We start from the raw sequence: 52,922 nt of genomic DNA, 5'->3' as shown, positions 1-52,922 counted from the left end.
TGGGTTAAAACAAATTAAAATCATGCATTAACAGAAAAACAGGCGCTGGAGGAGTGGTTTGGGTATTTGAGGGGTGGTCATGAGGTCTCGGGTTCGAGCCCGTCTTGGACAAACATTTTTAGAACGATTTCTTTTAAGGGTATATGTTCTTTTTCTTAATTATCATTATTATCATTATTAATAATATTATTATTATCATTATTATTATTATTGTTATTATTAATATAAATATTACTAATAATATTACTAAATTTATCATTTCATGTATTATTATCACTAATATGATTATAATTATTATTATTATCGTTTTATAAGTATTAGAACATTTATTATTAACATAGGTATATTATTAGTATTAGTATCATTTTATAATTATTAGTATTATTAAAATTGACAGAAGTATCATTATGAAAATTATCACCTTTATTAAAATGATTATCGTTAATGAGTAGCGTTATTAATAAAAGTTAATATAATCAATACTAAAAAGGGAATCATTACTCTAAATATGTATATATTTTTTTTCTTATAAAGACTATTATTAATACTACCATTATTATTATTAAGAAGATTTTTATTTCTACCATTATACTTATCCTAGTATTAATGTAACTATGTTATGTAAACAAAATAATGCTATATAAAAAAAAATATATAACATAACACTTATCTATATTAAAATTATTATGTATTTAAAAAGATAAAATAACAAATAATTTATTAATATAAAAAAAAATTATATCATTAAAAATATATATCTATTTGTTCGATTACAATTTGAGTATTAATATATACATGAATAATATAGGTTCGTGAATCCGAGGCCAACCTTATACGTGTTCAGTGATGTTATATGTATTTTTACTACAAAATACAGTATGGTGAGTATATAGATCCCTTTTAAACTCTAATTATTTTTGGGCTGAGAATACATGCGCTGTTTTTATAAATGATTTACGTTATGGACGCAAGTGATCAAAATAAATTCTACGTTGAGTTGTACCACTGGCATACTTCCCTGTAGCTTGGTAACTATTATTTACAGCGGTATTGTAAACGCGAATCCTGTTGATAGATCTATCGGGCCTGACAACCCCAACCGGACTGGACGACCAGTATTCAACGGTTGCACAGTACTTCGTTTCATGACTACACTTGGTACGGTGTAGTAAGATTTCATAATAAAGGGAATATGCGACGTGATTAAATGTTAAGTATGGTTACCAAGTGCTCAACCACTTAGAATGCTTTACATACACTTGCGAGTGTATTATGTTTATGATTATGAAATCTTGTGGTCTATTAAAATATTAAAATGATTGTTATGATAAACCTATGAACTCACCAACCTTTTGGTTGACACTTTAAAGCATGTTTATTCTCAGGTACGAATTAAGTCTTCCGCTGTGCATTTGCTCAATTTAAGGACATTACTTGGAGTCGATCATTGCAATGGGACCAAATGTTGATGACTTCGTCCAGGTGGATAAGGACGGGTTATTACAGGTGGTATCAGAGCGTTGGTCTTAGTGAACCAGGTCTGCATTAGTGTGTCAAACTGAGAAGTTGTTAAGATGCATTAGTGAGTCTGGACTTTGACCATGTCTATATGTCAAAAGTTTTGCTTATCACATCTAGTCGGAAACCATCTGCTTATCATCCTTAGGGAACTGCCTGCTTATCATTTTCAAGTCTAGACACGTCTTACTGCATTTAGTGCATCGATAGTGTATTGACGAAATTCATATCTTAGCGCATCTTAGACTTGCCGGTTATATGCCGTGAATTCCTCTGTAGTCTACGAAATCCTTAGAATTATATATAGATATTCTATATAGTTAGAATATCATTCAACATCCGAAAATCATTTCACATCGAAGATCTCATCCATCCACCAAATTGCCCTTTTCAACCTGAAGCGCTTACCGGCGAACCTGTTTGAGAAACCATTTTCTCTCCCCTTTTTCCGAGTACCTCATCACGATTACATACTATCCCATATCTCGAATCTTATTCATTCGCTCGCTTCAACCGTCAATCATCCTGTAGTACTAGAAGAAGTTAACAAACTACGTGCTCGTGTGACGACTTTGGAGAAACTGGTGCGAATGTTACGAACACCAGCAGCAGCACCAGCAGCATAATCAGTACCACCATCATCGACGTCTACAGTACCCTTATCATCCCTAAACCATAACCGCGCCGTAACTTTTAACATCACAATCTGTACTTCGAATATCAACATCACACGCCTCAATACTACCATCTGTATTTAGAGTATGATCTTTGTTCTACATATCGTTCTACATCGATTAATTTCGTTCTACGTACTATTCTACCTCATTTACCTTCGTTCGACATGGCAATTATGTAATCTCTAATGTTTTAGAGATCATGTAATCAAGTGTCAACAATAAATCAAATGAGTATAATATTCTATTGACTCATTAAATCCATAATTACATCTGAAGAAAATATATATGCAAGTATATTTTCATAAAGATTGTAATTAAACATTCTTTCGTACAAACTGTTAATGATGAAAATATTTTAACGGGTGGGTAGTACCCGAGAAATATTCAGAATTCACATTAATAAGTTACACTGTTCATTCTTCGAATCTAATTTAACGGTCAATTGCTATTCTATTTACAATCACCGATATATGTATTCGTTCACCACAGAATAACCATTTTCATTCAAATTTCATATTCGGATTTTGACCTATCAGAATCCGACAAGTGGCATAAAGAAGAAAACATTGGACAAATTAAATTTTTTTTTTAGAAACACACGAATTAACTAATTGAAAATCTGTTAAGGATTCCACGCTAACTGTTCCGGCTAACTGTTCCCAGCTAACTGATTAACATTTAATTTATCGCAATTTACATTCTCGCAATTTTATTTATCGTCATTTAATTTCTGTTATTTACTTTTACGCACTTTAAATAACGGGACACGTATGCAAGGTTTCGACTTATCATATCGACCCATCTATATATATATATTTCGGAACAACCGTAGACACTCTATATGTGAAGGTGGGAGTTGGCTATACAGGGTCGGAGTTGATTCCAAAATATATATATATACTTTGAGTTGTGATCGACACCGAGACCGGTACACGGGTCACGATACGTATTATTTAATTCGAATATTATATATTAAATTATATATGAATCATTGAACCATCGGACTATTGGACTGCTAACTTTGGACAATTAAAATGAATTAAATTAAAATATTGATTATAACATATGAAACTAAATAATTCTTCAAGTTTGCCACTTGATTTCATCTTAAACCTCATTTGTATCTCGACAATTACAATGCGTGTTCAAATCTTTCATGATTCTTGAAAACCCCTCAATCGAGAGAATGAACTAACCGCACCGCATCTCTGGAAGAAAATATTCTTGCGTATAGTTATGCACTCGAAAACTCTCGGAGACTGAGTCAACGTTTAACACGCATCAGTATTAATTTCTTTAGTGTTATTATTACCCAAAATAACTTTGTAATCCCTTTCCAAATTAGCCAATTTTATCATAGCTCCAGCAAGTTAACCTCGACTTCTCAGAAAGGTTAGTCTCGATATATACGTTATTCTTGCATCGTCGCTATCGGAAAACCTTTTATATTCCACCATACTACCATAAGCGTTTAATCATCTAAAAACACAATTCGCTCGAAAACACCTCGGATTGATAACCGACGATTCAGTTATGGCTGCATTAAATGCAGAGGAAACAGTAAATTCATAGATGGCCTAAATAGCCAAAAGTTTGAGGATAAAGAAGGGAGTGTTAGGAACACTCGATAGGAAATTTGGTACTGAAAAACGGTTTGAGCTAACCGTAAAGGAAACAAAGAACAAATACAAGGACTGAACCTGTCTTCAAAGAATCCAAACAAATCAGTGCCTGCTGAAACCGTTAGTAAGAACCCTACTCGTTATTCTAAACCTTTCCAGATGATATTCTTCATCATCATCAAATCTTAGATACTATAAGATATCTTCATATCTTCCATTAACATATCCTTCATATTTCTGGAGATATTTTCATAACTATCCTTATCTGAGATCATTTATCTCTCCATAATATCTGCGTTACAACATAAAAGAAACTGTGTTAGTTTCTAAGTTCTAAAACCTTCGAGTTTAAAATAGGAATGTTCTGAAGCAGTGTTGGGAACTGATACATGAATTAGTATAATATAATGAAACTTGATCAACTTCATTATATTACAGTAAATCATGTTAAGTTTCTAATGGAATGTGATGATTCACAGCACCGTCATCATGTGCCATGTTACACGGCTCTCACATTCTATCCAATTCCGAAACGTATTAAGAACAAATCATCTTGATAATTCTATTTTCCTGGATATTCTGGTAATTTGACAAATCAAAATCGTGCCATTACCATTCCTTTTTGAGAACATTAGCTATGTTCATTCCAAATCTAATACCTACGAATTTCCGAACCATTGCTCGCTTGGCTTGAGGACGGGAAGAAGAAACGAATGGACAAAGCCCCAAAATAGAAATTGGAAGTATAAATCGCAGCAAATAGGAGAAAGCATTAACTGTGGATGACAATGATTATAGAAGAAAGGAGTATGGACATCGAAGTATAAGGGAAGATATAAAACTCAATAACCACCCAGAAATTTCAAACCATGTATATCAATACAAATAGCAATATAAAGACACGGGAGAATTAGAAACACTATAAACACAAGAGTATAGTAGAAGTAAATAGATTCTTCTGGTGGTAGATGAAAGAGAAGGATGACAAATGTGAAAATTAAAAACATATCAAGGATTAGAATAGGATGGAGCATATTGACAAATATCTTTAAGTAAGGAGAAAGAGTAGAAGATGTGGAATATGGAAATAGGGAGACGAAGGGGGTAGTTTTATAAGTAAAATATCCGACAAAGAAATCACAACAGATTTGCCGCATTAAATCAAAGGAGATCATGTTTCCTAAATCGCCGAAAGAACCAAATCTTATTACGAAAGATTTTCTTTAAATCTCGTGAATTCCGGAAATCAATCATAACCACGTCATCAGTTAAAACGATACCATATTACTCATTTCACTCTTTTGTGATAGCTTCACTCGTACCCTTCACATGATCGAAATGTTTTATCTATATCTATCAATAATGATAAAACTTCGTTATTATCTCATATTCGTCATGAAAACATTCCTATTGTTATTTATGACAACCTCTACCAAATTTCGAGGACGAAATTTCTTTAACGGGTGGGTACTGTAACGACCCGGAAATTTCCGACCAAATTTAAACCTTAACCTTTATATGTTTCCGACACGATAAGCAAAAACCCTAATGTTGAGTCTAGAAAGTCTGAAATCTATATCTGGATGATTAGTTACCTTTTTGACCATGTCTGACGATTCACGAACAATTGTTTGAAAATATGTATGAGTATATATATATATAGAATCGATACATCTAGGTTGTCATTAGAATTAGTAGAAAAATTATAATATGTATTTGTTATTATTACTTTCTTTATCAATATTATTATTATATTATTATTATTATTAGTAGTAGTATTAATATAGTTATATTTTTAGAAAATAATACAATCTATTATTATTAACATTAATAATATAAATATTATTTTTTTTTAAATGATTGGGTATCATAATTTATTATTATTATGGATATAATAATTATTAAAACAATTAATAATATATTTAGTAATTGTTAATATTGATTTAATCACATATATTAGGATGATACGTTTTTTTTTGTTGTTTGTTTGCTTTCACCATCAAGGATTATTTTTCTGTCTCTTATCTTGTTAACATATCGAATAAGATTTTAGATATACTCCAAAAATCGTTAATCATCTCTATCTTTTACTTATTTTTATATATATATATATATATATATATATATATATATATATATATATATTTTTTTTTTTTTATTTATTCTTGATATATATATGATTGTCGACTGCCATTTCTATAAAAGTACTCGTTGAATCAATTGTAGACAAAACATTGATCAGTCACTACTCACACAACAATATTAATCGATTTATACACTGCAAATTCAAGATTAAAAACAGAAAACCCAAGGAACAGACCCACGACCCTGTTCTTGGAAACTTTTTAGCCAAAACCCAAAATCAATCGAATTTTTAGATTCTGTAAATGGTGTTGTGTTGGAAATCACTCTTTTAAACTATCTGGAAAAGCTTAACTTCCAATTTCTAATAACGAGTTTGAATTTAGGAGTTAAAGATTTGTTCAACATCGGTTCTTCATTCAAATTCGATTTTCTGGTTTTGAATTAAATAAAATTGATGATTTACGAGTCTTTAGAACAGGATTTGATATCTGTTTTATAAAGCAATTGAAGCCTAAAACTCATCAACCCTCGATTTCAAATTTTTTTTTTTATTTGAAGATAGAAACCGTAAATATTTGTTTATAATATTAGCAGCTATGAATCGATTCTTTCACAGTAAGTGTTAGTCGCTAGTTTTGGGACTCAACAGATTATATTTCAATTCCAATCGAAACGAATTAAACTGTTGGTCGATTGGGTTAGTTGATGAAGTAGAAGATGATTACGGGTTGTGGGTTAAAACAAATTAAAATCATGCATTAACAGAAAAACAGGCGCTGGAGGAGTGGTTTGGGTATTTGAGGGGTGGTCATGAGGTCTCGGGTTCGAGCCCGTCTTGGACAAACATTTTTAGAACGATTTCTTTTAAGGGTATATGTTCTTTTTCTTAATTATCATTATTATCATTATTAATAATATTATTATTATCATTATTATTATTATTGTTATTATTAATATAAATATTACTAATAATATTACTAAATTTATCATTTCATGTATTATTATCACTAATATGATTATAATTATTATTATTATCGTTTTATAAGTATTAGAACATTTATTATTAACATAGGTATATTATTAGTATTAGTATCATTTTATAATTATTAGTATTATTAAAATTGACAGAAGTATCATTATGAAAATTATCACCTTTATTAAAATGATTATCGTTAATGAGTAGCGTTATTAATAAAAGTTAATATAATCAATACTAAAAAGGGAATCATTACTCTAAATATGTATATATTTTTTTTCTTATAAAGACTATTATTAATACTACCATTATTATTATTAAGAAGATTTTTATTTCTACCATTATACTTATCCTAGTATTAATGTAACTATGTTATGTAAACAAAATAATGCTATATAAAAAAAAATATATAACATAACACTTATCTATATTAAAATTATTATGTATTTAAAAAGATAAAATAACAAATAATTTATTAATATAAAAAAAAATTATATCATTAAAAATATATATCTATTTGTTCGATTACAATTTGAGTATTAATATATACATGAATAATATAGGTTCGTGAATCCGAGGCCAACCTTATACGTGTTCAGTGATGTTATATGTATTTTTACTACAAAATACAGTATGGTGAGTATATAGATCCCTTTTAAACTCTAATTATTTTTGGGCTGAGAATACATGCGCTGTTTTTATAAATGATTTACGTTATGGACGCAAGTGATCAAAATAAATTCTACGTTGAGTTGTACCACTGACATACTTCCCTGTAGCTTGGTAACTATTATTTACAGCGGTATTGTAAACGCGAATCCTGTTGATAGATCTATCGGGCCTGACAACCCCAACCGGACTGGACGACCAGTATTCAACGGTTGCACAGTACTTCGTTTCATGACTACACTTGGTACGGTGTAGTAAGATTTCATAATAAAGGGAATATGCGACGTGATTAAATGTTAAGTATGGTTACCAAGTGCTCAACCACTTAGAATGCTTTACATACACTTGCGAGTGTATTATGTTTATGATTATGAAATCTTGTGGTCTATTAAAATATTAAAATGATTGTTATGATAAACCTATGAACTCACCAACCTTTTGGTTGACACTTTAAAGCATGTTTATTCTCAGGTACGAATTAAGTCTTCCGCTGTGCATTTGCTCAATTTAAGGACATTACTTGGAGTCGATCATTGCAATGGGACCAAATGTTGATGACTTCGTCCAGGTGGATAAGGACGGGTTATTACATTAATACTTCGTAAACATACGCACTAGCCAAGTGTACTTTTAGGGGATTATAAACGTTAAGTTAGTTACCAAGTGCCCACGGTTAAACATATACTTTTCATACTGTTTTGAAACACTGAAATCTCATGGCCTACCTTACATTACTGTTACAACTTAAACTATAGCTCACCAACATTATTGTTGATGTTTTCTAAGCATGTTTTCTCAGGTGCTTAGAGGTTTGTTGCTTCCGCTGTTTAGACTTGTTGTCTTGGTGTTTAAACTTGCTGTTAAGGACCTGCTGTGCTAGAATTCCGCTGCATTACTTAGAAATGTCTCAATCATGGAACTTTTCTTTTGCATTCGTAAATTATGTTATTTTCAAATAATGACTTTGTAACGACCTTTGTGTCACGATATCTTTTGTAAACGTTATCTTTTTATGAATGCAAAACTGGTTTTCAAACAGCATATAGTGTTTGACCTTGTAATGATCCTGTTGTTGATGATCCGTACACGATGGTTTTGTACGGGACGTCACAAAGCTATACCCACGAGAGAGTGATCCTCGCACTATTAGACCATTTACTACGCGCTGGTTGTTTTTCTACATGGTAAAATAAACACACTAAAATTCCTTTTACCGAGCATCATTTAAAATGCATTGAAAAAAAGCATGTGATGTCATATCAAAAACTTACTTTTTATTCAAAAATTTTGTAACAATACTCATCAAAAACAATGTCACATTCAAATAACAATCCAAACAATATTCAAAATCACAAAAATAACAATTTAAACAATAGATATACTTATATTTATTCATTGACAGTTGTATTGTACAAACAACTACTGAGAAAAGTGAATATAAAAAAATTTGAATGACCATTTATATGTTTATGTTGATTATATAATAGTAATAGCATATAAAAAATAAATCATATTAAATAAAAAGTTACTATTCAAATTATCAATTTTGTTTGTAAAACGAAATATTTCTATTTCTATTTATATATCTCTTAAAACAAAATCTATATATCACATTACGTCATATATCATATATCATATCCAAGGTTGGAGAACTCGATTTTCGGGGAGATCTCGTTTGAACATTTTTGGGGAGATCTCGGCTTCTCAAAAAAATTTCGGGGAGATCTTGAACGTTGACTTATGTTGACTTTTTAGTGTTTTTAGTATAAATTTATATATATAAATAAATATATGTATATTTATATACATTATTACGAGATTTCACATAAAATTCAGAGAAATGGGTGAGAAAATTAGAGAAATGTGCAAGAAAATCCGAAAAATCGTATCTTTGACCATGTTTGACCCCGTTGACCGTGAAATCTCGGGAGATGGACATTTCGTCTCGGTTTCCTTCTATAAACGAGAGATCCCGGGGAGATCTCAGAGAGAAATAAGGAGATTTACAACACTGATCATATCATAGATATTAATAATAATGTTCACAGCCGTCTCACTATTTATAGGTCCTTATTCCAGATATAAAAACGTGACCTTAGAAACGTTAACTTTTTCAAAACATATGAAAAAATAAATATTACTAAAAAAATTGATCATTATAAATTTCAAAACAAGTTATCAATGTTTCTGATATCTTTCAATTATAATCACTTCTGATTTTAAATTATTTTTCTCGAAAGAAGGAAAAAACATTTTTTTTTTGTTTTATATTTTCCTTCTTACTTGAACTGATATCAAAACAAGGACATATGAAATTTTTCAAAATTTCAAGCACGTTGAGTGACTTGTTTTGCACACATTCTATGATTCTATGATAATCTTATACTCTTAAAAGCTTTGATTTGTGAAACAAGTATCTTATTATTGATTATCTGTTTATTACTCTCCCCGTTCCATAAAAAGTTCACATTACTATTTATATGTGTTTAAAAATAAATGTTAATTATTCAAAAATATACTAAAAAGTCAGTTAAATTCAAGTTCTACCCTTTTTATATATGAAAGTCTGCAAACATTTACTTATAATTTCATTCTTTCACTTACGTTATCAAGGAAACGAATTAATTCGATTCACGTATCAAATGAAGGAAAAAATATAATCCCTCCGTCCCAAATTAATTGTACCCGAAAAAAACACCCAGTTTAAGAAATGTTATTATCACACTGTATTTTTTCCTAATTTTACGGTACATTTTATTAACATATCTAAATCTGAACATTTTTTATTTGGGACATTTTTTGTAGAATGGATAGAGTATTTTTTTTTATAAATATTTGATTTAAAATCATTTTTATTTTTATAACCCTAAAATAAACCGCATAATAAAAATAATAAAACTTGTTTTAGGCTTTTAGCAGAGTCCAAATAAGTTCGAGCCTTTGTGGGGTTTATAACTCAACGATACCGATCAAGCGATACCACCGTCGTATCACCACATAATAACTTGGAGAACAAGCGATACCACATAACAATCTGTTTCTCCGGAGACTACGACAATCAGAATCCCCAATTGTCTCTCAATTAACTTCTTCAAACCCTAAATTTCTGATATGGCTATGGATATTGATTTCTCTCAGTACCAATTGCGCTGTCAGCTTCGAGGTCATGAAGACGACGTATGTCTCATCTCTCTCAAAATATATATCTATCTATATTGCTTAATTATAGTTCATTCTTACAGTTGTTTCTATTAAAGTACATTAAAGTAATTTTGCTTTCGAGTTCGTTTTGTTTATTTGTTGATCGATTTCATTCTATGATCGTGAAAATTGAATTTGATAATGCGAATGAAAATTGAGCGATTCTATAACTACATGTGAGTTTACCTGTGTTCTTACTATCGTAGATATAGATATATATATATACGGTGAAAGTTAGGGATTCGTGAAAGCCGTTGGTGCTACATTTGATTTGTTAGAGGGATAGTTCATAGTTATGCTTATTGTTTAACCGGTTGATGTTTCGATTATTATCGGATGAGTTAGTAATTTACATTCACCTAGGTTATGAAATCAGAGATATGTTCTGAAAATTGACACAATGTATTCAACTCTGTACGATAACAGCGGTTTAAGTTATAATTGGTGTGTATTATATAGTAAACGAGTTCATATGAACTTTGTTGTTCAGGAAATTACAAAATTATTGTCCTGAAGTATAAATATAGTTCAATCTTCAGAAGGGAGAATAACACATTTTGTTTGTTAAGTTAAGCCTGGTGTGATATGATAATAGTAATTATTGCTCAAGCTGTTGACGTTATCCAGTATGAAGTCATGTTGTTTGCATACATTTGTTATAAGAACTTTTATTAGCTTCAATTACAAATATCAAGTTTGTCTGTTATGATTATTGATGCTTATTGTTTGTTTAATATTTAGGTTCGTGGTATATGTGTATGCGATAATGCTGGAATAGCAACTTCTTCAAGAGACCGAACCATAAGGTTCTGGTCTTTGGAACAAACCAATGACAAAGCTTACACTTCATCAAAGATACTGCTTGGGCATACTAGTTTTGTGGGACCACTGGCTTGGATTTCTCCGAATGCACAGTTTCCAGAAGGTGCTCTTATATCTGGCGGGATGGATACACTCGTTCTGGTATGGGATATAGCAACCGGAGAGAAAGTTCAGATGCTCAAGGGTCATAAAATGCAAGTCACAGGACTCACTTTGGATGGATCAGACATTGTTTCATCATCTGTTGACTGGTTAGTTAATTCATATTCATATATCTCTTGAAGTAAATGCTTCAAAGTCTCACGTTAAAAGTATTAAATTATGATTTTTAAAATGTATTTGTAGATTTTAAAAAGAAACTTTAAATATATTAAAGCGTTAGGGATTGAATCTAAAAATAAGGGTTAAATATAAAACATATTGTTGTGCGAAGATAAATTATGCATTTTTAAAAGATTTCATCAAGGTAATGGATTATATACAAATATGTTGTTGGTTATAAAAGGATGTTAAATCATTGGGTGGGCCAGCTTGTCAAACTGTTTCTCATCCAAACAGTATTGACTTTAATATAAGAGCATATCACTTACAATGGCATATACCCTGCACACCTCATTGTTTAACACCTTTTAACTTTGACAAAACAGAGCACTGTTGATGGTCTAAGGCCGCAAGTTGAGAACTTTCATTATCTTAGACCGTTTGTCTCAATTGCCTTTATGATTAATTCATTCCAGAAAAAATCTACAACTGACTAATATTTAATATTGGATACTTATTTATATTTGATATTGGTTATCCATCTTTTTTATTCATGGAAGTACACTAAGACGTTGGAAAGGAGAGCATCAAGTAGAGGTTTGGGAAGCTCATAAGGCACCAATTCAAGCAGTAAGGAAGCTACCGTCGGGCGAACTTATAACAGGTTATAATGCATTATTTGTTTTTTCACACATACAAAATTTTATTTTGTCATGCTAAATCCATGAATATAACATCTATTATCTAACCGTATTTAATACAAGAAGCTTTTGATATTTCGTAATCCAGGTTCGAGTGACACCACTGTAAAGCTTTGGAAAGGAAACAAATGCACCCGTACCTTTACTGGGCATACAGGTTAGTTGTTGTTTTTGTTTGTCTTTAATGTATAAAGTATGGGCATAAAATGATATTGTGAAAAATTATTATGTAGTAGAAGTTCGGCAACTTTTAGGAATACCGGGTTAATATGTTTTTGATAAAATATATTTATGTTGAAATGTCTTATGTTTAACTTGAGAGCACTCTTGCAGATACAGTGAGAGGTTTGGCTATAATGCCTGATTTGGGCATACTTTCTGCATCACATGATGGGTATGCTTTTTGGTTTTTAAGGATGTATTATTTGGTACATGTTGCTGCTTTTTGTATATATGCGTGTGTGTGTAATGTAATGCATGACAATAACCTTTTCTTTATCTGATATTGAACTATATGCGCAAAAGCCCCCATCATACAATTATCAACTTTTTCTTTGAATTTCTTAATGCATTTATTTATGTCATGAATGATGGTGTCCTGTCAATAACTGTGAGTCTTTCAGCCGTCACATGTGTCTTAATTACACATCTAAAATACATTGCCTTCTTTCTTTCATAACATTTGGATGTTTAATAAGGATGTATGTATATCTATCTGACATATGCATGCTTCCACCTGGATTTAAAAGATTGACCACTATTGTCTCTCAAGTCAGTTTTTGTTTACGTACTAAAGCAACTAATTCTCAGTTAGTATGCTTTAAATTGACAGATCATATTGGTTTATAAATGACAGTTCAATCAGGTTATGGGCACTTACTGGTGAGGTCCTACTGGAGATGGTTGGTCACACAGCGATTGTCTATTCTGTTGATGCACATAAATCTGGGCTTGTTGTTAGTGGAAGTGAGGACGGACTAGCAAAGATCTGGAAAGGTGATATGTTGTCCTCTGTACTTTGTTTTGGTTATGAAGTCGGTAATGAATGGGATGGTAGTTCAGTTAAATTATAAAAGTTGAGATCGAGGACTAAGATAACATCATTTAAAAGAATTTTATTTTAGTCAAAGCCACGTACAGTTTTCTAACTGAAGTATGAATATGTGTGTTGTACTTATGGCAGATACCTAGCGGGGTTACATTTTAGAGATAGCGTTTGTAATCGATAATGCATATGCTTTGTTGCTTAAATATTTTTGAAAAGAAATTCAGCTAATTGATCTGTCTTCCTCACTTTCCCTTGCTTTTTTATATAGTAATATAAATTCTGGGTTTTGTGAAATCATGAGAAATTTGTGATTTTATATATTCAATTTTGTATATGTACTAATATATTACATGAGGCGGTTGCAAATGTAGATTGCATACATCCAAAACATTAAACTAAGATTTTGAATACCTTTCTAATAGAGGTGGTTATGTCTAGTAATGAGATGTTATGAAAGAAGTGTCTCATAATATTCAGCTATGTTATATGCTTCTCAAAATCAAATATTTAGGCAAGTTTCGTTAGTGATTATGTTCATATCATTGTATGCTTGTATGACATGGTACTTGATGCATTTAGGTGCCCGTCACATGTAGTATTGTTGCAGTTTTAAGGGTTTGTAAGGTAACTATGACATGCCTACGAAGTTTATAGTTTATATTATGAGTGTTGATCTTTTTGAAGTCTAACAATTGGGAGTATGTTTTTGGTTTGTAGATGGAGTTTGTGTTCAAAGCATAGAGCATCCTGGTTGTGTTTGGGATGTAAAATTTTTGGAAAATGGTGATTTTGTGACTGCTTGTTCTGATGGTGTGGCTCGTGTTTGGACCGTAAATCGAGATAAGATAGCTGAGACTCTTGAGCTTGAAGCATATGCATTTCTACTTTCTCAATACAAGGGCAGCAGGTATCTACTACAGTACAATACTTAAAACATGTTATCCATCTTTTGTGTTGTGTATCGGATATATATTATTTCAATAGCTGCAACTTTAGAAAGACATTAACTACTTACTATAGTAGCTATGGGCTTTTGTGATTTTTATTTTTATTTTTTATTTTTTTTGGGCGCTTCTGTAGCCAAAAGATGATTTGCTTGCGGTCAGTTTGAACTTGTGTTTGATCTCAAATAGGTTAAGTAATAAAAAAAAACTAGCTTAAAGGGGAAAAGTCGCCCATAGTCTACTTTCAGTGCCTGCCCTCTCCCAAGTTGCTCTGCTCGAAGATTGAGAAATTGTTTATATAATTATGTTGTTATTACAATCGTATTTGACAGTTGACACTATAATATGATACACTTAAACAAAAACTTGTGCATCCAAAGTTAAAGCACAATATGTATGGTTACACCACATATGTGGTGAAAGTTAAGTTAACCACTTATTTTCATACCATTCATGAGATTCAGACTTAGATGTATGATCAACAACTTTTTGATCAATCAATGAGTTGCTTCAAATATCACATTTGGTTAAATGTCTTGGATCATGTATTTTCTAGTTATACTTGCATCTTGTTTCTTTCAGGAAAAGAGTTGGAGGCTTAAAATTGGAGGAATTACCTGGTCTAGAGTCTTTGCAGGTTCCAGGTAACGTCATTTTTTGTTTTTCTTTTATTATTATATTATTAATTATTAATATTATCAATAAAGTGAACCCTTCGATTTTGTGGTGATCAGGAACCAAAGATGGGCAGACAATGGTTGTACGGGAAGGAGACAATGGTGTTGCATACGCGTGGAACATGATAGAACAAAAGTGGGATAAGGTAGTAATTAATGCATGCTAACATTAGGTTTTATACTCTTCCTCATGGATAGAGTCTTACTGTTTTTCTTTTTTTATACAAGTAAATGAGTTGTTAACAATGATTGTAGTTAATATCCACATGTATAGTACATGTTGACAAACCTAGTATTTAAATGTATTTTGTTGATCACAAGTTTTACTAGCACTGTTGATTGATACTGACCTCACAATTCAGTATTTATGACAGCAGCATTAGCACTTTAATCTTCCGATGGCATTGTGCTGCTTTGAAAACCTGTTCATTTTGGGTTGTTTAAGTGGTACGAATCGGTTAACACATAGTAAGCCGCTCGATAAGAAATTCTTATGTGACTGTTAGCCCGTAGGTTCCAATTCCTCACTCATTTCTCATAAGATGTTAAACAATTGTTAGTTTGAGGGTAGGTCAGTTTTTAACACTTGAATTAATACAAAACTAGCAAGAGAATAGACTCCTAAAATTAAGACCATAAACTAGCAGTTTAAGAAAAGTAGGTTGAACTAGTGATTTAATTTTCTTTTGTTCTCGAATCACTGTTCATAAATTGTCACAGACCATAAAATGTTACATGAAGCAAGCTGTAAAATAAATGTAGATGATAGCTATTAGTTTCTTAGTGAGTTGTCAGGAAGTGAGTTTTTCACATAAGTTTAGAACAGAGCAGATGAACTTTGCATAAACTGAAGAAATGTGGGAAATACTATATAGTATATTCTATTAAAAGCAGGTAGTTTAGGTTAGTGTTGTAGTTAAATCACTTGGTTCCTGATGCCATAATTTAGCATTTGTTTTGCCTATTTCAGATTGGGGAAGTAATTGATGGGCCTGATGATGGCATGAAGCGCCCTGTTCTTGATGGGGTTCAATATGATTACGGTTAGCCTTTTTAGAATCTGCTTTGTCTTTATAGACTGTTGTTTTTTATTTTTTGTTCCCTACTGATACCAAAACTTCATCAGTGTTCGATGTGGATATTGGAGATGGTGAACCAATTCGAAAATTGCCATATAACAGATCAGGTACTTCTTTTTCTCTTCTTTTTTTATTCCTTTTTTTTGTTTACCTTTTTTATGATACAATTTGATAACATAATGGATCATAATTATCCTTTTTCTTGGTCATTTAAAGATAATGTGTATGACACGGCGGATAAGTGGCTCTCTAAGGAGAACCTGCCCCCCGCTTATCGTCAACAAGTTGTAGAGTTTATACTACAAAATTCAGGACAAAAAGATTTCATTCTTGATTCGTCATTTCGTGATCCTTACACTGGCTGTAAGTGCATTATATGATAATGTAATGAAATACTTGTTTCTTTCTTAGAATTTTTTATATTGACTGATTTTACGTTTCATTTTTCAGCTAGTGCTTATGTACCAGGACAGACTTCCAAATCTTGTATGTATTGATTGTTACATGAAATTTCGTTTTTCTCACTTTTTCATGTCTATATGCTATTTTTCTTACATGGTATTTGATCATGCTCTTTGCTTTTGCAACAGCCATATCAAGCAAATCAACATTCAAACACATACCCAAGGTACGCTTATTATCTCTCATATATGTCACTTAGTTGGCTTGTTGTTATCTTGTTGCTACTCATATAGTTGCAAACTTTTTGTTATATTAGGTTTTAAAGAAAGTTAATCCTGTTCTACATAGCATGTAATTTGATTTCTTCTGTTATAGGAATTTGATTTCTTCTGTTATAGGATTCAGTTACTCAACTTTGTAGCCTTTTAAAATTTATACGAACGCATGCAGGGCAAATTACTGTCTAAAAAGTTATAGTTCTCTTGCACTCAAATCTTTTTAACCTTTCCTTGTCCTAAAATCTAAGAAGATAGTCAGACATTGTAAGTCAGTCATTGTAAACATTTTTGTAAGTTTGTTTTGAGATTAACCAAACTAATTTGGAAAGCTTTGGCAAGTGGTTTGAAGTGATATTTACATTTTAAATAAGTGACAAAAGGTATTATGCAAGTCTATATTTTGAAGGTGCATATTTGGTTACTTTTTTATGTCTAAATTAAGTTTTTACTCAATCACTTGAAAAGTAATTGCTGTGGTTACACACAACCCACTTACATTAAGGTTATCAATTCTGTTTTGTTGTACAAGATAACCCTTTAGAGTTCACCAAACATGACCAAAAGTATGTCTTATAATCATTTGTTGGATAATGGATTTATGTTTGATCCTAGGATTGCATTTTAAGTATTTATGTATAACTAACAAAAAACTCTTTCCAGAAAGGAATGCTTGTTTTTGATGCAGCTCAGTTTGATGGAATCCTTAAAAAGATTTCAGAATTCAATAATGCTTTACGGTCTGACCCGGTAAGTTTATTGCTTTATTTATCATCTATCTTTTTATATTTTGTAATATCTTTTCTTCCTCTTATTTTTATGCTGCATGTTTGTCAAATCATGTATGCGTATACTTTGGTTTCTTCTATTTCGCGATATTATACTCATATCCCAAATGAAAATATTTTCTATTTCGCGATATTATACTCATATCCCATTGCATTTTTTTGTGTAATGGGGAGAGTTGTATGCTTTTAAATAGATCTCTTAAATTGTTGCTTCTCATATCTACTATATATGGTATTCTGTTTTAGGGTCAGCAGAACTTGTCAATCAGTGAGGCTGAGATTTCAAGATTTGGTGCCATAGCAAAAGTGTTGAAGGATACATCACATTACCATACTAGTAAATTTTCAAATGATGACATCAGCTTATTGTTTAAGTTGCTAAAATCGTGGCCACTTTCAATGATGTTTCCAGGTGAGCATTTTTTTTTTTTTAATTTAAGAGATTAATATTGTCCTAGGAAAGATAAATTTTTACGGCTCACTGAATGTATGTATTCTGTAAGGTAAAAACATGAAATTTTAAACCTGTTGTGGTTGATTTTGGCACCCAAAAAGATACGTCTTTGTTGAGTTGTGTGTTAGTGTCGTAAATAACTCTAGTATGACCATATGCTTTTTCTATGTAAAACGGGTGGCCACCTCTAAAACCTTTGTATGCTTATATCATGAAATGTTTTCTTGCTTTTCAGTTATTGACATATTAAGGATGGTTGTTCTGCATCCCGATGGTTCAACTGTTCTTAAACACGCTAATGATGAAAAAGGTATGCATACTAATTGTCATTGTCATAGACGTAAAACATGCAGCTAGTGTCTAGAATATGTAGAATCTGTATTTGTGCAATCATAGTATAATTGTCTGATCCCTAAATTATCTGATCTTATTTCACTGGGTATTTCCAGATGTATCTTTCTTTGAATAAGGTCTTAAGTAAATTTTCATTTTATGTTTAATGATTTGATCTCTCGCTAAGGCCCGTTTGGCTCACGGAATCCAATGGGACGTGAGCCAAACGGGGCTTAAGTAGATCCAGCAGTATGGCTACTTGGTAGCATAATTTCTATGCAATGTCTTAAATTTTAAATCTCTTTGGCCACTCGTTACACGTGCCATTAATTTTGGGTAAATGTTGAACGTGAACGGGTTGGGAAACATGAATAGGTAGTACTTCAGTTAAAATTTTAATTATGTGACTAAACCAGTTATGGCTTTTCTGACCCATTAGTCATGTTCCCTTTTAGCTAATCTTGTATTCGACCCAAATCAACCCATCTATAAGTAAATGGGTCGAAATTGTCACTACTGGTTCTGGGCCTGCTTGTTGTTTCATGTGTTTATTGCTACTTTGGAACTTATATGATGGATATCTGTCTTTGCTTCTTCAGATATTTTAATAGAATTGATTCAGAAGGTTACAAGTAGTCCTCTCCCACCAAATCTGTTAACCAGTATCCGTGTATTGGTTAATCTTTTCAAGAACTCAGACTACCATCTCTGGTTACGAAATCGTCGTGTTGAGGTATCTACTTAAATATGTCTGTATTTTTCTTTTCTTATATTAACCTTCTTTTACTCTTATATTTATTATTTATTAGTTGTTAGTTATTTGTTTATATTAACATCAGCCTTTATTTATAATGTAAATCATAGTGAATTTTATCTGATTTTGTAGATTTTTGATGCATTTGCAAATTGTCATTCATCTCCAAATAAGAATCTGCAAGTGTCTTATTCCACATTGGTGCTCAAGTAAGTTATCATAAGTTTAACCTCCTACTTTTTTTGAAGCCCCAAATTGTTGCAGGTGTTGTCTTTTATCCGTTGATGTGTTTGCCTTCGTTCCCTTTGAGTGTATAAGCGTTCATTATGTTCCTCGTATGCTGAAGAGTCTATTAATTTTAAAAATCAATGGACATCGATCTATTTATTGCCAAACATATGACATTTGGATTTAAAATTATTATGTTATTAAAGGGTTTAATCGGAGAAATGACCTATCATTAATGGAGGAACTGATATCTCTATTGAATGAGTCAACTACATGTTTGAGTTGTGCTATTTTTTTGTCATATGCAATTCAGTTCTGTGTATGATTTTTTTTATGCGTTCTCTTATGTCTGTAAAAGTAACAAAAACCTTCAACTCTTCAACAGAAATTGAATTTGGTGTTGTGCCAAAACTAAGTTGGCAGTACGAGCCCTATACTTAACTATTTACACTCTTTTTATCGTTATTTTATGTGTTAACACTTCTCAAAGTTCTTACATCATTTTTGTTTCTCGGTTTACTCATCGGTTGCAACAATGGTTAGCCAACACTTTCGTGTGCTTTTTTGCTGTATAGTTATGCTGTGCTTTTGGTTGAAAAGAAGGATGAAGAAGGGCAAGCTCATGTTCTTACAGCAGCTCTGGAGGTACATAATAAACCTTTCTAATATGTTTGTGTTGGGTAACGGGTTGAAAAAAGGTTTGAGTTATGATAGGCAACTTTAAAGCACTACTTGAATGAGTAACATATGTGCACAGTCCGTACAGTAACTTTTATAATTTTCTCCTGTAGATAGCGGAAGGGGAAACATTGGAACTTGATGCAAAATACCGAGCTTTAGTTGCTATTGGCTCGTTGGTATATCTTCTCATTCATCTACAATACTCATGTTTCTTCTTTCCAAGAATAATTAAATAATTAACTAGTTTTACCAAGTGAAATTTATTCATTATAAAGAACATCTGCAACAACAACATTACGCTTTAAGCTTCTGCTTAAATTAAATATGTTTTCATAATCAAGTTAAATCTAATCACAGATGCTTGAGGGTGCGGTAAAGAAAATAGCGCTGGACTTTGAAGTTGGTGGTATTGCCAAAATAGCAAAAGCATCCAAAGATACTAAAGTAGCTGAAGTTGGAACTGACATTGAAGCTCTGGTAAATCAAAGCTGATTCTAGTCATGTCATGGTAATCATCTATCTAAACGTTCATAATCTAACTCTAAATTACTGGACTTTCTCATTTATTTATTTTTTTTCCTTTTCACTCAGCACATCTCAATAATGAGTTCTGTAATTTTGTGCACTCAAACCCTTTATATGAAATTTATAAGGCAGAGTTTGTTACTAAATGGTGTGTCCACTTATTTGCAGAACTGATAGAATGCTATGCACATGTGTAATCGAGAATCCTGGTGCAAGAATTCGCCAGCTTAACTCATTCGCTCCATCGAATTCTCACATATAACCCATATTTTAGTGAAAAATGAAACTAAAAGAATATATTTTCTCCTCGTCTGGTGTAATTAACTCATTTTGCATGGTCTAGATACGTTATCTTTATGATATTGTGTTGGATGACGGTTTAACTGTCCAAGTCCTAAATTTTATGTTTTTTTTTTTTTTTTTACCCAATTTGTGCTCGGCATATGGTGTGACAAGTGTTGATAAAGTGCTAGCAATGTTTCGATGTTCATAACACCTACTGAATGGATCCTCTGAAAACATTGGTAACTGAGAGCTTCCTTGCATGAACTTCCTTGCATGAACTGGTAGTCATAATATTTTCAAGGTTTTGGACTGCTTACCCAACAACAAATATTGACTGATAGCTTAATTTATTATGCAAGTATTCTACAAAGATGGTGGATTTTCATAAATGAGAAGAAAACATTGGCGTAGACAAGCTTTATTCTACACGTTGTTGCTACTAGTAGACTTGTAGTAGACTTATATGTTAAGTTTTCGAGTGTGTTTGTCGTAACTAGCTGCAGGAGCTTATGGCTGGAGCTGGTAGTTTGAGCTTAGAAGCTATAGCTTATTTTTTAATAAGTGTGTGGTGAAAAATAGTTAGAGCTTATTGTTGTAAATTAACTAAAAAGGACAACAAAATATATGATATATAATTACATAAGGGTCAAATATGTAATATTAACTCCATAAGCCTAAAAACTTATTTTTTTCTTTTCCTACAGCTTATTTCTTTAAAAAGCTCTAGAAATTATGTCAGCCAAACGATTCTACTATGAAATAAATAAGCTTAAGTTTCAAATTTCAATAAGCTGCGCGGCCAAACACACCATTCTTGTTTGTTTCCTTTTATAACTATATTATATTATCCGGATAAGCTAACACAAAAACATCCCCAACCCCCACCAAAAAAAAATTCCCCGAGTTTTGACCCATACGAAAAATCACTCATTAGAGTTACGCCCCACACCAGTTTTGACTCGATAAAAACTCCTATTTTGACACCTTCAGACAACACAAAGCTACTGGATATACATAAATTGATCAATCAAAATCTCCCACAACCTGCTTCAACAGAAAACAGAAAGTCAACTATACATTGCCAGGGGAATCAAAATATGTTAAATAACCCAAAAGTAGCTAGTTTTTTCCTCTTTAAATAAAAAACAAGTTTAAACCAAAAGATTGGTGAAATAAAACCAATTCCCAAAATAGAATTGCTACGAAGTCAGAGCTATACAGTTGCTTGTAACTGTTTCCGTGAGCAACTTACGGTTTCCAAATATGGACAACCTCAATTTCAATCAATAACATCTGCAGGCAAATTAAGGTCAAACATACCACCATCTCCAAATTCCTCTTTTCTGTCCTTTTTCCGAGAAGAAAATACAATCTCTTCTGAGCTGCCCGAACCTGATGGCCGATCCGATTCATATGTACCACCTGTAACAATAACAAACAACACATAATAGTTGGTGGCAGTTTCGACCCGTTTACTTATAAGTGTCCAATTCAAGTTATGTTTCATCTCAATCATGTAACCTCGTAAAAACACTTGACCGTGAAAGTTCTCGAGTCTGAATGAATACAAATAACCCAAATACAAAATTACAAGGACAGTCCCTGTGGTTTGTACCAGATTACAGGTACAGTCCCTAAACTTTTTTTTTGACAATGTCAGTCAATTTACGTTTGATACCTTAACGACTTAATGTGAAAAGCATGTGCTTTGACTTAACGGTAAATTTTAACAGCAGTTTAACGGAGGGACTGTTCTTGAAATGCTTACAAACCACGGTGACTGACATCACCTGTAATCTGGTACAAACCGCAGGGACTGTCCTTGTAATTTTGTCTAACCCAAATAAACAATAAACAAGTTCAAATTACTTTACCATTACTTGGTTCTTCCGGCTGTTGACGTTTACCGTTATTACATGATTTTGCGGCCCAACTAACGGGAAGTTCTGTAGCCTTCTCAATCCCCTTCGAGTAATATGGAGCTATGTTATGTATGCCAAATTGTAGCGAGCCCAACAGATCCGTTTCGATACATTCGTACCTATAAATGTTCCACATAAATATATATTTCATCTGGTTCAGTTTTTTTCTCTAGAAACGAGGGAAAAAAAACTTACATTTTCTTGCACAAGTTGTCGGTGATAACAGATAAATTAATGACTTGCATACGAATTTCCATTATTCTGTCTTCAGGGTACTTATCAAACGGCTCCTCAATAAACTTACTAAGCTTCTCAACGTTAGTTTCAAGCTGCTGTTGCTGATCTTCAAACAAATGTTGTTTTATCTCCACATCTTCTTTTGTCATCTCACCATTAAACAGCTCTTCACCAAACATATAATATGCAAAGGGGTATGAGTAAGAAAGTGCTCGTCTTGATCTAAATAAACGATATAGTCCATTTGTGACCCAGCTAAAATCTCTTAACTGTGAATCTTTTCCCTCCAAAACTACCAACTTGTCTCGTATGGTCTCCTTCAGTCTAGATTCTTGCTTAAATGAATCTGTATGAGCTTTGTAACGATTGTGATAATGCATGTACCGGTATAAGTCTCGTTTTGCTCGCTCAGATTTTTTCACAATGTCTTCCTTGTACCGACCACAACTATGACCCGCAATGCTTGACCACGTATGATCCCGACCAGTTGCTCCACCACACAGCCAACTAGTTCACATGTAACTGAATTAGAAAATTCAGCATTGACAAAGATATTGCCACACACATTATTTTGTTAAAAGAATAGGTCTTGTGAATAGGTCAAATGGGTCGAGCATAACAAGATTCATTTGTCACTCTTTATGAAAGCATTAATGGTCATACCAATAATTATTATGTATATTACTATCAATATTTTTATGTATATAATACATAATAATAACTAACACAATATAATAAATGTGAAAAATCAAATGTAAAAGCATATGACCTGTTTGGACCTATTTGACCCATTACCTGTTTCGACCTGTTACCAAAACCGACCCAACCTGACCCGTTTGGACCCGTTTAAACATTTTACCCGTTTGACCCATTGACCCATTTCAACCCAAAACCATTTTACCCAAACCGACCAAACCTGACCCGTTTGCCAGGTATAGTATAACGTGATTATTGTAGTCAGATAACATGCTGTAACGAAACAGATCGCAAATGATATTGCTTTGGATGAATTTCTACTTTCAACTACTGTTAGAAGTTTTAGAATCAGGTAACCATATTTTTGAGTATTTATGTTTATCTATAGTGGGTTAATATAGTGACCAAAAAATGCATTTCTTCTAAAGAAAAAACATTTTGTAAAACAAAGTAAAACTTAGAAGAATGTACAAGTAACCTTCATCTTTTTCTTAGATGACCGGTTTTGTTGTAGCTAGTATGAAAATGATATACCAAAGCTGATAATCAAATACTCAGAACCAAAAACTGAATATAATAATATCAAACATAAGTAATTAGATAATTAGATAATCAGTTGAAAACACAGATGCAAATAAAGCAGGCCTTAAACATAGGTCAAGGGATAATGAACTTGTTCGAACCTATGGTGTATTTTTGCAATTTTTTTGTATGCAGTGTATTTAGTTAAAAAAAAAAAAAAAAAACTTACAAAAAGTGTGATTTAATGAATTTACCTAATGTAATATTAAAACGGATCAAAGAACAAATTGTGGTCTTACCAAAAGGCTTGTCCACAGATGCAGCTGACTAGATTACAGCCACCGTTTTTCTCGACAGGTTTATGACACTTAGGGCAGGGCTTTGTGTGAACAGTTATCCAGTTAACTGTTTCTGATTCATCTCGACACTTCTTAGTCCAAAGTTCCCACATTGTACAAGAACAAGGAGAATGGGCTTCACATAAACAACTGAAACAAAATTGATTACCACATGAACATTCTACCTCACAAAACTCATCTTCTTCAACACGGATTGCATTCCCACAATGAGGAGTACTCGGACACCATTTTACCATTTTATTATCCTCGATATACGACTCGAGAAGAAAGCGATCAAATTTCTCAGCCAAATCAGGATGCCTTTTACTAACTAAATTCCGGATTATTACCTCATCACATATTGTGTTACATTTGTGAGCCATACATCTGATACGTCTACTCTGCCCCTCATTTATTTTTACAATAAAATGTTCTGTCCAACCTACAAAATAGAACAGTATTAGCCCCGCTCATTTTCAACAATACAATAAAACAATAGATGGTAATTGGGTAGGTCAAGCAGCTGGCATTTGGGTCTAATGGGGCATTTTGTGTTCATTTTAAGTTATTTTTAAACTAATTATTGCTTAAATATGATTATAAAAGGTGATTTATTAGGCGAATTAGGGATCTCTTACAATTGTTACAGAAGCAATGCCTGCAGTCCATTTTTGTCATCTCACTTGATGGCAAGTCGTCCATGCATATATCACACATTGTTGTAGAAGTAGACACTGAAGAGTCCATATCATAAGAATCGAGCAAGGGAATACCGGCCTCTGTAAACAAGCGTTCTTTTCCTTTCTCTACAAGTATTGCAAATATTTTCTCCACATCCCAACGATAATGTATTAGTAACGTCCGCGCATGATGCTCCCTTAGAGACAGTAATTCCGTAACTCTGCGTAAATCTTCCCTCTAACAGATTGATGTAACTAATTAGTAACAAGCAGATAAGGTGCAAAATAGACATTAAAAACCATGTCTGATTTAAGTTGTTCTGATGTTATACCTGAGCAGCCAAAAGAGATTCGCTTGTTATGACCTGTCAAAAGAACATGACAAAGATTCATAAGAAAATAAGAAATAACAATAAATGATAAGTATTATATCTACAACATCTTACTAAGCTCAAAGGTTATCCTATAAATACTTCACCGCGACGTTTATCATCAACATATAGAGATACGTTATTCACTTAGTGAAAAACTTGCACTTGTAATGCAATCAAGAAGCACTAGACTACCACCTACTTATAAAAGATGTGAGTGAATACTTGCTAGCAAATGTAAAAATGAACAGTCTTTAAAAAAGAGATGACAAAAAAAGGGTTATATGTCTAATTTTCTTCTCAGAGCAAACCTGCAAAATGCTACGACATACTTGCATACTCATTCTCCAAAATTGAAAATGAGGTTCAGTCGAAACATATCAAACAGTAACAGTTTGCTACGTTTTATAACTTATAAGTTTATCCTCATAAAGACACAACAGATAGAGAGGACACCTGTGCAAAGAAAGGACCTTTGTTACGTTGTAAGAGGAACCACAAGTAATTTAACCACCAAAAGATGTGCTATGCTCAATACAACTCAAGAAATCGCAACAACAATTACAGAGTAAGCAAGAACATGTATCTAACTAAACATTTCACTCGGATCAAACACTACATGAACCAACTCTAAAATACATCTACAGACTATTATTTCAAATTATTGAATCAAGATTTACAAATCAAACACCAATTGCGGTAAATACACATATACTATACACAACCTTTCACAGATACCACACAAACAAACTCCCATTCCAGTCACAATTCAAGACTAATATATCAACCCGCAATGCTATACAACAGAATACACCAACCATAACAACTGAAATCATATAAATTTGAACATACAGATTAAAAAAAAAAAAAAAAAAAAAAAAGGCTTTATCACAATCCTAATCAAAACATTGAAATAAACATATAATTAATACGAATTCCACCAAAATTGAACATATACACAGCCATACTGATCAAACATTCTCAATTATGATTCAAATGAAAACCTAAAAACAGCAAAAACCTAATGCACTAAAATTATATACATAAAGATTTTTACATACGAATAAAAAGCTTATTTAATTAAAGAATACCTTTGATGATGAACTTTTAGGGGGGTTCCATTGAGAATCAGAATCATCATTCTCGAGTGCATCATCGAGGGAATCGCGATCGGAGCAATAGTAATCTTCTTCACCGTGGCTACTAACGCAATCATCTACATCCATCGGAGTTTAAATTAAAGTGAAATTCGATGGAGAAATGATCGCAATTGAATATGAATTGATCGAATTTAGGGTTTGATGATATATAATTATTAAATTAAAAAATGGGTGTTAGTTAGTATATGTAGCGATCAGGTGAATATGCCCGGCGAATAGGTGCGGGATGTGAAGGAAAAATAAGGGGGTTGGGTTGGGTTTAGTTGCGATTGATTGACGAGGCAAAGCTTAAGAGGTACGATTGATTTAATTATAATTGAATTATTAATTATTAATTAAATTAATTATTTACTCCTTATTAAATTATTAGTTTTATTACTAGTGCGTTACACAAAAGTTGTAAATTTATGTTTTTGCAAATGTAAATATCGGGCTTTGAGTTCATGCGTTGCACGGCCGTTAATAACCAGAAAAGGTATACATGTAATAGTATCGAATGATTAGGGGTTTGAGCTCGTGTGTTGCACGGCTGTTGATGAACGGAATGTATACGTGTAATATTATCGAATGATTAGGCATTTCAAAAACATCACGATCATCATTCATTATTGACAAAAAAAAAAAAAAAAAAAAAAAACACTAAATTCAAATTAAAGTAAACTACTAAATATAATTGCTTACCTATCGACTTCTATGATTAGAAGATATTTTAGAGTAAAAAAAATGTTCGACAGGTAGTGTTAAATATAACTGTAAATTATACCAAAATTATAAGTATAAGTATTAATATGATATGCTAGTTTCATTGATCCATTTCTAAAAGACTAAATATTTTTAAATTGCATGTTTATAAATTATACAGTAAAACTTATAAATTTAGAATCATATTTTTTTTTTCATTAGAGATATCATAGATTAAAATTGTGTTCGAAAATAGTTATTTTTTTTTTTAGTTTTGGAGGAAAAAAATCGTTGTCATCTAAAGCAGCCATCCTTCACCGACATAAAGACAATGGTCGATTCATAGTTGTTGGTCAGCATAAGTGATTTTTTATAGTGAAGAAAATTAGTTGAAGGTTTAAAAGAAGGTTTTCAACCTTTCACAAAAGAAACGAAGTATAATTTAATTTAATCAATTTAAAAATTAAATCTAGGAAAGTTATGGGACGCGTGATATTATATTGTGTTTTCAATTTTATAAGCAGATTATCTAAGAAGTTGGCATGTGGCTAAACTAAACAACAGTTGGACATGTCAGCAAAATTTAATCAGGGGATAACACGTAGGATTATATGCACGTGCTTTATATAATGTATAGATAGATAGAAAGATTACGAAGTATTTTATTAATCCTCTAATTTAATTTCAATCACGTATCTAATAAGTTGTTTTTCGTTTTTTCGTAGTTTAGAAAGCAACACAGAGTGATTTTTTCCCCTGATAAAATAACGATAACATTACAATCAAGTTGTTGGTTAGTGATCCAATAATAATATTCAAATGTTAACTACTTTGTTTTGATGATGACACCAAGTCTTGTGTGCTTAAACAAACGTACAGAACAACACAAGTTCACAAGCCTACACAATCTTTAGCAAACGACCAATACACAAAACCGTTAAGTCAATAGAGTCATTTGAAAAACACTGGAAAAACACGACTGGGACCACGGTCGATAGCAGGTCAGACTGTGGGATGCCCTGTACCTTGGTTCTACGAAACAAGGTGCACGGTCGACTCCACGGTCAGCCGTGGGTCGACCGCAATTTCTCCTGTCCGGATTTTTGATCGAAAAATGTTTGACTACTTCAGGGCTTCTATAATTTACAAAACTTATTTAAACATGCTTAGAATAGTTGCATCCTTTATATCCAAATGAGTTTTGGTCACTAAAACACTAATATTGGTTAATCACACTTAATGACGCCTTAATGACACTTATAACTTATTATTAATGTTAATCACACAAGTATGGCTAAAAGTCTTTTTCAAATGGTATCTTTTTAAATCTAAATTAAAAGTAATGAAAATACTTAAAATGGTCATTAAGTTCCAATTAAAGAGATGCTCTCTACTTGATTAACCATTAAACATTAATTACATGTTTAATAAGAGTTTAGTGTAAACTTCCAAAAGTCTTCATGTAAAAATAAGTTAGTCTAATTTGGAAGGTTGCAAGTAACCAATGAGTGCATATACTTGCAAAACTAATGTTGACAAAAGGCTTGAAGACTTGTGAGTTGAAGTTTGGAAGCTTGTGGTTGTCATGGATCCAAATTCTGCATATGCCTAAAGGGAAATCAATGACACACCTCTAGTACAATGTGACTTTTCTCTTTTAAGCCAAGGTCAACCTCAAAGAATACATCCAAGATAAAAGTGGTAATGCAGGTTGATATGGCCAAAACGGACGGTTTTATTTGTGCGGTGTCGTTAGGTCGCAACACGTCAGAATTAGCTATCAAAAAAGTAATAATGGTTTTATCATTTAAATTAGCTGGGGTTACCTAGCTATAACTCACCTACTTGTCTTTCTTTTAACGAGTAAGTGGTAAATATAACTCAGGTTCGTATTTTTGTATGTTTGCTCAGTAATGTGGGACAAAAGTACCTATATAGTTAACCCTAGTTGACAAGTGGTGATAGATCAAGATTAACTACTAATAATATAATATAACTATAAAGATTAAATTGGATAGGTATGAAGAATAAGATACTGATAGGGAGCTATCACAAGAGTTCAACTTCCTAGAATAAACACTAAACCTCAATCAACTGGGCTATGAACCTAACTGATTTGTCACTAAGAGTTTAGGTTTTAAAGATTCTGGCTAAGACGGATATCCTTACTCCCAACGTTAACCTTAGAAGGTTTAAACGACCTTATGGATAGAATCCTAGGTACATGAATAAAGTGGTATTATCCCTAAGGAAAGTCTTAGCTTTTCTTAATCCTATTTAGTCTAACTAAAAGCAATATTCCCCCCACTTAATACTAAACTATGTCTTAACATTAACAGATGTGCAATCTTAGATATTCTAAGGTACTGCTAATTGGATTAGAGGTCTCTCCTTTGCGATAACTTATTCAATCCCGGATCATCTTACAACATCTCAAGAACGTTGCTTCTGACGCGAATCATGCTTTTGAGCAAGCCAGTGTTCCTTGAACTCTATATTGCCTACTATAATCACAACCTAAATGGGCAGCTCTTCTCTGACGAATAAATGATTATTCGTACGTAGGTACTATATCCCTATTGTGATGTTAAGCACACATAACTACTTATCCGTATCTTAGGGTTGATCAGGTCCTAATACTAGGTTATAGCCACGTGAATAAGCGGAAAGGGTGATCCGTAAATTAAACTTCTAAACCATCAAGGTTTCAGCATAACAGTAGTATAAGTTTCAGATAAAGTATTCAACACATAATAAACATTTGTAACGGATAGATAAGCATGCAAGATGAAAGCAACTTAAGATAACTTTATTAAATTAAGGAAAGCGTTCATCATTTACAGTCGAGATCCGGACCATTACAAGTGCTGACATCCTCTAGACTGCTCCTATTACAATCTTCGGCGTTTGCCTCCGGGTACATAATTTCCCGCTCGGTGGTGAGAAGGCCTTGAAAGCTCTAGTGAGAGAAAGTGTATTGTAATGAGAGAGTGAAGAGAGGTGTGTTGAAAATGGATGCCAAAAAGCCTTTAAATAGACTTGGAATTTGCCGGCAAATGACTGACAGGCCATTTGCAAGCCAGGCAAGCCGTTTGGCAGGCCGTTTGGCTTGCCTGGTCAGCTGATTTTACTGGGTCGTAACTTGATTCCTTGCCTTTCACCGTTTTCGCTCTAGAATATTCGTTTTAGCTTCGATTCTCTTGATTCTTTTTGCATCGTCTTCGTAATTACTTTACCTACAAATTTAACCGAAAAAGTGATTATTTTGCTGACAAATATTTGAACTTTTATGCTTTTGGGACTTAATACCGGAGGTAAAAACGTGACTTTTTAGCCGATATCACATGTCTTTTCAGATGTTTTTGGCATCTAATTACTGCCATCCAATAAGGGAAAATGATAAAGTTAAAGATTACAAACGACTACAAATTCAGAGGTTAGAGACCTGCATGGTCGACCGTGAGGTGAGCCGCAATTATCCGGGTTTGAATTTCTATTGCCTATAAAAGCTAAATCTTGGAGCACTTGAAGAGTCACCTCTTGCACTTACATTTCCATACATTTATTAATATTATTCAAATATTATTGTAATCTATTTAAAGTGATTCAAGCAAGAGTGATTGTAAACTTAGTTGTGAGTTTACTTGTAAACTATCTTCTTAAAGGGATCTAGAAGATAGGTGAGGTTTCACTTAGAGGAAGCATTAGGATCTTGTGGTAAGAGCATTTGATGATTGTGAATTCTTTAAAGAGACGTAAGGGTTCATAAGTTGCGGTTTATCGAGGAGCTAGTATTGTATCCGGACACTCCACCGAGTTTGGAGTATCATAGTGAAACTAACTCTCAATTCGTTAGAATTAAGGAGTGGATTAAGGAAAATTGGTTAACATCTTTCTAAACCACTATAAATCTTCGTGTTTGTTCTATTATCCATTATCTTTATATTTATTATACTTGTGAACAAACTATTCAAATCCCACTATAGTGATCTCAAGTTCTAAATCGAAAAAGTTTTAAAAATCGTATTAAGTAACTATTCACCCCCTCTCTAGTTACTTACAATTGGTATCAGAGCGGTTGCTTTAAACATTTTGCTAAATTGTTATTTTTGAGATAACAATTAATTTTTGCAAACTTTTGAGTTAAAGATCATGGAACAAAAATATGAGAACTTGAGCTATAGTGAAGGTTCCTCTATGCAAAGGCCTCCACTACTTGAGAGTCAAGGATTTTGCTATCGGAAACAAAGATTTGAAACATATGTCCGTGCTAAAGATATAGATGTTTGGAACATAATTACCAAGGGAGATTGCGTTCCATTCACACTAAGTGAGGACAGAGAAAACTAGAATAATTGTACCCGAAGATAATTGGTCCAAAGAACATAAAACGGATGTAGGGAAAAACTATCAAGCTAAACTAGTCATATCTAACGCTTTGCCTAGAAAAGAATACGAAAGGGTCTTTATGCTTAATAGTGCAAAGGAAATATGAGATAGTTTAATAGTTACTCATCAAGAAAATGTGCAAGTCATTGAAAATAAAATTGAACTACTAGTAGCTCAATATGAACAATTTGTGATATCTAATGATGAGAAAATTGATATTGCTTATTCTAGATTTAACAATATTTGTTCAAGTTTGAAAGCTTTAGGTACATATACACAAACAAGCAATATGTTCGAAAATTCTTAAGAGCATTACCCTCAAAATGGAGACCTAAAGTAACGCCAATAGATGAGTCGAAGGACTTGGAAAAATTGTCTCTTGATGAACTCATTGGAAATATCAAAGTCCATGAGGTCATCCTAGACAAGGATGAAGAAGCGGACAAAGTCAAAAAGGAAAAGAATAAGTCAATTGCTTTGAAGGCCAAAGCAAGTGAAGAAGGCGAATACGAAGAGGATGAAGATGATATCCTAAATGATGATGAACAACTTGCATTTATTGTTCGATCATTCAAGAAATTCTACCGAAGACCCGGGAATCATGTCCGAACCCCAATGGACTCAAAGAAGGCACCTCTTGATTCCAAAAAGAAGTTCGTAAGGAAGTGTTTTGGATGTGGTGATCCAAATCATTTAATAAGTGAATGTCCCAAAAGAAAGAACGAGAAGGCATTTCTTGGAGGTGCATGGGATGTTGAAGAAAACGAGATACAAGAAGAAGGAAAGAAAACATGTCTTATGGTCGTTGAAGCACCAAGCTCGGAAAGAGATAATGAAGCTTTCCTAGTCGGACAAATCGACAATGAGGTTCTTCCAAACTCTTTTGAATTCAATTTTGATAATTTCATTAAGCTTTGTGATCTAAGTAGTAGAGTTAGCACTAGTAAACTAACTTAAAGGAAGAAAATAACTCACTTAAGTTAGAAGTGTCTAGGCTAAAGGAAAGAATAGCTAACTCACACGAATGTCTTACTTGTGATGATCTAAAGCATGAAAATAAAACGCGTAACAAAACCGTCAAACTACTTGAAAATAAAATCAAGTTTTCAATATATAATAAAAGTGGAAAAGTGCTAGAAGATATTTTAAGTGTTCAACGGACAAGCAATAACAAACATGGGTTAGGTTTAAAGAAAGCTCTCTCAAAATTAAATCATCAAAACAACAACCTATAATATTTGTCAAGTATCAAGGAAAGCCAAACGTCACAGAGGACGTACGGTCGAAGCACGACAAGACTGTAAAGTCGACCGCAGGTCCATCCTCAAACTCTAGACTATTTCAAAAGGAAGAAATCAAACATTTCAAGAAGAATTTCTTAGAAAGTAGAACTAACCATTCTAGAAACCCTAGGAAAGAAATAATTGAAACAAGGGCCCAACCAAAAGGAAACTACAATGCTAAATTCGTAAAAAGATAGGTTAGAATAGGAGTTTTTTATGCTAATCATCTTGGACCCAATAAACATTGGGTACCAAAGATATTAATCAACCAAATACAGGTTTGCCTAAATGGCGTTGTATAAGAAGAAGAAGATTGGATAATCGATAGTGGATGTACAACGCACATGACGGGGAACAAAGACTTCTTCACAAGGTACAACGAACATAACGGTGGTGACGTAATCTTTGGTGGCGATGTACGAGGTAAAATCATCGGTAAAGGTAATATCACTAACTCTAAAATTACTATTGAAGATGTCTTGCATATTAAGAATCTAAGCTTTAACTTGCTAAGTGTTGGTAAAATATGTGATAAAGGTTATAATATGACATTCACTAAATCATCATCACATAACCAAAGATGGTAAAAATGTTATAAATGGAATTAGGAAAAAGGGCCTTTACACGTGCAAACTAAATAACTTTAAACATTTAGATATTTATCTTACTTCCATTCATGACACTACCGCTTTGTGGCATAGGAGACTTGGACATGCTAATATGAAACTAATTCACAACATATCTTCTAAAGAAATAGTTAGAGATATACCCAAGCTAAAATATGAAAATCATTTTTGTGATGCATGTAAAGTAGGAAAACAAGTTCATGCTAGTCATAAGCCTAAAAACTTCATTTCAACTAAAAGATATCTAGAACTCGTACATATGGATTTGTTTGGTCCATCATCCGTTCAAAGTTATGGTGGGAATTTCTACTCCTTGGTAATCGTTGATGATTTTTTTAGATACAGATGGACACTTTTTCTAAAACACAAAAATGAAGCATTTGAAAGATTCGTAATTTTTGCTACAAAAATTTAAAACTTACTTGAGTGTATAATTGTCACCATACGAACGGATCATGGAAGAGAATTTGATAATGATGCCCAATTTGGAGTCTTTTGTCATTTACATGGAATTTCTCATAACTTCTCAGCTCCTCGCACTCCTCAATCAAATGGGGTTGTTGAAAGGAAAAACCGAACTCTTCAAGAAATGAGTAAAACAATGTTAAATGAACAATCAATCCCTCAAAAATTTGGTGTGAAGCGGTAGCAACCTCTACCTATATTCAAAATAGAGTTCTAATTAGGCCTTCAATGGATAAAACACCATATGAAATCCTAAATGGTAGAAAACCTAACGTAAGTCACCTTAGGATATTTGGATGTAAGTGTTTCATCTTAAACAAAAAGGAATACTTAACAAAGTTCGAACCTAAAGCCTATGAAGGAGTATTCCTAGGATATTCATTAGAGAGCAAAGCCTATATGGTTCTAAACAAGTACACTAATGTCATAGAAGAGTTGTTAGATGTCACTTTTGATGAAACTCCTCCACCTAATCCAAACCACTAGTAGATGATGATGTGATTGAACAAGAAGCCATTGTGACTAGCACAACCCAAAATGAGCCCAAAGAAGTCGAGGAAACCAATGAGAAAGAATCTCACTTGGAAAACGATCCTAGCAAAGACAATCTAGAACCCACAACCGACCTTAAACATATTAAGGATCATCCAATAGATCAAGTCATAGGAGATATCAACACTAGAACCACAAGATCACAAATCTTCAATCTAGTTGTAAACTATGCATTCATCTCCCAATAGAACCTAAAAACATCAAGGAAGCTTTATTAGATGAAAGTTGGGTAGAAGCCATGCAAGATGAATTAAATCAATTCTAAAGGAGTGACGTATGGGATTTGGTTCCCTTACCAAGTGAGCAAAATATCACATGAACTAAATGGGTATATAGGAACAAACTAGATGAAGATGGAAAGGTTGTTAGAAACAAAGCCAGGTTAGTTGCACAAGGTTATAGCCAACAAGAAGTAATCAATTACGATGAGACCTTTGCTCCCGTAGCTAGACTAGAGTCCATTAGAATACTTCTAGCATATGCATGTGCTAAAAACTTAAAACTATATCAAATTGATGTCAAAAGTGCTTTTCTAAATGGTGGCATAAATAAAGAAGTATTTGTGTCACAACCCCCGGGCTCTGAAGATTTTGAAAAACCATATCATGTGTTTAAACTTAATAAAGCCCTATATGGACTCAAAAAAGCTCCTACAGCTTGGTATGAGAGACTTAGAACCTTCCTTATTAATCATGGATATGAGATGGGGAAAATTGATGATACATTATTCGTCATTCGACTAAAAATACTCGAACAATAAAACCAACACGTTATAAAAGCATCAACGTTTTGTAGCTAGTGGTGAGATAGTAGCCCCAAAATGATTCTCAATGTACTTAAATACAATATTAAATAAATACAAGTATCATAGTGGTATTTAAACATGCACAAAAATTCACATGTGAAGGTATTACTTATCGTAAGATCTAAAAGTGCAAAATTCACTTTTAAAAATAGTAAAATATCATTTTCGGTATCTAAACCGCTTCGAACAGGGGAAAGCCTTGAGGATGTCTTGCTCGTAGCGCCATTTTCTAGTTATCTTGAGAATATAGGCCAAATCTGCAATTGAAAATTTTTCTAAAAATTCTCCACAAAATTTTGCCCGATTTTGTAGGGAATGTAGTGACTTCAAATATGTGTTTTGCGACCATTAATTATCATCAAAACGAAACTACACTCTCATATATTCGCATTCAATAAGAAATTGAGAAATAAAAATAAAAATAAGGTTATGAATTTAGAGAAATAAAAAAGCGGCTAAAAATACTCGAAGAATAAAACCAAGACGGCAAGACATTGTAAAAGCATCAACGTTTTTTAGCTAGTGATGAGATTGTAGCCCCAAAATGATTCTCGATGTACCTATATACAATATTAAATAAAAACAAGTATCATAGTGGTATTTAAAGAGGCACAACAATTTACATGTTAAGGTATTACTTATCGTAAGATATAAAATTGCTAAATTCACTTTTAAAAATAGTAAAATGTCATTTTCATCATCTAAACTGCTTCGAATGGGGGAAAGCCTTAAGGAAGTCTTGCTCGTAGCACCGTTTTCTAGTTATCTTGAGAATATGGGCCTAATCTGCAATTGAGAATTTTTTGGACAATTCTCCACAAAATTTTGCCCAATATTGTGGAGAATGTAATGACTTCAAATATGTGTTTTACGGTCATTAATTATCATTAAAACGAAACTACACTATCATATATTCGCATTCATTATGAAATTTAGAAACAAAAACATAATTAAGGTTATAAATCTAGAGAACTAAAAAAGCGGCTAAAAATACTCGAACGATAAAATCAAGACGTTATAAAAGCAGCAACGTTTTATACCTAGTGGCGAGATAGTAGCCCCAAAATGATTCACGGTGTACCTAAATACAATATTAAATAAAAACAAGTATCATAGTGGTATTTAAACAAGCACAACAATTCACATGTGAAGGTATTACTTATCGTAAGATCTAAAAGTGCAAAATTAACCTTCAAAAATAGTAAAATGTCATTTTCGACATCTAAACTATTTTGAACGGGGGAAAGCCTTAAGGAAGTCTAGCTCGTAGTGCCGTTTTCTAGTTATCTAGAGAATATGGGCCTAATCTGTAATTGAAAACTTTTTGGAAAATTCTCCACAAAATTTTCTCCGATTTTGTGGGGAATGTAGTGACTTCAAATATGTGTTTGCGGCCATCAATAATCATCAAAACGAAACTACACTCTCATATATTCGTATTCAATAAGAAATTTAGAAACAAAAAATATAAAGTTATAACTCTAGAGAAATATAAAAGCGGCTAAAAATACTCGAACAATAAAACCAACACGTTATAAAAGCAGCAATGTTTTGTAGCTAGTGGTGAGATAGTAGCCCCAAAACGATTTTTGATGTACCTAAATACAATATTAAATCAAAACAAGTATCATAGTGGTATTTAAACAGGCACAACAATTCACATGTGTAGGTATTACTTATCGTAAGATCTAAAAGTGCAAAATTTACCTTTAAAAATAGTATAATGTCATTTTCGTCATCTAAACTGCTTCAAGTGGGGGAAAGCCTTAAGAAAGTCTTGCTCGTAGCGCCATTTTCTAGTTATCTTGAGAATATGGGCCTAATCTGCAGTTGAATTTTTTTTAAAATTTTCCACAAAATTTCGCACGATTTTGTGGGGAATGTAGAGACTTCAAATATGTGTTTTGCGGCCATTAATTATGATCAAAACGAAACTACACTCCATATATTCGAATTCAATATGAGATTTAGAAACAAAAAAAAAATAAGGTTATGAATCTAGAGAAATAAAACAGCGGCTAAAAATACTCGAACAATAAACCAATGCGTTATAAAAGCAGCAAGGTTTTGTGGCTAGTTGTGAGATAGTAGCCCCAACATGATTCTCGTTGTACCTAAATACAATATTAAATAAAAACAAGTATCATAGTAGTATTTAAACATGGACAACAATTCACATTTGAAGGTATTACTTATAGTAAGATCTAAAAGTGCAAAATTCAACTTTAAAAATAATAAAATGTCATTTTCGGCATCTAAACTGCTTCGAAAGGGAGAAAGCCTTAAGGAAGTCTTGCTCGTAGTGTAGTGACCCGAACTTTTCCATGTTTATATATATTAATTGAGATTGATATTTACATGATTAAATGTTTCCAACATGTTAAGCAATCAAACTTGTTAAGACTTGATTAATTGAAATATGTTTCATATAGACAATTGACCACCCAAGTTGACCGGTGATTCACGAACGTTAAAACTTGTAAAAACTATATGATGACATATATATGGATATATATATAGTTAACATGATACTATGATAAGTAAACATATCATTAAGTATATTAACAATGAACTACATATGTAAAAACAAGACTACTAACTTAATGATTTTTAAACGAGACATATATGTAACGATTATCATTGTAAAGACATTTAATGTATATATATCATATTAAGAGATATTCATACATGATAATATCATGATAATATAATAATTTAAAATCTCATTTGATATTATAAACATTGGGTTAACAACATTTAACAAGATCGTTAACCTAAAGGTTTCAAAACAACACTTACATGTAACGACTAACGATGACTTAACGACTCAGTTAAAATGTATATACATGTAGTGTTTTAATATGTATTTATACACTTTTGAAAGACTTCAATACACTTATCAAAATACTTCTACTTAACAAAAATGCTTACAATTACATCCTCGTTCAGTTTCATCAACAATTCTACTCGTATGCACCCGTATTCGTACTCGTACAATACACAGCTTTTAGATGTATGTACTATTGGTATATACACTCTAATTATCAGCTCTTAGCAGCCCATGTGAGTCACCTAACACATGTGGGAGCCATCATTTGGCAACTAGCATGAAATATCTCATAAAATTACAAAAATATGAGTAATGATTCATGACTTATTTACATGAAAACAAAATTACATATCCTTTATATCTAATCCATACACCAACGACCAAAAACACCTACAAACACTTTCATTCTTCAATTTTCTTCATCTAATTGATCTCTCTCAAGTTCTATCTTCAAGTTCTAAGTGTTCTTCATAAATTTCAAAAGTTCTAGTTTCATAAAATCAAGAATACTTTCAAGTTTGCTAGCTCACTTCCAATCTTGTAAGGTGATCATCCAATCTCAAGAAATCTTTGTTTCTTACAGTAGGTTATCATTCTAATACAAGGTAATAATCATATTCAAACTTTGGTTCAATTTCTATAACTATAACAATCTTATTTCAAGTGATGATCTTACTTGAACTTGTTTTCGTGTCATGATTCTGCTTCAAGAACTTCGAGCCATCCAAGGATCCATTGAAGCTAGATCCATTTTTCTATTTTCCAGTAGGTTTATCCAAGGAACTTAAGGTAGTAATGATGTTCATAACATCATTCGATTCATACATATAAAGCTATCTTATTCGAAGGTTTAAACTTGTAATCACTAGAACATAGTTTAATTAATTCTAAACTTGTTCGCAAACAAAAGTTAATCCTTCTAACTTGACTTTTAAAATAAACTAAACACATGTTCTATATCTGTATGATATGCTAACTTAATGATTTAAAACCTGAAAACACGAAAAACACCATAAAACCGAATTTACGCCGTCGTAGTAACACCGCGGGCTGTTTTGGGTTAGTTAATTAAAAACTATGATAAACTTTGATTTAAAAGTTGTTATTCTGGGAAAATGATTTTTATTATGAACATGAAACTATATCCAAAAATTATGGTTAAACTCAAAGTGGAAGTATGTTTTCTAAAATGGTCATCTAGACGTCGTTCTTTCGACTGAAATGACTACCTTTACAAAAATGACTTGTAACTTATTTTTCCGACTATAAATCTATACTTTTTCTATTTAGATTCATAAAATAGAGTTCAATATGAAACCATAGCAATTTGATTCACTCAAAACGGATTTAAAATGAAGAAGTTATGGGTAAAACAAGATTGGATACTTTTTCTCATTTTAGCTACGTGAAAATTGGTAACAAATCTATTCCAACCATAACTTAATCAACTTGTATTGTATATTATGTAATCTTGAGATACCATAGACACGTATATAATGTTTCGACCTATCATGTCGACACATCTATATATATTTCGGAACAACCATAGACACTCTATATGTGAATGTTGGAGTTAGCTATACAGGGTTGAGGTTGATTCCAAAATATATATAGTTTGAGTTGTGATCAATACTGAGATACGTATACACTGGGTCGTGGATTGATTCAAGATAATATTTATCGATTTATTTCTGTACATCTAACTGTGGACAACTAGTTGTAGGTTACTAACGAGGACAGCTGACTTAATAAACTTAAAACATCAAAATATATTAAAAGTGTTGTAAATATATTTTGAACATACTTTGATATATATGTATATATTGTTATAGGTTCATGAATCAACCAGTGGCCAAGTCTTACTTCCCGACGAAGTAAAAATCTGTGAAAGTGAGTTATAGTCCCACTTTTAAAATCTAATATTTTTGGGATGAGAATACATGCAGGTTTTATAAATGATTTACAAAATAGACACAAGTACGTGAAACTACATTCTATGGTTGAATTATCGAAATCAAATATGCCCCTTTTTATTAAGTCTGGTAATCTAAGAATTAGGGAACAGACACCCTAATTGACGCGAATCCTAAAGATAGATCTATTGGGCCTAACAAACCCTATCCAAAGTACCGGATGCTTTAGTACTTCGAAATTTATATCATATCCGAAGGGTGTCCCGGAATGATGGGGATATTCTTATATATGCATCTTGTTAATGTCGGTTACCAGGTGTTCACCATATGAATGATTTTTATCTCTATGTATGGGATGTGTATTGAAATATGAAATCTTGTGGTCTACTATTATGATTTGATATATATAGGTTAAACCTATAACTCACCAACATTTTTGTTGACGTTTTAAGCATGTTTATTCTCAGGTGATTATTAAGAGCTTCCGCTGTCGCATACTTAAATAAGGACGAGATTTGGAGTCCATGCTTGTATGATATTGTGTAAAAAATGCATTCAAGAAACTTATTTTGTTGTAACATATTTGTATTGTAAACCATTATGTAATGGTCGTGTGTAAACAAGATATTTTAGATTATCATTATTTGATAATCTACGTAAAGCTTTTTAAACCTTTATTGATGAAATAAAGGTTATGGTTTGTTTTAAAATGAATGCAGTCTTTGAAAAACGTCTCATATAGAGGTCAAAACCTCGCAACGAAATCAATTAATATGGAACGTTTTTAATCAATAAGAACGGGACATTTCAGTTGGTATCTGAGCGTTGGTCTTAGAGAACCAGAATTTTGCATTAGTGTGTCTTATCGAGTTTGTTAGGATGCATTAGTGAGTCTGGACTTCGACCGTGTTTACTTGAAAAATGATTGCTTAACAAATTTTGTTGGAAACTATATATTTTTAACATGTGAATATTATGTGATATATTAATCTCTTAACGCGTTTGATATTATGTGATAGATGTCTACCTCTAGAACAAGTCCCATTGACTCACCTAATAATAATGAAGAGTCAAATGTAAATTGGAATGATTCGTGGACTGATTCACAAGTTCCCGAAGAGGAACCGGAAGAAGAGTCGGAACCAGAAGAAGAATCGGAACCGGAAGAAGAATCGGAACCGGATGAAGAAATAGAACCGGTGGGGGAAATAATAAAATGGTTAAGTAAAAGAAAATCCTCAACCAACCGACCAAGGTTAATTATGGTCAATGGTGTTTCCGCTAAGGAAGCAAAATATTGGGAGGATTACCAATTCTCCGATGAATCGGATTCTGACGAGAATTCCGATGATGTTATAGAAATTACCCCAACTGAATTTAAAAAGGCAAAAGAAAATAATAAGGGAAAGGGCATAAAAATAGAGAAATCTAATTCCAACCCCGATGAACTTTATATGTATCGTCAACCCCCGAAGTCCTTAAGTTGTAACAATGACCCAGGAACCTCTAAACCACCAGGTTTTTCTAAACCGTTGTGGAAAATAACAGCTAGTATTAGGGGAAAATCATATATCCCTAGAAACTTGGAAAAACGAACCAAAACCGAAGAAGAAGAAACAAGCGAGTCGGAATAAGATAGTTGTATTCGTGTGGTGTAATATATGTAATATAGTGTGCTTATGCTTTATGATATATGTAAAAATTGCTTGTATTAATAAGTAATTTTTTTTATGAATCTAACTCTTGTCTATTTTACAGTATAAAAACACAAAATGGATAGACAACCCAATATTTTAAGAGACCTACCCGGAGACATGATTGATGAAATCTTGTCTAGAGTCGGTCAGAATTCTTCGGCACAACTATTTAAGGCGAGATCAGTTTGTAAGACATTCGAAGAACGTTCCAAGAATGCCTTGGTTTATAAAAGGCTTTCGTTCGAAAGATGGGGGATATCACATTGGGAAATCCATAAGTTACGATGTGTTTACTTTGACGCATATATTGCGGGGAACCCAAATGCTATTTTACGCAATGGGTTAAGAAATTATTTTGACTCAATATATCCGAATATTGGACTTCGTGATTTAGAAAAAGCGGCTAACATGCAACATAAAGAAGCATGTTATGCTTACGGATTAGTAATGTTCGCTTCTCACCAAAGTGAGAACAAGAACATCGGGCTACAACTATTAAACAAAACGTTCCCACAAGTGACGGAGTCGGTAATTGGGGTAAGAAATGAGGTTTTTAGATTGTTACGGGACTGTTGGACATTACGTAACCCTCGTCCCTTTGACAAAGTTACAACACGCTGTCTTATCAACGGCCATAACGGTTATGTTTCACAAGACCAAGGATGGGAAGTAATCCTAGTAAAACCAGAATGCATGACTTATTTCTGGACGTATGAATTACGTGTCTTTATTGCCTTTGCTGAACGACTTGTGTACTAGCTAGAATTATCTTCACAACTATCTTGTATCAAAGTTATTGTGTGCTATATTTAATGCTTTATGTAAAATAAGCGGTATTGTAAGTTTGTAAAATATTGTATAAAAGTTTGAACGCGAAATATTATTATAATCAGTTTTTCATATAGAATTGTAGTAGTTGAATTGTATATTAGCTACTAAGTATGAACTTAACGGGTTGGTACTACCCGAATTTAAACTTATAAAACGCTAATATGAAGAAAAAGCTTTTATAAATGAGTTCATATTATGCTACGAAATACTATTAACTACTCTTAATATTCTGTATGATTAACTTGTTCCATTTGACTATTTTGAAGGAAATGGCACCGACTACTCGACACACCGTGAATATGAATGAAGAGGAATTCCGTACTTTTCTAGCTTCAAACATAGTCGCAGTACAGGCTGCGCTACATACCAACAATAACCTTGGATCTAGCAGTAAAGGAAATCGTGTAGGATGCACCTACAAAGAATTCACTGCCTGCAAACCTTTGGAATTTGATGGAATCGAAGGACCGATCGGATTGAAACGGTGGACCGAGAAGGTTGAATCGGTGTTTGCCATAAGTAAGTGTACTGAAGAGGACAAAGTGAAGTACGCTACGCATACCTTCACAGGTTCTGCGTTAACATGGTGGAATACCTATCTAGAGCAAGTAGGACAAGACGATGCGTACGCACTACCGTGGTCAGCATTCAAGCACTTGATGAACGAGAAGTACCGTCCCAGAACCGAGGTCAATAAGCTCAAGACAGAACTTAGAGGGTTACGAACCCAAGGATTTGATATTACCACGTACGAAAGACGATTCACAGAATTGTGCCTATTGTGTCCGGGAGCATTCGAAGATGAGGAAGAGAAGATCGACGCGTTTGTGAAAGGATTACCGGAAAGAATCCAAGAAGATATAAGTTCACACGAACCCGCCTCCATACAACAGGCATGTAGAATGGCTCACAAACTAGTGAACCAGATTGAAGAAAGAATTAAAGAACAGACTGCTGAAGAGGCCAATGTGAAGCAAGTCAAAAGAAAGTGGGAGGAAAACGGTGATAAGAATCACCAATACAACAACAACAGCAATTACAACAATAATCGCAACAATTATCCCAACAATCGCAACATCAATCGCAACTACAACAAACGGCCCAACAACAACAACAACAACAGCAACTACAACAATCATCCCAACAACAATAATAACCGCAACAACAACAACAATCAGAAGCAGCTATGCCAAAGGTGTGAAAAGTATCACTCGGGGTTCTGCACCAAATTTTGCAACAAGTGTAAAAGAAATGGTCATAGCGCGGTGAAGTGTGAGGTCTACGGACCAGGGGTTAATAGAACGAAAGGAACAAATGGTGTCGGAACGAGTAATGGCGGAGCAAGTAGTGTCGGAGCAAGTTATGCCAATGTAGTTTGTTATAAATGTGGAAAACCGGGCCACATTATTAGAAATTGCTCGAACCAGGAGAACACGAATGGACAAGACCGCGGAAGAGTTTTCAATATTAATGCGGCAGAGGTACAGGAAGACCCGTAGTTTGTTACGGGTACGTTTCTTATTGACAATAAATCTGCTTACGTTTTATTTGATTCGGGTGCGGATAGAAGCTATATGAGTAGAGATTTTTGTGCTAAATTAAGTTGTCCATTGACGCCTTTGGATAGTAAATTTTTACTCGAATTAGCAAATGGTAAATTAATTTCAGCAGATAATATATGTCGGAATCGAGAAATTAAACTGGTTAGCGAAACATTTAAGATTGATTTGATACCAGTAGAGTTAGGGAGTTTTGATGTGATAATCGGTATGGACTGGTTGAAAGAAGTGAAAGCAGAGATCGTTTGTTACAAAAATGCAATTCGCATTATACGAGAAAAAGGAAAACCCTTAATGGTGTACGGAGAAAAGGGCAACACGAAGCTACATCTTATTAGTAATTTGAAGGCACAAAAACTAATAAGAAAAGGTTGCTATGCTGTTCTAGCACACGTCGAGAAAGTACAAACTGAAGAAAAGAGCATCAATGATGTTCCCATTGCAAAAGAATTTCCCGATGTATTTCCGAAAGAATTACCGGGATTACCCCCACATCGATCCGTTGAATTTCAAATAGATCTTGTACCAGGAGCTGCACCAATAGCTCGTGCTCCTTACAGACTCGCACCCAGTGAGATGAAAGAACTGCAAAGCCAATTACAAGAACTTTTAGAGCATGGTTTCATTCGACCAAGCACATCACCGTGGGGAGCTCCTGTTTTGTTTGTCAAGAAGAAAGATGGTACATTCAGGTTGTGTATCGACTACCGAGAGTTGAACAAACTTACCATCAAGAACCGCTACCCACTACCGAGAATCGACGACTTATTTGATCAACTACAAGGCTCGTCTGTTTATTCAAAGATTGACTTACGTTCCGGGTATCATCAAATGCGGGTGAAAGAAGATGATATTCCAAAGAATGCTTTCAGAACACGTTACGGTCATTACGAGTTTATGGTCATGCCGTTTGGTTTAACTAATGCACCAGCTGTGTTCATGGACCTTATGAACCGAGTGTGTGGACCATACCTTGACAAGTTTGTCATTGTTTTCATTGATGACATACTTATTTACTCAAAGAATGACCGAGAACACGGTGAACATTTGAGAAAGGTGTTAGAAGTATTGAGGAAGGAAGAATTGTACGCTAAGTTTTCAAAGTGTGCATTTTGGTTGGAAGAAGTTCAATTCCTCGGTCACATAGTGAACAAAGAAGGTATTAAGGTGGATCCGGCAAAGATAGAAACTGTTGAAAAGTGGGAAACCCCGAAAACTCCGAAACACATACGCCAGTTTTTAGGACTAGCTGGTTACTACAGAAGGTTCATCCAAGACTTTTCCAGAATAGCAAAACCCTTGACTGCATTAACGCATAAAGGGAAGAAATTTGAATGGAATGATGAACAAGAGAAAGCATTTCAGTTATTGAAGAAAAAGCTAACTACGGCACCTATATTGTCATTGCCTGAAGGGAATGATGATTTTGTGATTTATTGTGACGCATCAAAGCAAGGTCTCGGTTGTGTATTAATGCAACGAACGAAGGTGATTGCTTATGCGTCTAGACAATTGAAGATTCACGAACAAAATTATATGACGCATGATTTGGAATTAGGCGCGGTTGTTTTTGCATTAAAGACTTGGAGGCACTACTTATATGGGGTCAAAAGTATTATATATACCGACCACAAAAGTCTTCAACACATATTTAATCAGAAACAACTGAATATGAGGCAGCGTAGGTGGATTGAATTATTGAATGATTACGACTTTGAGATTCGTTACCACCCGGGGAAGGCAAATGTGGTAGCCGATGCCTTGAGCAGGAAGGACAGAGAACCCATTCGAGTAAAATCTATGAATATAATGATTCATAATAACCTTACTACTCAAATAAAGGAGGCGCAACAAGGAGTTTTAAAAGAGGGAAATTTAAAGGATGAAATACCCAAAGGATCGGAGAAGCATCTTAAAATTCGGGAAGACGGAACCCGGTATAGGGCTGAAAGGATTTGGGTACCAAAATTTGGAGATATGAGAGAAATGGTACTTAGAGAAGCTCATAAAACCAGATACTCAATACATCCTGGAACGGGAAAGATGTACAAGGATCTCAAGAAACATTTTTGGTGGCCGGGTATGAAAGCCGATGTTGCTAAATACGTAGGAGAATGTTTGACGTGTTCTAAGGTCAAAGCTGAGCATCAGAAACCATCAGGTCTACTTCAACAACCCGAAATCCCAGAATGGAAATGGGAAAACATTACCATGGATTTCATCACTAAATTGCCAAGGACTGCAAGTGGTTTTGATACTATTTGGGTAATAGTTGATCGTCTCACCAAATCAGCACACTTCCTGCCAATAAGAGAAGATGACAAGATGGAGAAGTTAGCACGACTGTATTTGAAGGAAGTCGTCTCCAGGCATGGAATACCAATCTCTATTATCTCTGATAGGGATGGCAGATTTATTTCAAGATTCTGGCAGACATTACAGCAAGCATTAGGAACTCGTCTAGACATGAGTACTGCCTATCATCCACAAACTGATGGGCAGAGCGAAAGGACGATACAAACGCTTGAAGACATGCTACGAGCATGTGTTATTGATTTCGGAAACAGTTGGGATCGACATCTACCGTTAGCAGAATTTTCCTACAACAACAGCTACCATTCAAGCATTGAGATGGCGCCGTTTGAAGCACTTTATGGTAGAAAGTGCAGGTCTCCGATTTGTTGGAGTGAAGTGGGGATAGATAGATTACGGGTCCGGAGATTATACAAGAAACTACCGAGAAGATCATCCAAATTCAACAACGGTTGAAAATCGCCCAATGTCGACAAAAGAGCTACGCTGACATTAAAAGAAAAGATATAGAATTTGAAATTGGAGAGATGGTCATGCTTAAAGTTGCACCTTGGAAAGGCGTTGTTCGATTTGGTAAACGAGGGAAATTAAATCCAAGGTATATTGGACCATTCAAGATTATTGATCGTGTCGGACCAGTAGCTTACCGACTTGAGTTACCTCAACAACTCGCTGCTGTACATAACACTTTCCACGTCTTGAATTTGAAGAAATGTTTTGCTAAAGAAGATCTCACTATTCCGTTAGATGAAATCCAAATCAACGAAAAACTTCAATTCATCGAAGAACCCGTCGAAATAATGGATCGTGAGGTTAAAAGACTTAAGCAAAACAAGATACCAATTGTTAAGGTTCGATGGAATGCTCGTAGAGGACCCGAGTTCACCAGGGAGTGTGAAGATCAGATGAAGAAGAAATACCCGCATCTATTTCCAGAAGATTCGTCAACACCTTCAACAGCTTAAAATTTCGGGACGAAATTTATTTAACGGGTAGGTACTGTAGTGACCCGAACTTTTCCATGTTTATATATATTAATTGAGATTGATATTTACATGATTAAATGTTTCCAACATGTTAAGCAATCAAACTTGTTAAGACTTGATTAATTGAAATATGTTTCATATAGACAATTGACCACCCAAGTTGACCGGTGATTCACGAACGTTAAAACTTGTAAAAACTATATGATGACATATATATGGATATATATATAGTTAACATGATACTATGATAAGTAAACATATCATTAAGTATATTAACAATGAACTACATATGTAAAAACAAGACTACTAACTTAATGATTTTTAAACGAGACATATATGTAACGATTATCATTGTAAAGACATTTAATGTATATATATCATATTAAGAGATATTCATACATGATAATATCATGATAATATAATAATTTAAAATCTCATTTGATATTATAAACATTGGGTTAACAACATTTAACAAGATCGTTAACCTAAAGGTTTCAAAACAACACTTACATGTAACGACTAACGATGACTTAACGACTCAGTTAAAATGTATATACATGTAGTGTTTTAATATGTATTTATACACTTTTGAAAGACTTCAATACACTTATCAAAATACTTCTACTTAACAAAAATGCTTACAATTACATCCTCGTTCAGTTTCATCAACAATTCTACTCGTATGCACCCGTATTCGTACTCGTACAATACACAGCTTTTAGATGTATGTACTATTGGTATATACACTTCAATTATCAGCTCTTAGCAGCCCATGTGAGTCACCTAACACATGTGGGAACCATCATTTGGCAACTAGCATGAAATATCTCATAAAATTACAAAAATATGAGTAATCATTCATGACTTATTTACATGAAAACAAAATTACATATCCTTTATATCTAATCCATACACCAACGACCAAAAACACCTACAAACACTTTCATTCTTCAATTTTCTTCATCTAATTTATCTCTCTCAAGTTCTATCTTCAAGTTCTAAGTGTTCTTCATAAATTCCAAAAGTTCTAGTTTCATAAAATCAAGAATACTTTCAAGTTTGCTAGCTCACTTCCAATCTTGTAAGGTGATCATCCAACCTCAAGAAATCTTTGTTTCTTACATTAGGTTATCATTCTAATACAAGGTAATAATCATATTCAAACTTTGGTTCAATTTCTATAACTATAACAATCTTATTTCAAGTGATGATCTTACTTGAACTTGTTTTCGTGTCATGATTCTGCTTCAAGAACTTCGAGCCATCCAAGGATCCATTGAAGCTAGATCCATTTTTCTACTTTCCAGTAGGTTTATCCAAGGAACTTAAGGTTGTAATGATGTTCATAACATCATTCGATTCATACATATAAAGCTATCTTATTCGAAGGTTTAAACTTGTAATCACTAGAACATAGTTTAATTAATTCTAAACTTGTTCGCAAACAAAAGTTAATCCTTCTAACTTGACTTTTAAAATAAACTAAACACATGTTCTATATCTGTATGATATGCTAACTTAATGATTTAAAACCTGGAAACACGAAAAATACCGTAAAACCGGATTTACGCCGTCGTAGTAACACCGCGGGCTGTTTTGGGTTAGTTAATTAAAAACTATGATAAACTTTGATTTAAAAGTTGTTATTCTGGGAAAATGATTTTTATTATGAACATGAAACTATATCCAAAAATTATGGTTAAACTCAAAGTGGAAGTATGTTTTCTAAAATGGTCATCTAGACGTCGTTCTTTCGACTGAAATGACTACCTTTACAAAAATGACTTGTAACTTATTTTTCCGACTATAAATCTATACTTTTTCTGTTTAGATTCATAAAATAGAGTTCAATATGAAACCATAGCAATTTTATTCACTCAAAACGGATTTAAAATGAAGAAGTTATGGGTAAAACAAGATTGGATAATTTTTCTCATTTTAGCTACGTGAAAATTGGTAACAAATCTATTCCAACCATAACTTAATCAACTTGTATTGTATATTATGTAATTTTGAGATACCATAGACACGTATATAATGTTTCGACCTATCATGTCGACACATCTATATATATTTCGGAACAACCATAGACACTCTATATGTGAATGTTGGAGTTAGCTATACAGGGTTGAGGTTGATTCCAAAATATATATAGTTTGAGTTGTGATCAATACTGAGATACGTATACACTGGGTCGTGGATTGATTCAAGATAATATTTATCGATTTATTTCTGTACATCTAACTGTGGACAACTAGTTGTAGGTTACTAACGAGGACAGCTGACTTAATAAACTTAAAACATCAAAATATATTAAAAGTGTTGTAAATATATTTTGAACATACTTTGATATATATGTATATATTGTTATAGGTTCGTGAATCAACCAGTGGCCAAGTCTTACTTCCCGACGAAGTAAAAATATGTGAAAGTGAGTTATAGTCCCACTTTTAAAATCTAATATTTTTGGGATGAGAATACATGCAGGTTTTATAAATGATTTACAAAATAGACACAAGTACGTGAAACTACATTCTATGGTTGAATTATCGAAATCAAATATGCCCCTTTTTATTAAGTCTGGTAATCTAAGAATTAGGGAACAGACACCCTAATTGACGCGAATCCTAAAGATAGATCTATTGGGCCTAACAAACCCCATCCAAAGTACCGGATGCTTTAGTACTTCAAAATTTATATCATATCCGAAGGGTGTCCCGGAATGATGGGGATATTCTTATATATGCATCTTGTTAATGTCGGTTACCAGGTGTTCACCATATGAATGATTTTTATCTCTATGTATGGGATGTGTATTGAAATATGAAATCTTGTGGTCTATTATTATGATTTGATATATATAGGTTAAACCTATAACTCACCAACATTTTTGTTGACGTTTTAAGCATGTTTATTCTCAGGTGATTATTAAGAGCTTCCGCTGTCACATACTTAAATAAGGACGAGATTTGGAGTCCATGCTTGTATGATATTGTGTAAAAACTGCATTCAAGAAACTTATTTTGTTGTAACATATTTGTATTGTAAACCATTATGTAATGGTCGTGTGTAAACAGGATATTTTAGATTATCATTATTTGATAATCTACGTAAAGCTTTTTAAACCTTTATTGATGAAATAAAGGTTATGGTTTGTTTTAAAATGAATGCAGTCTTTGAAAAACGTCTCATATAGAGGTCAAAACCTCGCAACGAAATCAATTAATATGGAACGTTTTTAATCAATAAGAACGGGACATTTCACGTAGTATAATATTAAATAAAAACAAGTATCATAGTGGTATTTAAACAGGCACAACAATTCACATGTGAAGGTATTACTTATCGTAAGATCTAAAAGTGTAAAATTTACCTTTAAAAATAGTAAAATGTCATTTCCGGCACTTAAACTGCTTCGAACGGGGGAAAGCCTTGAAGAAGTCTTGCTCGTAGTGTCGTTTTCTAGTTATCTTTAGAATATGGGCCTAATCTGCAATTGAAAATTTTTCGGAATATTCTCCACAAAATTTTGCCCGATTTTGTAGAGAATGTATTGACTTCAAATATGTGTTTTGTGCCCATTAATTATCATCAAAATGAAACTACACTCTTATATATTCGCATTCAATAAGAAATTTAGAAACAAAAATAAAAATAAGGTTATAAATCTAGAGAAATCAAAAAGCGGCTAAAAATACTCGAACAATAAAACCAAGACCTTATAAAAGCAGCAACGTTTTGTAGCTAGTGGCGAGATACTAGCCCCAAAATGATTCTCGATGTACCTAAATACAATATTAAATAAAAACAACTATCATAGTGGTATTTAAACAGACACAACAATTCACATGTAAAGGTATTACTTATCGTAAGATCTAAAAATGCAAAATTCACCTTTAAATATAGTAAAATGTCATTTCCGGCACTTAAACTGCTTAGAACGGGAAAGCCTTGAAGAAGTCTTGCTCGTAGCGTCGTTTTCTAGTTATCTTGAGAATATGGGCCTAATCTGCAATTGAAATTTTTTCGGAAAATTCTCCACAAAATTTTTCCTGATTTTGTAGAGAATGTAGTGACTTCAAATATGTATTTTGTGGCCATTAACTATAATCAAAATGAAACTACACTCTCATATATTCGCATTCAATAAGAAATTTAGAAAAAAAACTAAAATAAGGTTATGAATCTAGAGAAAAAAAAGCGGCTAAAAATACTCGAACAATAAACCAAGACGTTGTAAAAGCAACAACATTATGTAGCTAGTGGTGAGATAGTAGCCCCAAATGATTCTCGATGTACCTAAATACAATATTAAATAAAAACAAGTATCATAGTGGTATTTAAAGAGGCACAACAATTTACATGTGAAGGTATTACTTATAGTAATATCTAAAATTGCTAAATTCACTTTAAAAAAATAGTAAAATGTCATTTTCGACATCTAAACTGCTTCGAATGGGGGGAAGCCTTAGAGAATTTTTGCTCATAGAACCGTTTTCTAGTTATCTTTAGAATATGGCCTAATCTGCAATTGAAAATTTTTCGAAAAATTCTCCACAAAATTTTGCCCGATTTTGTGAAGAATGTAGTGACTTCAAATATGTGTTTTGCCGCCATTAATTATCATCAAAACGAAACTACACTCTCATATATTCGCATTGATTATGAAATTTAGAAACAAAAACAAAAATAAGGTTATTAATCTAGAGAAATAAAAAAGCGGCTAAAAATACTCGAACGATAAAATCAAGACGTTATAAAAGCAGCAACGCTTTATAGCTAGTGGCGAGATAGTAGCCCCAAAATAATTCTCGGTGTACCTAAATACAATATTAAATACAAACAAGTTTCATAGTGGTATTTAAACATGCACAAGAATTCACATGTGAAGGTATTACTTATCGTAAGATCTAAAATTGCAAAAATTCACTTCTAAAATAGTAAAATGTCATTTTCTGCATCTAAACTGCTTCGAACGGGGGAAAGCCTTAAGAAAGTCTTGCTCGTAGCACCGTTTTCTAGTAATCTTGAGAATATGAGCCTAATCTGCAATTGAAAATT

At 33.1% G+C, this 52,922-nt stretch overlaps 2 protein-coding genes across 3 annotated transcripts; one reads left to right on the top strand and one right to left on the bottom strand.

The window, feature by feature from the left end:
- Positions 1-10,480: 10,480 nt before the first annotated feature.
- LOC139890953 (uncharacterized) lies at positions 10,481-21,215 on the top strand. Of its 2 annotated transcripts, none has more exons than XM_071873885.1 (23): positions 10,481-10,724; positions 11,490-11,821; positions 12,392-12,495; positions 12,621-12,689; positions 12,866-12,926; positions 13,389-13,528; positions 14,298-14,487; positions 15,107-15,168; positions 15,259-15,347; positions 16,172-16,244; positions 16,328-16,387; positions 16,497-16,643; positions 16,731-16,766; positions 16,871-16,908; positions 17,621-17,707; positions 18,001-18,157; positions 18,435-18,509; positions 19,132-19,265; positions 19,419-19,495; positions 20,090-20,159; positions 20,306-20,371; positions 20,553-20,703; positions 20,889-21,215. In XM_071873885.1, the coding sequence occupies exons 1-22, from the start codon at positions 10,659-10,661 to the stop codon at positions 20,685-20,687; spliced, it is 2,268 nt and encodes a 755-aa protein (XP_071729986.1). In that variant the 5' UTR covers positions 10,481-10,658; the 3' UTR covers positions 20,688-20,703; positions 20,889-21,215. The 2 variants fall into 2 exon arrangements, with proteins under 2 accessions (XP_071729986.1, XP_071729985.1); XM_071873884.1 differs by having other exon boundaries at positions 17,992-18,157.
- Positions 21,216-22,044: 829 nt separating this feature from the next.
- On the bottom strand, positions 22,045-27,170 carry LOC139890952 (probable E3 ubiquitin-protein ligase ARI2). The gene is made up of 7 exons (XM_071873883.1): positions 26,863-27,170; positions 25,733-25,765; positions 25,359-25,638; positions 24,682-25,162; positions 23,123-23,671; positions 22,880-23,046; positions 22,045-22,427 (listed from the first exon to the last, which is right to left on the bottom strand). Exons 1-7 carry the CDS (start codon positions 26,995-26,997, stop codon positions 22,285-22,287), a joined length of 1,788 nt encoding a protein of 595 aa, XP_071729984.1. The 5' UTR covers positions 26,998-27,170; the 3' UTR covers positions 22,045-22,284.
- Between the last annotated feature and the right edge of the window lie 25,752 nt (positions 27,171-52,922).

The sequence above is a fragment of the Rutidosis leptorrhynchoides genome, chromosome 2, assembly GCF_046630445.1.
Source record: "Rutidosis leptorrhynchoides isolate AG116_Rl617_1_P2 chromosome 2, CSIRO_AGI_Rlap_v1, whole genome shotgun sequence".
In the NCBI taxonomy this organism is placed as follows: Eukaryota; Viridiplantae; Streptophyta; class Magnoliopsida; order Asterales; family Asteraceae; genus Rutidosis; species Rutidosis leptorrhynchoides.
Note: the sequence above shows the minus strand (reverse complement) of the source record. Positions and strands in the feature narration are given on the sequence as shown.

Coding starts and splice junctions, on each gene's coding strand:
- LOC139890953 (XM_071873884.1), top strand. CDS start 10,659: ATGGCTATGGATATTGATTTCTCTCAGTACCAATTGCGCTGTCAGCTT. Junction 11,822..12,391: donor GTTTCATCATCTGTTGACTG/GTTAGTTAATTC, acceptor TATTCATGGAAG/TACACTAAGACGTTGGAAAG. Junction 16,767..16,870: donor AGGACAGACTTCCAAATCTT/GTATGTATTGAT, acceptor CTTTTGCAACAG/CCATATCAAGCAAATCAACA.
- LOC139890952 (XM_071873883.1), bottom strand. CDS start 26,997: ATGGATGTAGATGATTGCGTTAGTAGCCACGGTGAAGAAGATTACTAT. Junction 25,766..26,862: donor CTAAAAGTTCATCATCAAAG/GTATTCTTTAAT, acceptor TTCTTTTGACAG/GTCATAACAAGCGAATCTCT. Junction 22,428..22,879: donor GCCGGAAGAACCAAGTAATG/GTAAAGTAATTT, acceptor TTATTGTTACAG/GTGGTACATATGAATCGGAT.